Genomic DNA, 71,087 nt, shown 5'->3' with positions numbered 1-71,087 from the left:
GTGTGTGTGTGTGTGTGTGTGTGTGTGAGAGAGAGAGAGAGAGAGAGAGAGAGAGAGAGAGAGAGAGAGAGAGAGAAAGTCTTCCTACAAACCAGGCTAGTCATGAATTCACGATCTTCTTACCTTAACTTCCCAAGTGCTGATATTGCATGCCTGTCCCACCAAGTCTGACTTAACATGTATTTTTATTTCAGATTTTTTTGCTGAATGAAAATCTTTGAAAGAAGTGTTTGAGTCTGGGTCACTGGAGACGAAGAGCCATGCTTTACCCTGGGCTGCAGCACTGCGGCATGCTAAACTAGAGTGAAATAAGCCTTTGGAGCACAAAAGGTTCAGCAATATGTGGACAGTTTGTCAACATAAAGGGCGTCTGATGCCATTAGATGGAATATCAAAATGTGTGGAGGGAAGAAAAACAGCCAGCTGTGAGCTTCCCCCAGAAAATCACGTAAACTGAAAGACAGGGTGGCCAGCAGTGGAAGAGGCAGAGTCTAGAAAGGTACTGAGCCTGATGGAGAAACGACCCACACACTATGTGAGACTCAGGTTTATTTTTTCTACATAATCATCACTCTTTTCATAAGCAAGTCAGAAAAGCAGAATGAATGGACAGAGGACTTCATTCCAGTCCTCAACCCTCATAATGTGTGTGAACTTCAAGAAAAATCTAGGTAGTGTGCATTCTCAAAATGATGGTGCAGAGTGAACTTGTTCCTCAGTAGATATTCAGTCTCTTGTGCGGTCCTTAGATGTGGGCTGAAATCAAAGCAAAGCACATGTAACTACACAGCTACACAGTATTATCTACTCCTGCCTAGAAAGCACACATTAAAAAATAAAAAAAAGCTAAAAATTAAAATAAAATAAAACCCATTTGGTTGGTCAGTTGAAAGTTAACAACAGTCATAATTAACTATTTTACATGCATACTTATGCCTCCCTGATAGATCAAATTAAGGACAAAGTAATGCATTCCGATGCTAACTGAATTATCCAAAAGGACACCGTACGGGACAGCTGGCGAATCTAGACCACCAAACCACACTTTCACAGCTGAATCTGGTCTCCCCTCCAGCAGGCCTGTGGCTAGCAAGGTGGCCATGTTGGATAGTTTCTGTCAACTTGACTCAAACTGAGTCACCTAGGAAGAGAGAGCCTCGCTTGAGGATTTGCCTCCATCAGTCTGTCCTGTGGGCATGTATGCGGGGATGCTCTCTTGGTTAACAATGGATCTGGAAGGACCCAGTTTACTGGGGACTGTGCCATTCCTGGACAGTGGTCCTGACATTCGTAAGAAAGCAGGTTGTGCAAGCCATGCGGAGGAAGCCAGTAACAGCTTTCCTTTGGCCTCGGCTTCAGCTCCTGCCTCCAGGTTCCTGTCTTGAGTTCCTGCCCTGACTTCCCTCAGTGAGGAAATGTAACCTGTAAGCCAGAAACCCCTTTCGTCCCCCAGATTGACTTGGGCAGTACTATCACAGCAACAAAGACATAACCAGCACACAGCCCCTGGGTGCCCTGAAAGCTCTGATGTTCTGGTTGGGAAATACTGGAGAACTAGTTTCTGAGTGGCCATCTCTCCCCATTTATGCTACCGTGGCTTTAAAATCCCCCTTTTATTTTCTTTCTCAGGAGTCAATTCAAATATTTTCCTGCTGTCTGCTTCATGCTCTTTATTCCTTTTCAAGTCATTGATTTGAAAATCCTATTTGGACCATGGTTATATTTTCCACCCATAATTTTTTCCCCTTAAAATTTCTTTCAACGAATGGACCATTAACCTACTTACTTGGTTGGCATGAGGCACTTTATAAATATTTTATATCACCTTTATATTCAATCAGGATATTCGTAACACAGGTCAAGTTGCTGTCACCTTCAATAAAAAGTGTAGACTAGTGATGCCCAAGCAACCACAGAGTTGCTCGGAGATGCTAACATAGCTTTGGGGGTCTGTCCTTGTCATTGCTGAGTCAGTAGGGCTGAGGGGAGGCAGAGATGCTGGTCTGGGGATGCTTTGGGAGCCTCTAGATGACACAGTCTGATCTCATTGTGGATGTGTTGTCTTCTACGATGTATCTGTGGGTATTTCTAAACATGCCTGTCACTAAAATAAAAATGAGAGAACATGAATGTGAAGATTCTTGGCCTTGATTTTACCTCTGCATAATATTTTCAATAAGAAGTTTCACCCATTCAGCACTAGGATCCAAGCAAATTGATGTCCTATTTTTCAGCATGACACTGCAAAAATAAAGTATTTTGGTTAAATCATAACTGTGCTTATTTAACAATATGCTATGCACACTCCCAATACTATCTGCAACGTGAAGCGTGTACACTTAAAAATGAACACACAGGTTTTTCAAACTATATTGATTGTATTGGTAGAATGGAACTTTTAATCCCATCAGTATGCCTAGCTAATTTTTTTAAATGCAGTTTGGTTACTGATTTGTTCATGTGCACGTGCATGTCACAGGGTGGTCTCCAGGGACCAAACTCAGACTTTCAGGCTCGTTGGTCATAAATTTACATATATCCTTTATTGTTGTGTATCTGCTGATTTCGTTAGATTTTAGGGCCCCGTTTAAGAGTCTTTCATTGTCCAGCAGGGAGAGCATGACTTCTTAGTTTTGTACTCCACAGAATTACAAAGTTCCACCAATGTACCAAGGCTCATTTTGTAATTAATTTTATAAGGCTGGATCATCTTACTGCATTCTGAGCCAAGGTACACATCCAAGGGGTTTAAAAGATAACACAGCTTAAAATTTTCTAATAATGGAAAATAATATAATCAAATTCTTAGCAATTAACCAACACAAGAAAAGTTAGCCACAAAGCACTATGCTTAAAGGTCCAAACTGGCAAAAAATTCCCTCTAAACCCAGAAACAAGCCATCTCAACAAAGCTAGTAAGACAAGTAAAAGTCCTAAGGCCCTCAAAGGAGGAAATGAAACTGCCTTTGTTCCCAGAGAGCGTGGCAGCCAAGTGGAAGGATGATTCCAGCGAACAACTGCTAGGTCTGAGCACCAAAAACTGGAATGTGAAATGATATTATCATACCCTTTCAGTAGCATCAGACTGGTACAGTGACTAGGATAGCTTTTGTGATTTAAAGAAAGCTGATGCAATGATCAACATTCAAGGACATTTATGTTATCAAGTGTGGTAGTGTACAGCTGTAATCCCAGCAACCAGGATGGTGAGTTCAAGACCATTATCTCTCTCTAGGCCCCTTACAATGAGCACACAGAGACATAGAGAGAGCCCCTGTCCCAAATTTAAAGTAAGAAAATGCAAACGTTCTCAGTAAATCAGGAGCAAATCCACATTCTTGAAAGAAAACACTTGCTATCATAGAATATAACTCCAAAGAATTATATTTGAAAGTATCCTTAGAACACAGCAAAAATGCAAACTGCTTCTAAGTTTTTATCAAAGATCCGAAATTCTGAAGCAAGACACATCTGAAAAAAAATGGAGCTGCCCACTCCAGTTATATATGAAAGGCTAATAATCAGATCTATACACTGGCAAAGATGAAACTGTACAATCAGCAAACTCCCTAAGAGATTTTGATATGAATGAAGTAGGAGATATATAAAGAATGTGTGTGGTAACAAAAACCTAGACAGAACCCAAATTGTGATTTATTCAACAGTGCATTAACAAAATGAATTCTATTCATGTTTATTATTATTGCTGTTGTTGCTATGAAATACTACTTCTTCAATTGAATAAATGAGATAAACACAGCAAAATAAATGGATTACAAAATATGATGTTATATAATAGAAGCAAGTCACAAAAAGATACATATATTTAGGTAATTCCACAAACTTCAAGTTCAAAAGCAGACAAAATAAACACTATTTTTTTAGTTACATCTAGATGGCAAAAAAAAAGACTGTAGAAAGTAAGAAACAACAGAATTCACACTCACCTCAGTTCTTACAGAGATATTTATATTATTTTGGAACCATGGAATTTGGTGTGGCTGTCATAATATACCACAGATAGAGTGAGTCAAATAAATGTATTTTCTTAAAATTCTGAAGACTATACCTTCAAAACCAAGGTATTTGCAAGCTTACTTTTCCCGAAGTCTCTCTACGTGGCTTCCAAATGGCCACCTTCCTCACACTTTCCCCCATGGTCCAAGTGTTAATTGTCTACAGTGGGGGCGGAGAGGTGGCTCTGTGCTTGTACTCGAGACTGGAGAGACAGCTCTGTGGCTAAGAGCACTGGCTGTTCTTCCAGAGGGTCAGGGTTTGAGTCCCAGCAACCACATGGTTGCTCACTACTGTCTGAAACTTCAATTCTGAGATATCCAATACCCTCCTCTGGCCTCTGTAGGCACTGCTCACATGTGGCACACAAATATCCTTGCAGACAAAGCACTCATACACCAGTCATGCTGAATTTGCACTCATCCTAATGACCTTACTTTAACTCACTTCTGTAAATACTTGACCTGCAAAATCATAGTCTGTGGGGCTGGAGGTTCCAGCTTCCAGAGCTGAATAGTAGGGCAGATGGGGGTGGGGGCGCAGGTACAGGACACAAATCAGCGGGTAAAAGCCAATCAGATCTGGAGGCTCCTCTTCTAGTTCCTTTCTAAATTAAATTTTGCTCTAGGTAACCAAACTGTGGGCACTTATGAGCACTCCTTGGCTACACTTGCGTGCACACATGTACGCTTTTCGGAAACACACCCTGTTTCCCAGCATTCTGTGAAGAGGCATGATGCTCTCTGTTATGTTAAGTGACAAAAGGAATTTTGCAGCTACAGTCAGCATCACTAAACAGCTAAATAAAGTCATATTTTTTAAAAGTAGATTCTCAAATGAATCTCGTGTAGTAGTCAGAGCAATTTTTTCTGGTTGATAGCAGAAGAGAAATTCTGACTGGGAGAGGGAGATCGATGTGGTGTGAGGCTGGTTTTTCCATTGCTTAAATTCGAATAGCCGGGTGGAAGAACCTGGAGAGAGCCTCCAGGAATTGAAAACCACCACAGACCAACAGCCTACAGCTGTGGTTCTCAAGCTGGGGACTGAATGCCTCTTCCACAGGGGTTGCACATCAGATATCCCGCATATCAGATATTTACATTATGAATCACAGCAGTAGCAAAATTACAGTTATGAAGTAGAAACAAAATTTTGTGGCTGGGGGTCACCACAACATGAGGAATTGTATTAAAGGGTTGCAGCATTGAGGAGGTTGAGAACAACCAGCCTAGAAGGGTGTCGGGCTATCAACAAAGAGCTGAACTCTTCTAGCAGCCTGGGTTGAAAGCTGAGCCCTTCGGAGAACTTCCAGGTGAGCCTTTGATCGATCTGCCATTCTTCATAAAACAGCAAGCAGCCATTGTCTGTCTGTGGCTTGACTCTGGTCTGGATGGTAGAATCAGTACTGTACAGTGCATTTTATATGCTCCCTGCAGCCCTGTTGATTTTCTTTCTTCTTCCACTCACTCTCCGCAGTGAGCAGAGAAGCCACCTCAGTCACCTAGCATGCTGAACTAAAGAATGTGCAGTAATAGCCACATTTATTTTATACTCTAGTATGGTAATGCTACCTAGAAATGAATAACTAAAGCAGACACATAGAGATAGATAGATAGATAGATAGATAGATAGATAGATAGATAGATAGATAGGATAGAGAAATTGAGAAGGATAAATAAATAGATGATAAATGATAGACAGAAGACAGATAAATAGATACATAGATGATAGGTAGATAGATAAATAGATGATAGATAATAGATAGATAGATAGGTGATAGGTAGGTAGATAGATAGATAGATGATAGATAGATAGATAGATAGATAGATAGATAGATAGATAGATAGATGATAGACAGGATAGAGAAATTGAGAGGGATAAATAAATAGATGATAGATGATAGACAGACAGAAGACAGATAAATAGATACATAGATGATAGGTAGATAGATAAATAGATGATAGATAGATAGATAGATAGATAGATAGATAGATAGATAGATAGATAGATGATAGACAGATAGACAGATAGATAGATAAAATGTTGTAACTAATGAGTGAAGGAATTTCCTACAGTCTGCAAGGTTGATACCCCAAGAATAGCTATCACTAGAGTCATTAGACCATATTGTATGCGTTGGTGCATCCAAGCGTATAATCCAGAGATTTCCTGAAGGTCCCTTATTTGTACCCCTTGCCCATGGCTGTGTATCTTTACTTTTTGAGTATTCATTGACTTCAAAGTTAATTCTACTCAGCAGAGTTTATGAAATCAGCTATCTTCTCCATTTAAGAGCTGCCTTCTGGTTTTGTGTTTTGGTTTGTTTGTTTTTTTTCTGGAAAGAATGAATGTCATTTTTAGAAATGAGAGCACAAGTATTGGGTAATAGTTTTCCCATTGTGTTGGGAATGATATTGCCCAGAACTGTAGTCTTCAGTGTCTTCATCTAGTACAGTGGTCTCAGTCGTCCTAATGCTGTGGCCCGGGTGACAACCCACAGTTTGAGAAGCACATTTTGTAAAGAGACACCAGCTAGAGAACTCCCAGGAAGGGGCTTCCACCCTCCTCCTCATCGTTACTACTTACATGACTTCCATCCTGTCGCAGTAGATATTCTCAGGAATCACCCAGACATACTTAATCAATCTAAGAGGAATAAAATCGGAACCTAGCTGAATGCACAGACATCTTAACACCTCAGTATTGCAGGGATGATCTGTGGAGAAAAAAGTAGAAAATTTCTCAGCAAAAACAAATAAGTCTGTAGTGCTTGAGTTTTTGCTTTAAATTAGGAGCCAAGGCAGCTGGGCACACAAGGCAAGCACACAAGGCTGACTGTATGATCTTATTATGGCAAGGAAATGCTTGTTCAGCACCTACGATGTTTGAGAAAGCAACAGATAAACTAGGGACTAGTGGATTGCTTCAAGGTAGACACAGTCAGTAACCACAGTCAAAACAACTCAAGCCTTAATGATACTGTATAAATGTTATCAATTGAACAGTGATGACTGCTATCATATAACTAAAGTAAATATACTAAATCTGTTTGTAGCAAGTCTTCTATTATCAACTCTGGAAAGAAAAGCATCCATTCTAGTAGCCAGCTACTCCAGCATGTCAAATACATGCTTTCACTTAACTCGATATGAAATTCTGTGGACGTTACAATCTAAATGCATGGTTGCTCAGGGTCTAATTTACCAGTTATTTTAATTAAACAATTTCCACAATTTGTTTAATGGCCAAAATTGCCTCATTATATTTGAAATGTCTTCGGATTTCCCCCCCAGTAACTAGATGGGGATAAAAAAAAAAAGGCCTCCTTAGCTTACCGAAGATGCCTAAATAGAGGGCAACCAGCAGAAACGGCAGCCAGCCCTTGGCAGCCATGTCTGTCTGTGGCTTGACTCTGATCTGGATGCTAAGATCTGTACTGCTCTGGTGTTTTTTATACGCTGCCTGAAGCCCTCCACTTCTACCATCCAACCAAAGAAGGAAATGAGGCAGGTTTGCCATTTCACAAGCCAGGATGGAGGCTGGGCTTGCTTAGGTGTAGATACAAATCTCTCATTATTTGGCGTTGAATGGAGTTGAAAATGTGTAAATGTAAGGAGATTGATGTCATTGTAGTCAATGAATGGAGCTATGGGAATGCGGATAATTTACTTTTCTTTTTTCCCCCACAAAACCCACCTTTGTGCAAAGAAGGGAATAAGGATACTTTCTATTTTCTCACAGCAAATATTTGCCTTTGGTTCTTGTATATATTTGCATGGTTCTATTTGAGGTTTAATAGAATTTACTATGGTGAAATCATACTTATACTATCAACTACAAAGGAAATAGAGTCCAAACTAAAATAACCTAACACATTTTATCTTATCAAGAATTGTAAACTATATTGGGGGGGGGGCTTAGGACACATAAGTTTCGTTGGGCTTGAAGATGAATTAAGGAAAGGACCACGAGTTTCACTGCCCTCCCTCTTAAGCAGTTTTAAGATTGCTCTTAAAATGGACTGCTCTTTGCTTTGGCATATACAAATCAAACAACAATGTATCTGCACTAACATGAGAGCAACCATAGCCAGAGACTAGGTGGCCTAAATGGCAACAATGTTTTACCTTATGGTCCTGGAGATGCAAGTTCGAGCTTAATGTGTGGATAAGGTTGGTCCTTTTATGGCACAATGAGGGAAGAAAATGTTCTAGGCATCTTTACTTGGTGTGCTGGTTGTTGCAGTCCTGTTTATAACAGTGTTTTCTCTCTATGAATGTCTATCTCCAAATTCTCCTTTCCTAAAGAACACTAATATATTGGATTAGGGCCCAACCTGTTAACTAACTTTAACTCCATTGCTTCTTTTTTAGTGAAAAAAACTTTCATACAGTATATTTTTATCATACTTTCCGCTCCCCAATTCCTCACAGATCCTCCCCACCTCCCTAACAAAGCAACTTTATGTTCCTTTTTTTTCTTTTTATCTTGAAAAACAAGCAAAACCAAGAAACAGACATACACACACACACACAAACAGAAATTAAAATAAACAAGGAAAAGACTAATAAGACAAAAAAAATGTCCAAACAAAGAAAAATGAGACAAAAAGTCTACAAAAATACTATTGAGTTTGTTTTGTGTTGGCTAAGTGCTCCTGGGCGTGGGCCTATGGTAAAGAAAGGTTAAAGTGCCCACTAAGACTCCGTTAGAGAAAAATGATTCTTCTGTTGCCATTTTGTATCAACTACAGATAGCTTCTAGGTTAGGAGTGTGAGCCCCATCTCTTCTCCGTACTGGGACCCTCATCTGGTTTGAACCTCTGAAGGCCCTATAATGCTATCACATTCTCTGTGGGCTCATATGTGCATCAATCCTGTTGTGTCTAGAAGACACTGTTTCCTTGGAGTCATCCATCACCTCTAGCTAAAATCTTATGCCTTCATTTCTGCATAGAACCCTGAGCCATGAGGGGAAAGCTTTCACGAAAATGTCTCATTTAAGATGGAGTTCTCCAAAGTTTCTCACTCTCTGCCCATTGTCCAGTTGTAGGTCTCGATGATAATTCCCATCCACTGCAGGAAGAAGCTTCTCCAATGAGAATTAAGCAAGGCACTATATGACTATAGCAATATGTCATTAGGAATTATTTTATTGCTTTGTTCCTTTAGGAGAATAATAGTAGTGGGCTTTCGCCTAGATTTATGACTTATCTAGTCTTGGGTTCTTGGTCATCTTAGTATCATCTCCATCTCATGGAGTGGGCTGTAATTCTTATCAGAAAGTGGTTTATTATTCCCATAATATTTGTTTCACTATTGCACCAGTGTACCTTGCATGCAGGTTGATAAGATAAAAAGATAGATTATTAAATCTACTTTCAAAAAGCAGCTACTAGTTTTAAAGGTTTTACATTGGATTGGACTTTTGAATATTGTATACAAATTTTCATGTTGATACAAATTTGAAATTAATTTTGTTAAAACATACTGTGCATACTTTTCTAATCTTGTTCAAGGTATTGTACCTATACAGCTCATTTAACAATGTAATGCCAATTTCTAGTCCTTGAAAATTATTATTGCTAACTGTTTAGGACAGTAAGGAAATGCAGGTTGGCAGTTAATCACCTACTATAATCAAACTTGTAGTTATATTACATATATTTTCAAGGTCAAAGAAACATATATTTTAAATAGACAGGTCATTTTTTAAACACTTCAGAGATCTATAGAATATGGCATTTAAGATGTTTTAATAACCTAGATTTTTTTTACAACAATGAGACATGTCTGCTCTTGGCAGCACCAATCTACTTCAGAGAAGATAATGAGCATCAATGAAACTCCACATGAAGTTTACTTTCTTTGTGACAAAAGTAAGCCACTGGGCAAGAAAATGTCCTTGCCTTAACTGCTGACAGTATGCTATCCTAATTGGACAAGCAGGACCCAAAAGAGAGAAAGTGACTGCCAAACATTGTTAAGACAAGAAGGAACAGCCCTTCAGAATGTCCTACTTCACAGAAAGTCTCTTAGATATGCTAGGCCTGTAGGCCAAAGATGGATTCCCCAATATTACAGAGGAACTTTGGGTGACTGTCCAGAGACCCAGCTGTTTCTGATATTACTCAATTTTTTGAAAGTTCCTTGCTTACACTTCCTGCTTACTCAGTCAATATTATTTCCTTCTTGGGTCTCTGAGGTAATTGAAGATTCGATTTTTTTATAGTTAGAGCCTCCCTTATTTATGAGACTCAGAAAAAAACTTCACTAAAGAAATGTAAAGTATATAATGTTGAAAGATATCAAAAGATAGTTTTTCTCTGTCTTGAAAAACAAACAGAAAAAGATAGTTTTGGATAGTAATGTAAGTTGTGATAGAAAGTAAATTAGGTACAAAACTTTGAACACACCAAGACAGAATAGATATGGAGTATTTTTTTCTGAATTTGTCAAATGAAAATGAATTAGACATTGTTGATGTGTTTATTGCCTGTATATATTGTATATAGTTGCCCTCTTCTGGCCTGCAGGGACACATGCAGGCAGAACACTATATATAATAAATATAATAATAAACAAATAAATCTTTAAAAAAAATAATAGAACAAGAGAGATAGCCTGGTAATCACAAGCTCACTGTCAAGGAGGGTATAATATGAAACAAACAGAAAAAGTGAATTTCTCAGTGTGTTGTTCAACTCCAAGGGGAAATCAAGAGTGGCTGCTAACTACAGTCAGCATACTGGTTCTTACCTCAGCCTCAGTCCAATGTCAGTCCTGCCTCCAGGAATCTCAGAATGAGACTGTGACTGAGAGCTGTCTCCTCCCATTTTATAATTCTCTCTGGGGCTGAGATTAAAGGTGTGTACCACCTGGTTTCTACGGCAAGCAGTGTGGCTACTGGGATTAAAGGTGTGTGTTTCCACAGCCTTGTCAGTGGGGCTATTTTACTCTCTGATCTTCGGGTAAGCTTTATTTATTAAAATACCACTGAAATGTCAGTACAGCAGGTAGTATCTTCAGTAGTAGGCTTCCTTATTGTTTTTCAAATGACTGCTAGTGTTAACCATCCCTCCCCTTATTTCACCTTTACTTTCTTGTCCATGCCCCTCCCTATTTCATCCTTCTATTCTAATGTGTCTTTCCATTACAATAGTTATCACTCAATCACTTCAGTTGCTTGTTAAAAGACTGAATCTCCAAATAAGCTCACATTCTGAAGTATTTTGGCTTAGGACCTCTCGAGGCATATGAATTTTAGGGGACACAATTTAACCTATTATAGCATTTAACTAAATATGTGAACACTATAAAGCTGATATAGTCCAAAGACAAAGTTGGCTTAAATTAAAAAAAAATTATTTCTTATTTTTATTGAACATTCATCAGGACCTTTTGTAGACACTATGTCTTGAAAGAGAATTAAAACTGAGTTAATTTATTTTAATATCACCATATAACATCCTGCTTTAGAGGGGCAGACAAAAATACGTTAAACCCCAAGATGATCTGTGTTTACTATAATTCAGATCTGAAATTTCCCTCAAAGGCCCATATATTGGAGGCTTCATTCCTAGTTTGGTGCTATAAGAAATAGTGGAAAAGTTTAAAAAGTGAGATCAAATGAGAATTCTATGTTATTGAACCTAAACTCCTACCTGGCTGCCAAAATATTGGGTTTTTATTTGTTGTTTTTTTTTTTCTTCTGTAAGCTGTCTGATTTCTCATTCTAATGATTACTGAAGACAATGGAAGGGATGTTAACTATCTCTCACTTTCAAAGGCAAACAATGAATGGTTTTAAAAAGAAAGACAAACGGCAGTAATACGCCAGCCTACTGGAGAAAGTGAACCTGGCTGTGGCCTAGTAAACACGCTTTCCTCTATTTTAGGGACTAGGTATCCTGGTCCAGGTTTCAGCTTTAAATGCAGCCAAAAAATAAGAAAGGAGAAAAGAAAGAAAGAGGGAGGGAAAGAAGGAAGGGAGGGAGGGAGGGAGGGAGGGAGGAAGGGAGGGAGGAGGGAGGGAAAGAAGCCAAAGACTAATATCTGGCTCCATGGAGAACTTTTGAACTTAATGTAGATGACAGCAGCTTTTATTTCTTGGTTTAAGTGTGTTTCATAGTTTCTGCAGGATAAGACTGCAACACCCCAAGAGCCCTATGGCTCAGCTGAAACCTGGCGTGGACTGCTGTTTCACCCTCATGATGTTGGTCATACTACAATGTACATCTCCTGCCAGATTTTGTAGATTCCCTGACTCACTTCACGTTCGCTCCCCCGCTCCAACCCCCAATTCTTGGTAGTTGACTCATTAAAAAAACAACAATGCACAAGTCTTTACCTTGAAGTTTAATTTCCGGGAAGTCCAAGTATTCAAATTATGTGCCTTTTGAAGCAGAATTGGATACAAATATTTATATCACTGGATGAACAAGGGAAAGAAAGCAGCCCTGGAGGGAGAGAAGAGCGAAAGGCAGTGAACATCATAATGAAGAGATGGCAGGGTGACAACTAAGCCTCTTGTTTGTGTACACGGAAAACTTGTAAAATATTCTTCACAATGGTCCCTCCATTCAAGTCATTTAGGAGTAAAGGTAAACAATCAAATTCTTCAGTGAACTATACACACCATAAGGCTAGAAAGAACGCAGTCTTTATGTACTAACTACCACCTGCCCCTGGAGGTTGAAGGATGGTCTTGAAGGCCTTGTATCCCAGATTTTCCGGTTCAGTAAACCATCTGCCATGTCCAGTTTTCCTTCAGGTGAAGGAGCATCAGGCAGGAGGGCAGAGGCTGGTGAGTGAAGGAACGCGGATGATGTTTACTAGACAGGTTCTTTGTCTTTCTTATTCTTTGTATGATTAGAGAAATGGAGTCATTTATTCTTCTGGATTGTCTACTGTACTGTTGTGACTTTCACCTCTAACATCCCTAGTGTTCTTTGGTAACTTCTGGGAGTCCCAGGATGATGCTTCTGAAGCACTCACAAAACAGAGCTCCTAAGGACAAGGTAATGTCATCATCTTTCTTCCTCTCACTATCTCTCTTAGAGGCCTGATCAGGAGCCAACCATGTGATCATTAGTGTTTCTAGTAGCCAGGCTCGTGAAATTGTGCTGTTACGCCATTTCCGTTTCCTGTTACCTTCAACCAGTGACTACCACCTCACATGTCCTATGTCCCACTTCTTAATCATCACAGCATTCCTGAAGGGAGAGTATGGCACTTTCTAAGTCTCGGGGTAACTGGATTGGGAAACTGCATTTTTCATATCCATTTAATTGGAAACTGAAACATATTCTTAAAACTGGGCTTATGAACAATAGCAAATAATCATAGTTCTGAGGCATTAATATTTAATCTCCTCCTTACTTCAGAAGAAACATTCTTGTTCTTTTGGAATACTATTTAGGAAGGGAAGTTAAATGGTGTGAAGTCAAGAAAGTTGCCCAAGAATATGATAGAACTGTAACTGACTCCGAAGTCCAGTCTGCTACTTTGTAACATGGTGTTAACTACCTTAAGGATGTCCTCTGTCCTTCTTGTGTCCTGTGTTGACTACTGATAAGGACTTTGAAGCCTCAAGAGCAAGGTCCAATGTTGGAGGGCCTTAGGTATGAATTATAGCTTTACTGAACCCTGGGTTGCCTCCTCTAGACATTTTCCAGGGCCCAGTCAGTTGGAGTTAGGGAGGGAATGCTAACACTGTAGAGCTTTTAGGCAGGTGTCAATGCCTTTATTTTTGTGTAGTTTACAAACTTTCTTCCTTCCTGAATCATTTCTAACTAGTAACCCCGAAGATAAATAGATAATTATAACTTTCAACCTTTAGGTGTGCGGCAGAACTTATTTCCTGCTTCTCATGGACTTATTCATTCAGCTTGGAACAAAGGGGGAAAAATCTCAAATACTCAGGCTGCCAGTGCTAACTTGTTGCCTCTGTGAGAGACATTCACCCAAATTTGGGATTTCTTAATAAGTTCTAAATCTCTAACTAGGAAACTATCATGTACCTCACAGTTGCAGACACAAAAGACTCTCATTTCTAGTCTTGGAGTTTCACTTTAGATTACTGAGCTGTTTTCTTTTTCACAAAATTTTATCCATAGAAATTGGAGGGCAGTTCCCATCCTGGGCAGCATTGCACACAAGTCATTCAAGGGCTTTCTTTCAAGGTCTATGAAAATGTCACTAAGAAGGGTGAGAACCAATGCAGTCAAACCCAGTATACGTATACCCATATTTTATGTATTGATGTAAAGTATTAGGACATTAAGATGGGTAATACTTTTGCACATGATAAGGTGGAGTGTTGACCCAAATCTCAAACCCTTTGAAAAGTGAAGTCCTCAGCTTGTATGGGATTCCCCTCTGTATGCTGTGAGTATGTTTTATTACCACTAGTTAATAAAGAAGCTGCTTTTGTCTTATGGCAGGGCAGAATAGAACAAGGCAGAAATTCCCAGCAGAGACACAGGAGAAAATAGGCGGAGTCAAGGAGCAGCCAGCCAGAACCTTACTGGTAAACCACAAGCCTTGTGGTAAAATATAAAATAATAGAAACGGGCTAGTTTAAGATAAAAGAGTGAGCTAATAAGAAACACGAGCTAATAGGCCAAGCAGTGTTGTAATTAATATAGTTTCTGTGTGATTATTTTGGGTCTGGGTGGCCAGGGAAATGAACAAACAGCCTTCATCTACACTCAGGGCTTATTATTTTCGTTTCTGGTGAAACAACTGAGTTTCAAAGGGAAAAATAACAAGTTTGCTACCATTTCACTGTCAACTTCATTAAATTGCCAACAGTTGTGAGAAACATTACTTAGCACACCTGGCAGTAGTAGATGCAGAGCCTGAACTGGCTATCCCCTGTCATCAGCTTGGTGACAACCATGATTGTCATTGGAGAGCCTTTATCCAGTGACTGATGGGGGCGGATTCAAAGACCCACGGCCTGAGCTCAGGGAATTCTACTAACAAGGACATTTAAATCTTTAAGAGAGGGAGGAAGAGTTATAAGAGCCGGGGGGACCAGGGACATCACAGCAAAACCTACAGAAATGGTTAGCCTGGCTCCTGGAAGCTCACAGAGTCTGAAACAACAACCAGGGAGCCCGCATGGGACCAACCTTGGCCCTACGCATATATCTGACAGTTCTGTAACTTGGTCTATTTCTGGTACTCCTGGCAATAGGAGCAGGGACTGTTTCTGGTGCTCGGGTTGGCTCTTAGAAATCTGTTCTTAATGCTGGATTGCTTTGCCCAGCCTGAATACAATATGAGGAGCTTGTTTTTATGGCATCTTGACATGCCATGTTTTGCTGATGCCCATAGGAGGCCTGCCCCTTTCTGAGCAGATATAGAGGAAGAGTGGGTTGAGAGGGGGATGGAGTGGGGAGAAAGGAGGGAGGGGAGACTGCAGTCTGGGTGTAAAATAAATCAGTCAATAAATAAATAAAATAAAGTTTAAAAAAAGAAAGAAAAGTTACTTGCCAAAAGCAATGGAGTTAGGTCCTTTATCTGACTACAGTAATGTATATATTTTAGGAGACAAACTTGGTGGCAAGGTAGTAAAGAACTACCTTTTCTTTTTTTAAAAAATGTATTTTATTTGGATTAAGTTTAGCTTGCATATATGCTTGTGTACCATGTGAGTTCCTAGTGCCTTCGGTGGCCAGAAGAGAGCATGCCATGCCCTGAAACTAGAATTGAGGACGTAGGGAGTCTCCTAGGAGTCAGTATTAGGAAAGTACATTCTTGGGCAGAATGAGAGCCACCAGCGAGTGAACAGAGCCATGACTTATGGAGTGACTTATTTTTGTAGCCAACTGAGTGCTTGGGAAGCAGGAAAAAAACTTGAGAAACGCTGATGTAAGTCATTGGTAATCTTTAGCAATAGCCCTCCAAGAAACAAAACAAACGTTATTTTTAAATACTTTATTTTCTTTGTAAAAATACCAATAAATATTTAAACTTCTCAGTTCTAAGACAAAGAAGCATTAAATAGGCATTATGACTTACAGAAATCACTTAAAATGTCTAAGGAATATATAGAATATTACAATTCTTAAAGCTTCAACACAAAGTTGAATTCATTGTAACACTGTGAAACCATTTCAATAAATAACAACTGATAAGCCTTTATCGGTACAAAAGCAGATTGCACATGCATTCCCTACATTGCAATGACTTCCCTTGCCTGTTGACTACCCCAGCTACCATCACAATGCTCAGCCTGGAATGGTTGCCTCGGAATATTAATGTAATTTCCTGAGAGAATCTGAAAATCTTCAAATTAAGGATGGGGACTGATTAAATTTAGGCTTCATATTAAATAAGCAGTAAATACTATGGCATCTTGCAAGTAGACCCAAGTATACCTTTAGTTATTTTACATGTAAAATATCAGCATAGAATTTGGGGAAAATCAATAAATATGGACTTTCAGGAGTTGTTCAAAGCAAGCAGGAGAAGCCTCATCTCGATGGCCACGGGCAGAGTCGTTCCTTTCCTCTTTGCTCTGAAGGCAGGTCCTCCATCCTTTCCTGGCTCAGCTGGACCTGGCTCTGTCATGAGAAAATGGATGTCTTTATTAGGTGACAGCTGTCTTCTTTCTCCTGGGTTTTCTGAGTACAGCCTGGTCCCAGTGGTCTCTGCCTATGGCGCTGTGCCATAGTGCACACACCTCAGCCCTGGTAGATGCACTCCTTCAGGATGGAGGGGAGCGGGACCTCTGGTCTCAAAAAGCTAAGGCTGTGGCAGTTTGTCTGTCACACCAGGTCTCAGCTCTTTTATTAAGTCTCAAGCTAAATTTTACTGAAGTAGATGGATAACAGGTTTGGGCATATCTATATCTTTATCTATCTACATACATACATAGTTACATACATATTGGGAGGCCAAGGCAAATGAAAATTTTTTAAAAAGCTGTGTTACCTACTCTTATTTAACGGAGATAAGCTACAGGTGGGGATACAGGATCCTGGAAAAACCCTTCCAGCACCACAATACACTAATTAATTATCAGAAGGATTATTAGAATTGTAAAGATAATCACCACATTCCTAGTTCAATGACTTTCCCTGAGGTAGTTTTCAGGAGTCAGAGGCCAGTACTAGAATGAGGCCCAGAGAGCGAAACAAAGCATCACTCACGTCTTCAGGATCTTTTGAATGATCTTCTGAAGCCTAGGGCCTTTGGGATCCAGACAAACTTCTTTACCATTCTTGAGAGTGGCTCTGCAGAGAGAAAGGGGGCCCCTTCTAAGCTGTGAGGTCCCACTGGAGTGAGCATGGGGCAGCAGGAGGGTCTGAGCTGCTCTGGTGGTGGCAGAGACAGCCTGGGGAGACACTCACATGACTTCTGTCTGGGTGCAGTGGGGTCCTGAGGGCGTCACCTTCAAGCTCTGGATTTCCTCTAAAGCAATCCTTGGTATGGTGTTCGGGCACTTACAGCGCAGTTCACTGGCCATAACTGTCCCTGTGAGAAAAGACACTTTGTCAGTAGGGCTGTGGGAGGCTGCGCCCACCCGAGGCTCCTCCAGGGATGGCAGCCGCGGGTCCCACCTGTAGCCTGGTGGCTGGTGGCCAATAGCAGCAGCAACAGCAGCGCTGCACTCAGGAGAGGACGTGTGGCTGGGGCCATGGCGCTGAGCAGGAGTGTGGCTGGAGTCTGGAGTGCAGGAGCTGACTGGAGGCACTGTGGTGCGATCTGGGGCTCCAGGGCCCTGCAAGCCCCTTTTATGCATGGTGGCAGGAAAAGCCCCAGCCCAGGGCTGGGGAAATTCCTAAAGCTTCAGGTCTCTGTGTCAGAACAAAGATAGAGCCACACCCCTGAGCTCGTAGGATGAGTGTGTTGGGGACACGCGCGTGCTACTATACTAACTTCTCCCTCAGGTCCTGGATCCTGCTTGCCCATTGGGCAGCATGGGATGTTCGAGTTCTGCCTCAATCCCCCAGCCCCAACCCGCAGCAAAGGACAGTATGGCCGGCGCTGGAGTGACCCCCTGCGATGTGACCTTTATGGAGGGACTGAAGCCTTGGAGGTGGAGGGAAGGAAGAGAAGAGGTTGAAGGTAGAAATAAATCCGCCACTGGGTGGCGAAAGGCCAATAGCGGAAAAACAGCTCCATGAGAGTTTGGGGCTGAAGGATTTGCTGTTCAGGAAGAACTGGGAGAACCGAGCTTTTTACCAGTTTATTTTGTGCATACATCCTTTCTGTCTCTGTCCTTAGTTGTTTTTAAGGTGAAGTTCTAAAGCCAAAACCTTAGTTGGACCCCCAGTGATTTGCTTTAGTTTGACGTTTTCACACCTACACACACACACACCTACACCTACACACACACACCACCTTCCTGCCCTCCGCTCTTGCTGCTCCCCACCCCTGCTTCTAGTAGGTCCCTTATTTCCCCTCTGTGTGTCATATATGCATACATACAGAAATCTAGATTCTCACATGGGAGGAAAAGTGGGATATTTGTCTTCCTGAAACTGGCTGTCTTCCTTTGGCATGTTCTGCAGTATTCCATTCTTTGGGTCAGAATAGAACCCCTACTGTGCACACACATACCACGTTTTCTGTAGCTACTCCTTTGTTCGTAGGCACCGAGCTGTTTCCATATCTTACCTATTGTGAATTAAACTGCAACTTGCATGGAGACACAGGACCCTATGATATCTTGCCTTTCCATATTTTTTTAATTGTGCAAACTTCATATACTTCTGAAATCAGTTTTATTAAAAACTCAGCCAGCCCTGCAAACTTCAGGGGACACTTTTTTTGCTCCACCATTTCATCTTTTCAAATATATATTTATATTTTTTCTATTATTCATCATTTTTATTTATTTTACATTCCAATCTCAATTTCCCCTCTCTCCTCTCCTCTTGTTCCCTCCCCCCACCTACCTTCTGCTCCCCTCCCCCATCCACTCCTACTCTGTCTCCATTCAGATGGGGTAAAGCCTCCCATGGGAATCAGCAACCCTAGCATATCAAGTCCAGGCAGGGCCAAGCTCCTCCCACCTATACCAAGGCTGAACAAGGCATCCCAACACAGGGAATAAAATACATTTGCAGTGTCTTTTCAACTCAGTGGAAACAGAGATCAGCATCCACAGCTGAACTTGTGTTCACTTCAGGGAAGGGGGACGGGGCTGTAACACGACCTCTTCTTGATTATGAATCCTGTAAAATTTCCTCCTTCCCTCTGTGGGGTTAGAACTTTTGAAATTGAAATTGCCCAGAGATCTGCTTTTCCTAACACAAGGGCTTCAGATGAGATCCTAGTTCGGGACGACTGCCCAAGCTCAGGCTTTGGGGGAGGGAGAGGATGGCTGCACTGCAGCGCTCACCTCCTCGGCCTCTTTGGAAAACTGAACCCATAGACACAGTGGGGAGTGGATACTCAGCATGCAGCACCTAGTGGGTACTCAGCATGCAGCACCTATGGGTACTCAGCATGCAGCACCTATGGGTACTCAGCATGCAGCACCTAGTGGGTACTCAGCATGCAGGCCCTCCTGGGAGCGGAAAAACCTGATGGCGGGTGGCAGAGAAAACAAATCGCACCTAAATTCCCATTCCCTTTGCTTCAGGTCTCTTGGGTGTTGGCTCATCTTTCCTGGAAATACTGACATGTCTTTCTCATGATGGAGAATTTCATAATCTTTCAGTTTAACGTCTGCATCATTTTCGGCCATAGGTTTTAGAAAACTTAGATTCAAATCAGGGTACAGAGGTTTTAAGAGTAACGTTGGCTTAAACTTCTCCCACAAAGACATAATAAGAGTGGAAAAAGGGAAAATGAATTCCCTGTTTTAGAGGCTCGCCTCTCTAGGACAGTGTTCCACACAACCCAGGGAACCAGGACAGACCAGAGCCAGAGCCCTCAGATCCCCACAGGGCACAGAGCTCTGCCTGGACTGGGTTCCCTCAGACCATTTGCATCTAACAAGCCTCCACATGCCTGTCTCAGTGTGGGCGTGAGACCTAGATGGAATTCTCCATTTGAAAAGTGCCAGCATGGTGCTCTACAGATGTTTGCTAAATAAGTAAAACAGGTACAAGTGTGTCCAATATCACCTAAACACAGCCCCAACATGTAGCTCTTTCCAGGAAAGAAGACTAAAATCTAACAGAAAAGAGCCTTCCCCAAGTTTTCTTTCACGCTGTTCCGTTTGCCCCTTTCAGTCTCGCACAGAGCATCCTAGGATGCAGCAGCAATACGCCGCTTAACACGGAGATGCTGAGGCAGACCCTAGTGTAGATTGCTCGTATCGCGGCCACAGCATCGGGACCTGAAACTGCTGGTCATAACCGGTGTTCAGAGTGGAAACACCAGCAAACAGAAGCCTTGGTCAAGGTGTGCGGGAGAGGTGTTGGGCAGCACACTCAGCAGAGCTGTGTTCTCCAGGACTTTCCACATCTCCTTTCCTACTCTTCCCGTCACTCCAGTTCCTCGCAGAAAGGACACCTACACAGCACCAAGCGCTAATGGAGGTGGGAACATGAAGGTTCTCTAGCTAGAAGTGGGCAGATTTAAAAAAAAAATAAAATAATAATGATTGATTGAGTGAGTGAATGATTGATTGAGACAGGATCTCTGTTTGTAGCCCAACCTGGGTTGGCACTTTCCATGCAGTCTAGGATGTTCTTGAACTTGTGGTAGACTTCCTGAATCACCCTTCCAAGTGCTGGTATTACAGGCACACAACTGCTGTACTTAACAATGCTGAAAAAAAGTTCTAAATTAAAATAATCATTCAAAGGTTTACTAAGAAAGTAAAATAAACTGTGTTTAGGGATTTCTGGAAAAAAATGGCCATGTATATTCTACTGGAGGGTGCATTTAGACGGATTCTAAATGTGTGTGTGTGTGCATGTGTGTATGTGTGTGTGCTTGTGTGTAAGTGCATGTGTGTACGTCTGTGTGCATGTGTGTGTGATGAGAGGGATAAACCATTGAATTATCTTGTCACCCTACTTTCATTTGGTCTATAAACAGGAAGTTTGAGTAAATAACTGTCTTATTTATTGGGAAGGATGCACGAGATTAATAATCTTTGTATTAATTCACTTGGTTCTTTGGTGATAAAATCCTGGTATAGTGCATTCTGATTGTTCTTGCCCCCAGCTAACCAATCCCCGCCCCAGCTGCCTTTCAAAAAGACCCCTCAAGAATAACTAGAAAGATTACAGGAGGATTAAAATTTGGATCAGGGAAAGGGAAATGAGACAGGAAAATATGAAATCTATGACTAGCTGATGAATAGCACACATTTGACTGGGCCTCCTCTTCCTGCCGCCACTGTTTTTCTAAGGTTTAATGGGAAATCTGCCAAAATATGGAAATAGTTCTTTGAAATCTGAAAGATATGGCACAAAAATTTCTAATTGTAGCTGTAATACGTGCTTATTTTTATAAGATTTATAAAGCCAGAAAGGCATGGGTTATTTTTCCTAACCATTCTTAACTTTTTCTCTTCACATTTCTATCTAATTTATATTAATTTGTAATATTTAATACATCTATTATAAAATTTTGGTTATTAGTTTATTATGTAACTTATTTAATGCATTACTATATTTAGTCCTTGGAAAATGTTGGGATCATTACATTCCACTTTTACATAAGAAAATTAAGACTTAAGGAGGTCAGGTACCTTGTCCAAGATTACGTCCCTAATTTTGCGCTTGATTCAAGTTCTTTCTTTAGACTCTTTGCTCATTTTTTTTAGTTTTTTATTGTTTATTTTTATGTTTTTCATTATGCTATCCATCTCTCCTTTCCATAGTTGTATCTAATGAATATCATTTCTATATCTCCTTTTTATATATCACACACTTGTTGCTGGGAGTCCACAGGAATAGGAGCTGTGTTAGGTGATGAACAGCTGGTCTTTTTTCTTTTCTCTTCCGCTACTCAGAAAGTCATTGACACCAAAGGCTAGATGGCCGATCTCACAAGGTAGCTCTAGTAGTGTCAATCGTCAAGTTCAAATATAACCACATTCAGTGAGAGAAAGATCGTATCTTTTTCTTTTTATCTGATTTAATTTATAGCTATTTCCTATTATTGGAAAATAGATTTCTTCTCTTACATAAAATATCCTGATTACAGTTTCCCCTTCGTCTCTTCCTCCCCTCTTCCCCTCACATCAGGATTCACTGTCTTTCTGTATCTCATTAGAAAACAAACAGATTTCTCTGGAATAAAAAGATCCCCAAAGAAGAAACAGGAGACAGAGACCCACTAGTTCTCCCCACTCAGGAATCCCATAAAATCTCTAAACTGGGGGCCCCAATATTTACCCAGATGACCTGGCACACACGTGTGCAAGCCCTGGGCATGCTGCACCAGTGTTTTCTGTGAGTTCATATAAGCTTTGATCGTGCTGGTGTAGAGGGTCTTGTTTTGTTGGTACCCTCCATCCTCCAGCTCTTCCACTCTTTCTGCTTCCTCTTCTTCTGGGTTCTCTGAGCCCTGAGGTGAGGGATTGGTTGGAGACAACCTGTACAGAGTTGTGTGTTCCAAGATCTCTCATTCTCTATGTAATGTCTGGCAATGGGTCTCTGTATTTGTTCCCACCATCTGCTGTAGGAGGGAGGACACGTCTCTGATGATGGCTGAATAAGACACTGATCTATGGGTATAGCAAAAGGTACCTAAGAGGCAAACTGTTGTCCTTGATTTGTAAAACAATAGTAACTGGTTTTACCCCATGCACTTGTGTTCTCCAGTCTCAGTTTCTGGGTCCTCTGGCAGTGCTGGGTATGGGCTCCGTCTCCTGGAATCCTTCAGTCAAATCAGATGTGGGTTGATTGCTCCCACAGGTTTTGTGTTAGCATTGCACTAGCACATTTGGCAAGCAAGACAAGTGTCGTTCAAGGATGTTCTCTCTTAACTTTTCTGTATGGAACGAGCAGGAACAGGCCTAGAGGTTTTCCACACCTTGATAAATACAATGCTTATGACAGCTTACAGGATTCTGGGTAAACATGAAACATGCTGTCTCTTTTACTGAGTTGCCACAAACGCATCCCCACATACACCCTCACACACACATTAGTAAACCCTTATACCCTTCCCAAGGCACACAGAATTTGTCTTAGGCTCTTCTAAGCATTTTACAAATATTGGCATAGCCAGTCTTCAAAACAACACTTTTAAAGCAAATATTATTGTTATCTTTATTGAATTTTTAAAAAGAAACTAAAGCCTCAAGGTGAAGTTACTTCCCTAACATGGGTCATTGAGCATGGAATTCAAGACAAAGACAAAAATCTCTGTGATATGTAATTAGTAATTTAAGTAGAACAGCAACTTAAAAACTGTTGAGTGGGTTGAAGGGAAGGGGAGAGGCAGGGAGGGGAGCAGAGAAAAATGTAGAGCTCAATAAAAATCATAAAAAATAAACTGTTGAGTGGTACAAACTTACTTATTCTAAAAGGAAACCCAGCGAATGGTTGTACAGTTCATAGCTGTGTTTCTGTAACAGCGTGACTCTTCTCCTACAGCAATGGTACAGTTTGTTATATTTTCTCGGGTTGCCCAAGTCTGCAGGAGCAGCAACCTTCCCACAGAGAAGCTTGAAAATACGCGCCTTCACAAGCTAGAGAAGTTGGCCGCTGTCAGCAAGGTCCCTTGTACTCACTGCTCCGACTCCCTGTGGAGGGCAAGCACTGGTATTCTAACAGCAAATCTAATCAGAGGCAAATTTAATCCCCCCTCTCCCTCTGCGTTTCTCTCTCTGTCTCTCCCTCTCCCTTCAGACCCAATATGAGTAATACTTAAAAGCTGAGTGGTGTTCTTCAAAACTGTCAAAATCATGACAAATAAGGAAAAACTGAGAAGCTCTGGAGATGTAATGATAACTGCGATGTCTTATCTTGCCCTGACTTCTGGTATAGAAAGAAGACACTAATGACATAAATGACAACGTCCAAATAAAGTCTAGAATTCACATAAAAATAGTGTGTCCATGTTCGTTTCTTTAATTTGGCCAGTAGTCCATAGTAACGCACAATGTCCACACTGGGGGAACTTAGTAAAGAATTTAGAGACACTGCACTGTTTTGTGACTTTTATAAAGCAAAAATTTATAAATTAATATCTATTAAAATTTATAATTTACAAAAGCTCCTAAGTCAACTTAGAGCAACACCCGAATGAAATGAAGAAACACGCATGCTCGACCAGCCAGCATCAAGAAAGGAAATCAGATTCTTGTTGAGGACATGCTTACTCAAATATGAAAATCCAAAATATCTTCTGCCTTAGTTGGAACACTTCATTGTGTTTCACAGAATTAAACAGTTTGCTTTTGACATTAATCACGCTGTCTGAATCTTTCATGTATTTTCTGGTAACTGAAAGAAAACCAAAAAAAAATTATTTGCTGTAATGGTCTTCAAATCCAACTCAACACTGACGTAAATGCGTGTTCTCAGTGTCTCGTCAGAGTCTGGTTTACCCACAGGAACTGCCAGAGAATGAAGCATGTAGTAAACCCGCCAACACTTGTGAAGGAAACAGGACTTGGCTCCTAGGAATAACAGCATCTAAATCACTTGATTTTGTAAATGAAGCAAAACCCCGAAGAGGTGGTGTTGACACCATCACTATTTTCTCATTAGCATGCCATTTGAATCAATGAAATCTCCATAAATCAAAATTGAAACGTTTTAAACACAGGAATGCTGCAGCCTGATACAATAAACACAATCACCCTCTTGTTTAAACTTGCATTTTTGAAAACATGTGCTTTGCAGGAATTGAAGGTTAGACTGTTGTGCAACCTTTAAATCCATAGAAGCAGCAATCCTTACATTTGTCTCCTAGCCTGGGACGGATAGCCACTCCATACATGAGACTGTGACCTTATAGTAGGTTATGGAGAAACAGGATTGCCAATGTTACAGCAGAAAAGAAGTGAGAACATTTCTCTCGGAAAATATTACGTAAGAGATTTCTCTTGGAAATCAAAACAGCACTATTGTGACGGTGATGTTATATAAATGAAATTTAGAAACTTGAAAGCTGACTATATAAACCTGAAATGAGAACTGCATACGTTGCATGGCTGTCTAACTTCCAACTAGAAAAAGTCTGAATCACCATAAAAACTTGATTTTTAAGTGTATTTTTTGATGTTCAGTATCTTCCAGCGTCTGATCAGAAAAAAACCTTTGTTGTTTCTTGTTTCTGGGCACTAGGAATGGACTGTGGGGCTCAGACAGGTTTTTAATGAATGCATATTTAATCAGGAAAAGTGAAAAAGAAAGGGGAGAAAGGGTGGGAGGAGTTCCAAGGGAGGTATCCTTGGCCTATTTCTGAGACTTGGTGTGTAGCTGATACTGACTTCAAAGCACTGAAGCAATGCTGATTTGCAACCGAATTAGTCCTTGGATAGACATTTCTGACTAGTTAAGGACAATGAAGACGTTTAAGGCACAGTTACGTGTGTTGGGAACTGCCCTGGAAGGTGGGAAACAGTGGCTTGCCTTTGATTTTTGCAGATGTGTTCAAAATGCCGGCCTTCAAAGAACGTTTGCTGAGTTCACGGGTACAGTACTGGCATGTGATTGGGGATGCAGAGGGGCAAATGTCCTGCTTGGCAGATGCCTCAGAAAACAGGCGTGGCATGAATGGAAGCACAAAACCAAAACCACTGGTGGTGGTGGGGAAGGGTGTACTCAATGTCGTGAGTAACTTGGTCCACTCTCTGAACACAGGTCAGCGGTTGACAACAGCATCACTATATTCGGTTGACTTTCTGCCTGCCAGGAACTTTGTCTTCTGCCCTCAACTGCGCCATTACGGAATCATCACTCGTGTTGCTCTCTTGGGAACTATTATTTGGAGAATATTCACCTACTGGTACTCTGTCAGGCAGTCGTCTGTATGAAACATAAGGAGGGGGAAGACACCAGATGCCCATGGACCAATGTAAAGTGCCCGTGGATAGCAGTGCAAATTAAGAGCTACTCTGAGGATAAAGGAATACTTACACAGCCTTGTGTTTCTCAGAGAGGAAGATTATTCTAGTGTTGTTTGAACATGCTGGAAACTTAATCCCCAGTGCAACAGCACTGATAGGCCAGGGCCTTAAGAGCTGATTACACTGTGGGGCAGGGGCATTAGAGAGGATCAATGCTGTTATTAGAGAAGGGTCCTTGTAGCTGAGTGTGTGTGTGTGGGGGGGGGTCCTTGAGAAGGATAGGTCAGAGTGTTTCCCTCCTCTCCTGGCCCTCGCCCTACCCCTCTTCCCCCTCCTCCTCCTTCCTTTTCCTTCCAGGAGGCTATGAGACAGCAAGAAGACCCTCAACAGATAGAGCCTCTCAATCTTGGATCTCAAAACCTCCAGAAGCAGAAGCCAACTGCATTTCATTTCTCATAAATTAGGGTTCTGTGGTATTTTGTTACAGAAGCATAAGATGGCATGTATTTACTGCATTAAAAGTTGGTCTTTTATTTTTTCACCAGAAAGACAGTTTAGACTCACAATCAGTAGGGCCTCATGAATATTTTGTAAAACGGTAGAAAAACATTGTGGCTTTGTTTCTTAAGTGTTTCAGTTGTTACCAAGAATGAAAAACACCATCCTCAGGCCCAGGAATTATCTGCACCAGGATTTATGTTAAAATTCCAGGTTGAAAATGTTTCCCTCTCTTGTCTACTCTCTATGAGCCATAATGAACATATCTTTAAAACCAGCTAACCCGTCAATGCATCCTCATTAATAAAGGAATTTGTCTTTAACCACGGAAGCCTGAGAAGGGAGGACGAAAAGTGAAGGCTACGGAAACGAAGCTCTGCGGAGAGCAGCTCATGCTTGTGTGGTTTTGTTTGGCCCATAGGGGCTATGACAGCGCAGTGAAGGCTGAGTTTGTGGATATTTCCAGCTGATTGCCTCCAGTGCCACCTGGGTTGCAAGGATGGAGGCAGGGGATTACAGGGACAATCCAGCTCTATTGCAGCATAAATGTTGAAGAAGCAGGATGTGTTGCATATCTTTGGGTTTTCCAGGTGATGAAGTCCTCTTCCAATGCCCTTCTTGGTAAAGGGGATTTCTTGAATGTGCTCCCAGGACCCTTAGACCAGGGTGATTCTGAAGCAAGGGTTTATGAGGCCCCAGCACCCAGCACTAGTCGACTCTGTAAAACTGGTTTGGGCCCTTTGACAAATAGATTCCTGTCTACTGAGGATGCCAGAGCCAGGAAGCAAAAGGGAAAATAAACAAAACCAGGCATTTCACTCTCATCTCACTTCCGGTGATTTCTCTCAGGTCCACTTGATTTGAAAAGCTCTTCCTGTGACTGTAGCCAATGCTTACGCTCTAAAGCAGCTGGAATGATGCTTTGAGACGAACACTGATAGCAACGACATCGGGCCTCACTCATTCTCAAGCACAGACTTCATGAGGAACCACAGCAAGTGTCTTACATGTGGCACCTAATACCCCATTTCACAGATGGGGACATTGAGGTACAAGGGCAAAATGACTGTGGCAAGACCTTAGGTGCTAAGCTAAGGGCTTTGGTTTTCCAACATTTTGTGAAGGAAAATGCCATGCTTGTGTCTGTGTTGGGAAAGATAGATTGGGTAGCAGTGCTTAAAAGTGACAGTGAAGGCTAAAATCACCAAGAAATAATTGTGTGATCGCTCTTCCCCAATTTTCCCCTCAGACACTTGTGCACACCTTGGCTGCTTATACAAACTATAATTTCATTTATTCAATATTCTAGAGTGACCTTCTGTCTTAAAAGACTAGATTACAAATGCCCTATTTTCTCTTAACTCCACACTGTCATGGAAGGTTGAAGATGCATTCACTCATGAGCAAGCATCTATAGCTTTTCCTTGGGTCAATTGGATTCTGCCTTCCTGCCCACTAAGGCAACTTGAGCCACACTCTCAGCCCCAACATTTCCACACTCTGTGAATGTTATTTCACACAGCACAAAGGCTTTACAGCAGTATGATGACACTGAGCTAAAATGTATATCCCAGATTAACCAATGGGGTTCTAAGAATATACAAAGGTCTTTGTAAGAGACCAGGAGTGAGAGGAAACACACAATACCTGACCAATATACAAACACCACAACATCTTCCACACTCCAGTATGTGGTAGCTGTCTTCTGAAGGATGAGCGGAAAACCACCTGGTTTGGGCCATATGAGCAGGAGAGCTGCCCGTGTCCCCACCAACTGCAACATTCAGGAGAGCGGGTCCTGCGCCTTGCCTGGGCAGCAAGATAAAGCCAAACCCATCAGCAGGGGTGTGGGTAAACCAGCCCCAAAGTTGTGAGCATGAGAGAGCTGTCCCCATTAGTTATCCGTCATGTGACACCATGGGTGGGGAAGAGATTCCCTCCCTTGTCAATGCCTGAGGCAGGCGGGAGAGCTGGCCCTGAGGTCATAAGAGCGGAATAACTGTTCCCACCCCTCAGCAGCAGCAGCGCTCAGGGGAGTAGCCCCTATATGCCACACCTGAGCAACACAGCAGAGCTGGCCCTGAGGTGTAGGTGTGGGAGGAGTGTTCCTAAGGATGTGAAAGCAAGAGAACCGACCCCACCCCTTGCTCATCACTGCAAGGGGTGACCCAGCCAGGGCTATGCTAGAGAGTTCACCCTGGTGGTGAGGACAGGGGGAGCTGGTGAGCTGCCCAACCCTGCAACCACACAGGCTCAGAACCAGGGTTATGAGTTGGCCTGTCCCAACATCCACCCCATTTGAGATCTTCTGGAGCACGTGAAGGGACCGGTCCTGCAGACACAAACCTGCAGGATCTCCATGACATAGGACAACAACAGGATAATCAAGAGGAGTCCAGTGAAGGCCCATCATCGACAGAGTAGCAGAAACCAGATGTGAAAGAAGCAAAGAATAATAATAATAATAAAAAGTTTTAAAAAATTCTCTGCTCTTTAAAAAACAAAAGCAAAACATCACCTGGTACCACTTCTGGGTTCCCATGGCTGCTTATCATATCATACTAATATTTCTGATGTCATGGGTTGTTAAGGAAAATTGGCTTACAAATAAGGTACTTCTGAAGCCAAGAATACTACAGACAGTCTACCTAGGACATCTACACACTTAGAGCAACAGCCACAGATGTTATCGGACACGATAGAACTGTAATTTGCTAAGTGAAGAACCCTTCTAGGCAATAATGGGAGAACAGGAGCTGTTTTTAATATTTTGATTTTAGAAATATAAACATTCTTTAATAACCAATAAATGGAAATATAATTTCATATAATTTCTTGGAAATATTGGCATATTAGCATTATGCATTCTTTCTCGTTTTGTTTTGTTATTTTATGATAATAATAGAGTATAAATCTTAAGGAAGCAGAATCAAAGCTTGATTTAGGTACTTATTTTTAAAGGCAACTTGGGAATGAATTATTGACAAAGCTGATCACCACACAAAACTAAACTGTAATTATGAGACAATGTAATTGAGTAAATATGCAAATATTCATCAGCTGGAATATTACCCACGATACCAATCAAATTCGGTTCTTAGGCCAAATCTTTCTTCAAAATGTATTTCTTTAAAGTCCTGGAGCTGTTTTCTTACATATGATGTGTCAACATTAATTTTAGTACAAAGAAATGATTTGACTTTATGACACTTTGGTTTAATGTATTTATTTAGTCTCAAAGGAAAATATAAACATTGGAAGGTTGCCCTTAGATTGAAAATAGCCAAAACTCCAGCATCCCACATAACACATGGCAGATTTAGGCAGTTAGAACCTAGCTCTCCAGGAGTTTCTTGATTACTTTCTTATATAAAGGTGCTTGCTTGTCCAGGCAAATTTTCCTCCCATTCTTCAGAGTGGCTCTGTCAGGGGAAAGGGAAGGAAGGCAACCTTCAGGGCCTTGGTTGGAAGAAGGGAAGAGACAGAAAGGAACAGGCAGCGGAGAGGACAGACCTAGGGGTGTGGGCAGGACTCACATGAGCTGGGGAACCGCACAGTGGCGTCCTGCCTTGATCACCTCCAGGGCGGTGATATGCTTAGGGTGGATCCCAGAGGAGATGGTCTTCACACACATACAGTGAGGACCTCCATCGCCTTCTTCGGGACTAGCTGAGGGCATAAAGGGAGAAGGGAGAGAGGAGTAAAGGAGGTGGTGATGGGTGACCACATCATTGGCCAGTTGTACCTCTGGACCTTTTCTTTACCCTTGGCTGTAGCATCACCTCTTCCTCGAAGGCAGGTGGGCAGTGAAGCACAGTTGGCAAGCCAATACAGTACGACTGGTGTCTAGGAGTTCACCTCCCCACCCCTGGGGCTCCTGACCCATTTCCCTGGCCCTAGGATCCCTTCACCCTCTCTCACCAGTGATGATGGCAATCGCAGCTGGCAGAAACAACAGGCCCAGAAGCAGCAGCCCAGGGTTGGGCCGGGGGCCTCGAAACACAGCAGCAGCGCTCATATCAAGAGGGTGGTACCAGATCCAAGGACTTGCACAGGGCTACTGGGGCCTGGGGCTCTAAGCACAGGCCAGTGGTTCCGGAGATCTTCCAGGCACTTTTTATCTCCACTGGCAGCCCAGCCCGGAAACCTGGGATACAGGATGAGGAACTGTCCTGCGGAAGCAAAGACACTTGGGGAACAGTAACTGGGCTCTGGCCAGCCAAGATTAAAACAAAACCGAGTGGAATAAAAAGCTGAGGTCAGCTGTCTTGACTAGTAGCTGGTAGCAGGAGCTCCCTCTCTGATGTGAACTCATACAAACAATGACAGAGTCAGAAAGAGTAGGACTTGAAGTTTGCAAATGGTGTGCTGCCTGTGACAGAGCTTTCTGCTGTCACCATACAGTTTACAGAGCATGTACCTTCAGGACCAATTTGTTGCCTTCCCAACTCCCAGCTGCATTACCCCAAGCTGCCTGTCCTCTCCTAACTTTCTTGTCTGTCACTCTTCCTGTTGATTACTGTGAATTTGACCACCGTGTGGTTAGAGATGTGTGGTTTGAAATTTATTTTCTGCCACCAGCAAGGTTAAAGTTAGTGTCTGGGCAAAGACTTCTGAATTTCATCCTTATACGGAAGCCTTCCCTAATCTCCTAACTACTGTCCCATCTACTGCAGGAAGCAAGGTCCGTTGTCCTCATTGCTCTTTTCGGAAAAATCACCAGTTATATTTGAATGCATTTTTTGATGACATCTTTGAGTCTAGCTATTTCTCTATTCATCTCTACTCTGGATAACTTTGATAAGAGAGTTTGCTAGGGCTCCAAAACCACAGAGAAACCCTGTCTTGAAAAAAGCAAAAAGAGAGAGAGAGAGAGAGAGAGAGAGTTTGCTAGGACCGTTGGAAGTCTCTGTATTGCATTATGCCACATACGGTTATAATTATGTGGCCCTTTATCTGCCTATCCTGGATCATGATATTGCCAATCGTAATTCCCTGGAACATACATTTCTGAATACTCAGCATCGGCTACGATGGCTACTGCAAAACATGTCATAATTTCTGTGTATTTAGGGAACTGAAACTCAAGGCCCCTGCTGGATCAGCATCAAAAGGAATGGATAAGAGGGTTTGAACATGGACAACAAAGAAACACTCTGTGCAGCTTAGCCCCAGATTGCAGCGTTTGCAGAGAGAAGGAATTAGGGCAATACTGTCAGTCAAAGAAAATATCAAAGAAAATAATCCAGTGCAGGTACACAGCCACAAAAGATACTTTGATCTCCAGAAAAATCAGCATAGCATAAGCATTGCCATGTTGGGACCAGCCTTGCTAACTCCCAGGGGAGGGAGACTGCCTAGCATGGGCACAGGATGCTGCAGCTGTTTCTCGTTGTTGGAGCAGAGCTAGTGAAAATTGTCTCCGTTTTCTGCTTCGTCACGTGTTTATGGACACTTGTGTGGTTTTTACTGGATAAGTGTTTATTTTCCAGGCAAAATACCCTTAGGCACCAAGCCTCAGCCCGTGAGGGGACGCAAAGGGGGACTCTCCAGTCACGCAGAGTTTGAGTGGCCTACATGCATAGCATATAAGTGTTTCCCCAAAGTCCACGTGCAGATTGGAGTAGATGAAATTCTTTCTCTCTCCATGATCAGTATTGATTAGTACACAGAAGTAGAGTTCTATCACAAGTGGTGTCTTGTGCGCCAACAACATGCTGTGACGTGTAATATAGACTCCTTAGGGAAGGGTAAATCAATGAAAGCCTTGTGCTCCTGAGGCCAAAGAGCAGGATTCGAATATGCACTCTGATCGTTTTATGCGCTACAGCAGGTTTCCTTTAGCCCTGCTGGGAACTGAACCCAGGGACTCTCACATCCTGGGTAAGTGCTCTGTCACTGAGCTACATTTCCAACCCAAAGGAAGCCTCTGTTCTCTCCCTCCCTATAATGTGGGGAATGCTAGTAGTTCTGCTAATAGCCAATTGCTGCCATTTCTAAGTGGGTTATTATGTGATATGCGGTATTAAAAGTCTTTGCATTTTCTCACACCAGCTCTATTAGACAGGCAAGAGAGCATTCACATTTTAGAGATGAAGAGTCTAGTAACTAATACACATAGAATACTTAATATGCCTAGCATTTTTAAGAAATAAATTCGTGCTAGTGTTTGACATTAGAAATGGCACAGATCATCAACTTAGTGAAAATATTGTGAAATACCAAATATTTGTTTTTTAAAATAGAGGCCTAGGAATGTTGCCCAGTGGTAGAACACTTGCCTACCCTACATGATGCCCCAGGTTTAGTGTGTGTGTGTGTGTGTGTGTGTGTGTGTGTGTGAGAGAGAGAGAGAGAGAGAGAGAGAGAGAGAGAGAGAGAGAGAGAGAGAATATACTAAAGGATTTAGCAGCAGGTAAGACCTATCTAACATGTTTCAATGTTTCAGACAGGGTGAAGTTTTAAAAAACCAGAGGGTGTTAATCCCTTTTTCGTCACACACTTTCAGTGCTGCTGGTGTTGAGCAGACTTTTTAGAAAGTAAATGACCACTGCTTATAGAACTTATATTTTATGACTTTATTATGTTCAATTTGAAGGTTAAAACAAACACTAGAGAACATTGCAGAGGTTGCTTGGAAACAAGGCATTCTTGGGCTGAGACAATGGCAAAACTCTTGCAAACAAGTATGCAATGAACAAGTATGCTCTGCTTGGATCCAGGATTAGTGTTGACTGCTGTGAAGTCTGTCAATAAATATGCATATACATATATGTGTATAACAGCAGGTAATGAAAAAAGAGGCATGGGTATGAAAAAGAACCGGGAGGGTACATAAAAGGGTTTTGGAGGGGGAAAGGGAAGAGGAAAGTGATCAACCTATAAACTCAAACCTAAAAGAAATAATTCAAAAATTACAGAAATAAAACTTGATATCATGCACTTGGAAAGAAAACTTCAAAGAAAGAAATGCAAAACACAGCACAATGTCTAGCCAAGAATTGCAGAAATAACCCATCAACTGCAAGTTCCAACTCAGCTCACTTTCATCTTCTTTGCAACAGCCTTTAATATACCTTCTCAGAACACAAGGCGAGCTCCGAGACAAAAAAGTGTATCCCAATTTTAAGGTGGAAAATGACTCTAGAACATTCAGATTTCAAAACCCGGCCCTTCCTGCACAGTAAAATGGTTTAGCAGAAAGTCCACAGTTGGCTGGTCAATAACCTTCCAATATCTTCATAACTATTTTCTTGATGGCAGAGGCATTGGGGTCCAGGCAGACTTTCTCTCCACTTTTCAGTGTGGCTCTGCAACAGAGAACAGGATTATTATCTTCATATAAGGCAGCCTCTCTTTCACAACAAATCCCTGAGGATGGAGAAGAGAGGACAGGTAAAGACGAAGGGTTCCCTAATGACAAGAAGAACAAAGAACTAGGGACTTACATCACTTCCACGTTGGCACAGTGGACTCCTGGCCTGAACACGTTCACCAAAGAAATTCTATTCAGTGGGATTCCAGAGATTGTTTTCGTACATTGACAGCGCAATTCAATATACGGGTCCACATCAATTACTACGTTGGAACGAAAGACTTAATTACTGATTAGAAAATATCTTTCTTCCTTTCCTTACCTGGAGATTGGAAGTAATTGTCTCTCTTTCACACAGACATTGTGAATATGACCTGCAAACCTTCACTAACAAAGCTTGCAGATTGCCTTCCACATCTGAAGTACCCGTTAACTATATCTTAGAATTCTTGGTCATCATACCCGCCACACCCGGAAGCCTCAGTACAGTCACTTTGTGCATGCCTCCAACCTCCTGCACACACACCACAAGCTGCGCAGACACAAGCTGAAGGTAAGTGGCCTTCCGCCTTCACCTTTCCCTGAATTTCTCTTACATTGCCCAACTGTCGTGGGAACCAGGACAGTGAGGAGCAGGACCAGCAGTGACAACACCTGTAGGTTACGAAGTGGGCTGGTCCCGGGGCCGGAGAATGTCGGTCTGAGTCTGAAGCCCATGGTGGAGAAGACTGAGCTAGAACCTGCTTCCACAGCCAGGAGACTCGGCGTGAGGATGAGCTGCCGCCTGGAACCCTGCTGCTATGTGGTGTGATATGCCTCCACACCTCTTTTTATACTGCTAAAGAGGTGGGGAAGGGGAAGTGACTGTAGCGCTGATGTGACCATAAAAGGATGGTCAAGTTGTGCCCAGCCCACATTGACCAGGCAGGTTAATAATCCTGCAGAGTTAGCTACAAGCTGTGCATCATCTCAGCCCCACTCCTGCTGTCACTCTCGATGTCTGACTCTTACGGATGTATAAGCACCCGACTTAGAGGTAAGACCGAGGACAAACTGCTAAAAGCATTTTCTCTGTGTGAGCAGGTAGTCACGAGCCACACCCTTCCAGAGCAGTCTGGGGGGCTTAAAAGATACCAACCCTACTTTCAGTCATAACTCCTTGAAAAGAGCTGCCTTTCCCTTACCAAATGACAAAGAAAGTTCCTGTCTTGGTTTTCGATAAATGTCAGAATTCTTTTGGCACATAGAGAGGAAATATGAGTCACTTACTAAATGGGTTCCTTTGGGTATGTGAATATGGGCTTCCTTCTGTCTTTTAAGTAAATTTTCTTTTGCAACTTCATCCAAATAAATAAACACACTCTCTTGTATATTTATACAATAAACTACGTGTTTCTACTGTATAAGTGTGTGAATGTCAAGATAAAAATATTTGTTGTCTCTTTTATTTTTAAAGAAATATTCATACACCGTAGATACATGAAAATTAAGTATGTCCTTTCCTCTTCATAGTTACTCCATACAACTGTTTTTCAACGGTAGCCATCAGTAGCTACCGTTGCCAAATAGAAATTTGGCATTTTTATTCTATCTGTATTTATATATATGTATGTATGTATATATTTATAGAGATACACATTAAATACATATGCACAGAAAGATATTTCTGCACAAGGAAATGAATGATTCTATATGGGTCATTACACACGTTCCTCATATTCCAAAACTCTGAGTGGAATACAAAGGATTTTAACATTATTCATGATCTTTCATTTTTCTGGCCACTACAAACAACCCTATGTGTGGCTGACAATATTTATTGGCTTCACTATACACTTTTTATATATATGTAACACTATTCAAACTTCTTTCCATGTTCGATTGGTAAGGTTTTTGTAATTCTTTCTTCTTGGGTGCAAGATACAGTTGCTCAATGCAGACCACACTGGCCTCACACTGGCTATATCACAATGGTTATCAAACTGTTGGTCTCGGTCTTTTGTGGGGAGGTGGCGAATGACCCTTTCACGGGGGTCACATATCAGATACCCTGCATATCAAATATTTATACTATGATTCATAATAGCAGCAAAATTGCACTTATGAAATAACAATGAAATAGTTTTATGGTTGGGTGGTCACCGTAACACGAATAATAACATTAAAAGGTCAGCACTAGGAAGGTTGAGAATGCTGTTTTATAGCCTAGGGTTGCCTTGAACTCATGGTCCTTCTTCACCCTCCCAAGTGCTAAGATTGCAGGCACACACCATAATGACCTGTTTTAAGAAAATCTTATCACAAAGCGGACACTGTCAATAAGGTTTCGGAGGATGTACCAACAAATCAATTGCCGTGTAAGTTTTATAAGCTTTATTAGTCTTGATATAAAACATCTGTTGTCTGCTTGTTCAAGAGATACTAAACACATATTATGTGCTTGACACAATATTCTTGTGTGACTTATTCTTTTAACATTTTCTATCTCACGAAAGACCTAAAATATTTTCCCAAAGCATCGGGACTTTAAATAATGCTTTATAGTCACTACCGTTACTGTCGATTGCTATGCCTGTGATTTGTATAAACCCCTTTCTCCTGTTTAAATGGAAAACAATGGTAATTCACTGTGAAAATGTGCAGAGAATATCTTATAACAGCCAACTGATTAGAAGCAGCTAGTTTATATGAAATTATAATTTTTAGAGCTACTAGAAAATGAATAGATATTAGAGGTGCTTAGCTTTAAAGTAACTTAGTAGCTTCTTTTATTAATCTTTCACTATCACCCCCATTTTCTAAAATGTGTGGTAAGTTATTTTTGTCTATCCTCCCCTTAAGTTGCCTTATAAATAGCAATCTTTCAGGAAACAAGCTAGTTTCTAGGACCCAAAATAAAACCTATCTACTAGCTCCTTTTTTATGGGTTCTGGGAGATCATTTATTTGTTAAAATTAACACACATATTAGCTCTGCTCAACACAGAGTTTTTTGAAGTGTTCTCTCTCAGATAGCTCTTCCATGTAGTGCAGAAATAAGCGATCACCTGAAAAGCGGGTATAAAAGCATTTGGCACGGAAGAGTCTAAGGTCAGTAAAAACTTCCTTTTGTTAAAGTTGAGATCATAGGCGGGCAAAAGATTTTCTGTGAGAGCCGGAAGCAATTGTTTCCTACTTCATGTTGAGTTGAGAGAAATTGTGCAAATGTCAACAGCGCTGGCACTCGCAAGCGGAGGATTCCCCTGGCTGCCCAGGGAAGTGCAGATGAGGAGATGATGTTCATGATGATACTGCTACCCGGGGAGTGGTCCTATGTGTTCTAGGCCTGAGAAAATTTACTTTTAATAACTGCATTTGCTGAGCACCAAATGCATGAACGTGACTCAGTTTCCCTGAGCAGTCATCATGTTGTAACATTGTAACCTAAGACTTCTTCAGAACCTGAGCATCCATTGCAGTCATCGGGTGAAGACTTTGTAACCTAAGACTGCTTCGGAGCCTGAGAACTCATTATTACTCAGAATCACTAATTCTGTTTTTGCTATATGTCAAGTGCACTCTTAATTTACTGGCGTGGAGTAATTCTTCTTCTTTTGAAGGTTTTGTTATTATCAAACTTGAGCTTTGGCTCTTGTCCTCTCCCCAGGCTTCCTTTAGTGGGTGTGGATCTGGTTAACTGACTACTCACACCACTGAAAACTCAAAATGACTGCCTCTGCTTGGGTGCGGGCTGGTGCTGGCTGCTGGGACTTCTCCCTCTCCCCTCTCTTTACTCGATGCCTCTCTCCTCTTTAGAAAGCCATTGTCTTGTGCTGGCGAGTTTGTTCTGTGGACAAAAGCACTTACCCCAAAGTCTGATGACCCACATTTGATCCCTAGAAACCACGTGGCAGAAGGAGACACCAACTCCCCAAAGTTGTCCTCTGACCTCCCCACACATCCACAGAATGAATAAATGTGATATTTGTTTGAAAAAGAAAAACTGTCTCTTCGTGGGGGAACAATATGTTCTCTATGAAAAGACCTTAGGAGGCTGAATATCATAATCATCCCGTAGCCAGGACAACGCACAATTTCTGATCTGCTACATAATGAGATTTGCTTGACAAACAGTTATAGGGGGATAATTGGTACACATTTGATAATGTTACTACATAACTGAGAGAAGATATTATATAGAGTATAGACTTTTCTCAAGTGTTATAACATGATTTAGAAATAAATCCTTAGAGTACTAAAATCATTCAAGCAAAGTAACATAAATTTTAAAACTACATATGGATTTTAATGTCCCGATCTAAATTTTCTCACTGTGACTAGGAATTTGATTTAGGAAACTAAGGGCAACTCAGAGCTTGTGAGGCAGGATTCATAGTGTGGGGGGGGGGGATGTGATGTCAAGGCTGACACCTAGAAATACTCGGAACTAGACTTGAAAGGCAATGGCTCTGGCTGCGTACTATATGACAGCTATAAAGGGGAGTAGCCATATAAGGGGAGTAGCTCGTCCCTTTAGACGAGTGAACCAACAGCTTCTTTCCATCCAACTGAGAGGTAGATCAGGTCAAGCATTGCAATACATGTGAGAAACACATTCATCAAGATCATTTCCACAGTGGGCATGGGGATGGAGTATCTTGGCAGAGTCTCTGAAACAAGATCCTGATACTGATAGAAACAAACCCTTAGACTTAACCTGTAGATCTCCCCATGTCATGTTTCTCTCTTCATAGTTGAGATACGAACGGCCCCTCTCAGGATACTGGAATTAATTCTACTAAGCATGAAATAAGTGTCAGCCCAGACCAGATGCACATTCTGCCTCTCTTCCGTGGTTTAGTCACAGGGGTGACTAGAATTCCCCAGGTGCTTCTCTATGTGGTAAATTCCTCCTTCCGCAACATCCAGGAAGGATTTTCAAGTTAAGTGTGTGAGAGTTTACTCACAAAAATTCTTTTCCTCGTAGAAGCATTAAAATCCAGGCTAGAAACACAAAACCACTAGTCATATTTTACCATAAGTCTGTCATACCTTTGGGAATTAAATGTGTCACACTCAGAGGCAAGCAAGAAAATCTGGCAGATCGAATGAAAGATGCTAGAAACTGGAGAAGGAATTGCCTGAGCCAAGGCAGGTATGTAGACTGACTTTTAGCCAACCACATGTTTAATTCCTACTGTGTGCGAGAGTTTCAGAGAGATAAGCGTGAAGCAGTATTTAGAGATCGGAGTGAGGAATCGAGGGGCTATATCCTTAGATGATCAATGTTAGATTAATCTCTCCCAGGAGCTTTCAGCCTTTGTGTGTTGGTTTGTGTGTTGGAAGAATCAACTGGTATTGGACGTAGTTGCTGAAAGAAAAAGAATCTGCTCAGGCTCTCCCCCAAGACCAAGTTCTCAGCACAAAGGAGATTTATTTGCCCCACAGGGACAGAGGGCAGGGATAAGAGACAAAGACAAGATATAGAGGAAGAGGGAGAGGGAGAGAGAAAGGAAGAGGGGTAAGAGGTATTTGCCCCAGAGGACAAAGGATTGCCTCTGGATAGAGAGGAGATAGACATAGCACATAGGAAAATGGTGGATTATAAAGGGAAAATGAGAAACCCTGTTAGGATGAAGTGTTTAATTTTATTTGATCATGTTAATTAGGTGAGCCAAAGGGGGTTTTTGATTGCTGAACCTCAATACTTTGAGAGCTGGACCTTGATGGTCAGTCTCAGGAAGAGACAGTGGCCGAAAAAGGCAATAGACCTTAGTGGCTATCTTTAGGAATGTAGTCTAATGGTTTTTAGCAAGACAGAGGTAATGTGGAGAATGGCAAGGCTGGCTTCCCACACTCTAGCTGGCCAGTGGCCTGTCCCCTGTCACTGGGGCTTCTGCATAAGCTGCACCTTGGTAGTATACCGAATCCCATTTGTTCTCTACAGAATGACCAGTTGTAGAATGGCCATGACACCTAGAATCCCAAGGGCAATACAAATCCCAGGGTGTCAGTGGTCTAGAAAGAAACTAAACTTCCAAGTTTCACATCTGAGTAAAATAACAAGAAGACCATGCAGGTGACTAAGCAAAAACTAAGCTGCTGCTTTAGCTAAGAACATAGGCGTTGCTGTTTCCATTCAAGCAGCTACAGCGCGTGTGAATCAAAGCACCCACTTGGATGTAGGAGGACGTGGTTTTCCCTGCTCCGGAAGCACCTTTCTTTCTGCAGACACCCTCTGGGCGGGGCTCTCCTCACCCGTGCATGTGTTCTCTAAGGATGCCGCTGTGTGCTTTGTTCACAAAACTTGTATTTCCTCGTTCAAGCACCTTTGCTATGTTTGCTTGTATCACTCTGAGGCACTTAATCAATCAGAGATCATGTCAATGAAAGACTGCTCCAAATACTGGAATTTAGAGTTCAAGTATCCACAACAGTCTGGTTTGTTTCTTCACATTTCCGATAACTCATGAGCTAATAAAATGTATTGTTTGAGAGATTAAAGATGCTACTCTGCAAGTTTAATATTTTTTTTAACTTAAGAGTATGTTCTACTTTTTTATATCATTAAAAATCTTGCCAACAAATCATACTTTTTAAAACTATTCTAGGCTGTCTCATATCTGTGAGTCTTTTTCTCTGTCTTCCTCTCTATCTTTTACACAGGCATATGAGGATATGATACTAGAAAATACATCAGTTGAGTTGATATTTTATATGTAATGAGAGAGATTAAGTGATCAAGAAAAACCAAAGCTTTTATACAGCTAATAATATATTAGTACGTACTAATATGTGAAAGTACTCCCAATATTAGTATATATAATAGTTTAATTGTATCAGATATATATTTGTGTATGAGTTAGATTGGTATTCTTTTGTATGTACCTAAAAATGGGCTATTTATACAAATTACTATCTTATTGTTAGAGAGAAAATGAGGCTTCTTGGGCCTATATCATGCCTCTATTTAAATATCTACCATGTCCTCAGCTCTCTCTTAGGAACCGTGATGAAATGATAGATACTGTCCTCGCCCTCACAAAGACTACAGTGGTACTAGAATAGACAGGCACTAAATACTTTGGTGTGCAAAATGTTACAAAGGAAAAAGGAAAAATTCTATGGCTGAGAGAGGTTGTTTTGAGGAAGTGGGAAAAAGGATGGAGGTCTGCCAGGTAACTGCTAGGGCAGATGTTATGGGTCAGGAACTTTCCCGTAGATAAAGAGAAAAGACGCAGGTTAATCAACACCCACCACAAACCAGGTTGCCGACTTTAGGACAGTATCTAATTGCTTGGGTTAGGACGTTATTAGCTCACTTAGTCTGTGCCGCACATCGGGGATACACAGATAGGTAGGATACATATGGTGGTTGCTTTAGGGGAATTCTTTGTAGATTAGGATGGAGGAACCCACAAGCAAACATTAATATCTATTGTAACTCAGTCATTTAGTCTCTGAAAGATGTTGAGCTGAGAAAGGTAAGGAAAGATGTCACGAAAAAGGTACCACTGGCGCCAGATTCTGGAGGATGAGTAATTCTGCTCCTGTGGGCAGAGCCATAGCAAATGAAACAGACTAAGCCTGACTAGAGAACCAAACGCCCAATCACAGAGTGTGAGGGAGATGCAAAGTTTGAGAAGAAAACAGCCTGCGATGAGAGGCAGCCTGACTCTTTGGAGTTTAGTACCTTTTATTTTAGGTCTAGGAACTACGGAGTGGGCTAGTTAGCTCTGTGTCACTGGAACAGACATCTTCCATGGTGAACTTTAAAAGGGTTTAAAAAAGAGTTATTTTTGGCTACATTTTGAAGGTTTGGGGTTTTGGTTCTTGATGTTTTATCTCTGGCAGGGCACTCTATCTGGCAGGAGTGCATGGTGGAGGAGATAGACCTTTTCACCCGTGGGAGTGGGAGAAAGGCAAAGGTAAAGGTTAGGGTCCTCATGTCCCCTTGAAAGGCATGTCCATTATGACCTAAATCCCCTGTCTGGGCCCCATTTTCTTAAGGTTCCACTGCCTCCCAAAAACAGGAATCTGGGGACTCAGTCTTTCAGTCTTTCAGGCTGGGGACTCGCTTGAGAACTGAGCTGGAGCAAATATGAAGACATCTTATCATCCTTGTGTTTTCTGAGGTCCCCTGAAACTACTGATGTCCTTCAGGAATAGCAAAAGGGGCATAAGCTTAGAAAAAGGCTGAAGTAGTGCAAGGAACTAAGGAAATGTGGCCTTCCTTCAGGCCAGGGAGCTGCAGAGTTAACCGTGGGAAGAATGTAGAATTCAGGATAATGAGAGTCACCATGCCAAGAAATCAGAAACGACCTGAATGAAATTCAGAGATACTTTATTTTTTCTCCAAACAAAAGTAACATAAGCAAATGAGGCACTTTAAAAAGAACAATCTTAAAATAATGGATATGATGCATACATTAATTTCCTCATAACGAAGCCATCAAATTCTCAAAAAGACTGTAGACATTTAAATACCTTAACAATGCACATATGTTTGGAGAAGGCAAGGTGATGCATTCATATTCAAACTCGTTAAGCATGTTTTCAAAACTCTACGAGTATAGATACTTGCTAAAGTTTCTCTTACTAAAAATAGCTGTTAAATGTGTTTTTATGAAAACTAGACAGGAATTTACCTGCTTCTTATCTTCTTCATCTACCTATAACATGCACTTAGTGACCCGAATCATAATACTAGTCATCTAGGCAATAAATAGCACACAATAAGTTTGATGATAAGTCATGACATTATGCCATACTAAGAAGACATCAAATGTCTAAAATTGTAAGATGAGAATACATCAATCCTTCTAGAACTTACAGATTTAGAAATTCTAAATAAGGAAATGTATTCTATACAGGTTTCTGCATGGCATACCAGCTTGCTAATATCATAAAGTTATATACCACCCCAGGCTCAGTTGTAAGAAAGATGAACACACACAGGCAGCAACAGCAACACAGTTCCCATTTCATATGAGAAAGGATGAAGGTGTCCCCATCAACAACTTCTAAAAGAACTTCATTCATATGTTAATTCCACAGCCTTCCTATGAACACTACAAGATATACATGCATAAACAGACATATATATATATTTTTTCTAGAGACAAAATGCAATAGTCACTTTCAATTCAAAACATTGTAAAAAATTAACAACCAAAGAGTCTTGACTTACAAGCTAAAATGCCACAATTCCCAATAGTGTAACAGACAGTAGACAAGAATGGGATGTGCTTTGCTAAATACGCTCCTGAACTGAGCAGAAAGCTGCCGGGACAGCGGCTTCCCTTTCCTCTTCAAAGCCAGGAGTTCACAAAGAAAATTACTAGGGGAAAAAAAAATCAGCCCTTCTTTCTTGTCTTCAATGGGGCCAGTCCTCAGAGATTTTTCTGTTAAGTACTGGGTGATTTTTCCAGGGCAAGTGCATTTCTCTTGGTTTTCTTATTTCCACTGTTGAGACAATAATTATATCAGTAACTAAAATTCCTCACCACCACCCCCCCCACCAGTAATGAGTTCTGGATATTGCTCAAAGATGTGGAATTTGTAATAAAGATTCCCCAGAACACCGCAGAATAACTTTCCCTTGTCGATTCTAAGCCCAGTTTAGAATGTGGTACCGGAATCTCAAATGGTATCAGGAGAACAAAGACCTTGCCAGTCTGCAAAGACTAAAACCCCCAAAGATCAAGGTAGCAAGTACCTGTCCAGTATTTTCTGAATGATTTTCTTCATCAGAGGAGCTTCTGGGTCCAGACAGACCTCCTTCTTGTTCTTCAACTTAGCTCTGCAGAGAGAAAAGGGGATGCACAAGTGAGCCAAAGTGACTGAAGACCCGACCCCGGGGGGAGGGAGTGGGGGTCGAGGACTTCCCTCTCCCAAGGTCACCTGCTCCCACCAGATCAGTGTCAGAACTTACATGACTTCCACCCTGGGGCACTGTGGACCTGCAGCGATCACCTCCATATTAGCGATCATTTTGGGATTAACTCTTGAAGTTATGGTTAAACAAACGCAACGCAGCTCCGTTGTGGCGGTTAAGACCGCGGAAGGACCTCCTGCGGAAGAGACAGGGTTATAGGAGGTGCTGGCAGAGCCCTTTCCCAGCTCCTGGGGCCCGGTGACGAGCCGGCGGGGGTGTGTCAGGCACCGTGCACACGGCAGGTTCTTTGCTCTCACCTTCAGCTAGATGCTGCGACAGTGTGAGCAGCAGCAGAAACGACAGCACCGCGAACAGCGAGCGGGAACCTCCAGGGATGTGGGCAGAACGGCAGGGCAGGAGGCTCATTGTGGACAAGATCCTGGACTAGGGAGCACCAGTTCTAGAGATGCTGGAGGTGGCTCTAGAGCACTGTGTTGCTCTCAAATCCGCTGTACCCCCTTTTTATCTGCGCTTGTTTCTTCCTCCAGGCAGGAAACTCAAGCTTGGAGATGCTGGGGAAATTCCCTGGATTTGGAGTTGGGGGGGAGGGGGTGGTGGCAGGGGGCGGTTCAGAGGGGCTGGGCAACAGCATTAGGGAGGAGGGTGGCTAGAGGAGTGGCCCCTTGCCAAATCAGAGGAGAATGCTGTAGTCCCGCCCCAGGAGAAGATTGCTGCGCCTGCCAGACACCCCTTGGGGACTTCTCCCCCTCCTGTGTCAGGGCTGCTTAAGCCCAGCTTGCACAGGGAAGACACACCCCTGCGGATGTCCTTCCTTGCCATGTAGGAAGACTGCAGCCAAAGGAATGAGGTTTGGCTTTAGAAAACCCTCTGTTTCGTCTTTAGCCATTATTACTACAAACACGACTGTCGGGCCTGGGGAAGTGGTTCAGCAGTTAAGAGCACTGGTTGCCTCTGAAGAGGACCCGGGACCACGTGCTGGCACCCTAGCTCCTCTAGCTCCAGTTCCAGGGGATCCCACATCCTCTTGTGGCCTCTCTGGGGCACCTGCACACATTTGGTGCACATACAGACAAGCAGATATACACACATACTCATAAATAAAAGTAAATTTAAATTGTGTGCTTAAAAATGAAGACTTTTTTGTTGGCAAAATGCAATCATGCGATCCCTGACTAGAATGGAACTCAATCAAAAAAAAAAAAACAAAAACAAAAACAAAACAAAACAAAAAAAAAAAAACCAGACTTTCCCATTTCCCTCTCCTTGAACATAGGTCATTGTACATTTCCTTCAGTTACTTAATGATTCTTTGGGATTCTGCCAGCTTTGAGAGTCAAACAAAGATGATGAAAGTGTCTTTACTTCCACTTGAAACCAGGGGCAGAAATGGCCTTCAAATTAAAAGTTGGTTACTGGAAGGCCTATGCTTGTAATTCAGCAAGTGCGTGTGTGTTTCTAGCTGGCCTACTAAACAACATGTTCAAAACTCACCCAGGAAATTTCCTTGGAAAGATGATGAATGCTTTGTGTTTGGCAGGTGCCTTTGCTATTCAACTCGGAGAGTATTTGTTCTCCATATGAGTAAGGTGACTGTAGCCTGAAGCAATACCAAGGACTCCTTATTGTGCCTTCTGCCGTGACTTCTCTACCAGGTGGGGGTTTGACACAGTTCTTAGAAGCTAGAGGAGGCTGTGGCGATTGGGATGCCTGTCTGTGAGGTTGGCGCATGGGTTTGAGTCAATCGCCAACAAGAGAGTATCCACTCTGACTCCCTCCAAGAAACTTATTGGGATACGGAGGGATGTTTACCCATTGACTTGTGAGAATTTTCAGCAGATCAGAGGAAATTAGGGATGCTCTAGAGCCTGGAGAGACCTCCTGAAGATGAAGGATGAGGCGACTTCTGATAACTAAAGGTCTCACCCTACGGCAGTCATGGTTATAACACTAAGTTGTTCATTAGCTTTCTTTTATAGAGGTCTAACCAGATCTCCTCTGGATAGTTCTCAGAACCTTTGGCCTCCTACTAGTCTTGCAGAGGAAGTCTGTAAACATGCTAACTGTAAGAATATAGACTGGGAAGGAAATTATTTTCTTTGTCCCCTGTAACCATGGGACGTCCATCAGCTCCATCACTCATCTTTTTGTGGAATAATGACACTTCGATTGCTGAGCAGGAAGGTGGCTTAGACCTTTGAACTTGCATTCTGGGAGGAAACTTGGTCTGGTTGAAGAAAGTTGGAAGAAGCTGGTGGGAAGTCTTGAGTCCAGCAGCTTCCTGATACCATCAGCATCACATCTGACTCAATGAAAGTAATCCTCCATCCTTCTGGGGAGTGGCAATCTGTAGCAAGCAGCCTGTAGATTTATTAAACTGGCCGTCTAGAGATTAGAATATATCTACAGACAAAAGATACTCTTCATTTCAAAACATTTTTTAAAACTGACTAAAAGGCATTGAGCAATTAAACTCAACCACAGAAAATAAACCACATTCTACTAAGGTTTCATGAAAAATATAGTTTAATGACACTCACTGTTGAGTATTTAAATGTGTGTATACATATGTAAACACACAAGCATACCTGGGTTAGTTCTAAGTAAGCTATTTTAAATGTAACCGAGCGTACAGATTAGTTTTGTCACAAACTGGTAAGACTGTGTAAAAGGCCACAAAATGAGAGTGTCAGTTCCCTTAACACGATTAGAGATGTGCTCCCCCACCTGGTTTGCACTCTGAATCCATTTGCCATGATTACTTATAGAACAGAGTTAAGAAAAAACGGTAATCATAGCTGGCACTCTGGTAACAAAAAGTCCACTCTATAAGGAGACTGCTGATTTGCCCAACCTAATCAGGAAGCAGCATGCAATCAAACCTGGCCCTGCCTTGAAATTGGTCTGGCCTACTGCCATGCCTGACTCCTATGTAGCCACCTCTGACGTTTGGCTTATTCAAAGACAAGAATTCAGGTGGTCCAAAGACTCTTTGGGTTCGAGAAGAACAGCATTAATGCTCAGAGGGTACAGGGGACTTTAAAATAATTACTTTCCTGTTGTCAATTTAAAGTGAAGCCATTTGTCTTACGTGCACTGAGTCCAAGTAACTATGCCAGTTATTCACGACAATAATCAAACGATCAATAAATCTACAGTCCCCCTTATGGCCACAAATGTTTCCTGTTATAAGCTAATCTTAGTGATGATGCCATAGTTTTTTAATAGGAATGAAAACATCTGGAATGGCTTGCGGCAACCAGACCACTTTCATGGTCATTGTTTCCCGAGCCTCTCGTTGATTCTTTGAGACGACTGAGGGATACTTTCTTCACTCTTAATTGGCCACAGAAATCAAGGCCAGCAAAAGAATGAAATGCAGAATTGGGAGCTGAGCCACTTACAACTTTTTTCACAGTTGCTGGCACACATCCCCCAGGGGCTCTCCAGAGTCTAGTTAGTTAACCACGTTATTGCATTGCACAATGGTATATTCAAAGTCATTGACTTCCTTACTCTGCCTATGCTTGTCTTTGGAGGCCTCAGTAATATCAAAGATCCCAAAGCCATTTGAGGCCAATCAAAAGTGCTATGTGTTATGAAAAGACTTCTCTGACAAAGCCATTTAAATATCTCCCTTTCATCTTCGGTCTTTAACCATCTAATATTCTTACTGTAACTGCTGCATGAAATGGAGTTGATAATCCATCATTAATGCTGCTTTTGCCTTCCTTAAGTCCACTGCATTCTACAATCAAGGGTAATACTTTCTACTCCTTCAATAACCTTTCATCAGTTTCACTACTGAGTGGTCCATGACAATCTGATGATATAAAATGAAGGTCACTTTGTTTGTTTGGGGTTTTTTTGGTTTGTTTGTTTGTTTTGTTTTTTGTTTTTTGTTGTTGTTGTTGTTGTTGTTGTTTTTGAGTCAAGGATTCTCTGTGTGGCTTTGGAGTCTTTCCTGGCACTAGCTCCATAGACCAGGCTGGCCTTGAACTCACAATGATCCATGTGCCTCTGCCTCCTGAGTGCTGGGATTAAGGTATGCACCACCAAAGCCTGGCGAAGGTCACTTTTTACTTTTCAGAGTTCTGTACTCCTACAGTAGATCATAAAACTAAAGCAAAAAGGCCAGATAGTCACGTGTTTCTAACTCCTCTACTTTTAGAACTCTACTACTTTTGTTGGCTTTCCTTCATGTTGGAAATTATTTCTTGCTTCTTTCTAAAGAAAATTCAAATGATAAATTTCATTCTTTGGATCTCACACTTTTCTGCTCAGACTACTAAGAACCCAGAAATAAAACCTTGATATCAAAGAAAGAAAAATTGTACAGTTAAAATATTGTCCATGTTACCTATTTACTGTGACCTTAAAGTTGCCTGACAAAAGCAATAAAGATGAAAAACGAATTAAGTTACAGTCTGCTGATTGTCAACAGTGTGACAGAGTTACTCTCAAGTTTGTTCTCCCAGCAATCAGTGTGGCCTTTAATATGTGACTGAAGATACTGAAAAAGGCCTATCTAGGTACTTCATTAAATTTCTATTTTCCTAATATCCTCCAGCCTTTATATAGTGTTTAAGAGATATTATGTTAGTGTAGTAATTAAGTATGCTGATATATCAGCATAAGGAAGGAAAGAAGTGGCTATGGAAGAGTCACTTCCTCATACACACAAGGAAAAGCCAGTGACTCTTGGGTCATCTTTGCAATGTCAGTAAATCTGTCTCCCTCCCTCCATATTGGATTTGACCACCCAGTAAAGAGGTGGTATTATTCAGGGAATACATTTGCTTCAAAATTTCTTCACCAGTAAGGTAAATGTCATAAATATTTTCTTTCTCTCTCTCTTTTTTTTTTTTGGCCAATATTCCATTATTTCCCTGCCACCCATCTCTGATTAATTCTACTTGAGGAAGGAGTGATAAATCAATGAACCCTGACTACACCCATAAGGGATGGGGTTTGCTATAACCTTGCCAATTTCTAGATAGATGGGGTCTCTAGCATGCTGTTTCTTTTTGTGGAGTTGTCCAAGCCTAAATGCTTTTGGTGATCAATAACAAGCACTAAATATGGGGGGAAGAGGTATTAAAACTTTTAGATATTTCTGAAAAACTTGGACTTCTCAGAAGAAGAATCTTCAGAAATTTTGTCTGTGCCCAGAAAAAGTAAATCAATAATAGAAAGAAAATATTTTAGTGGTAGCTGTTCTAACTGATTTTCAGGGCTGATGTGGTAGCTCAGGAGCAAAGAATTTTTACTGCTATTTCAGAGGACCCAAGTTCAATTCCTAGAACCCATATCAGGCAATTCATGACTTCCTATAACTCTAATTCCAAGTAATCAAGTGTCTTCCTCTGGCCTGCTAGGGCAATTATATACCCTGTGTGCACATACATACACATAAAAACATTTTTAAAATGAGAAAATCTTAACTAGTTTGAGAGTGAGTTTTACGATGCTATAAAAGTCCTTCATAAAGAAGTTAGACTTTTAGCACTGTACTCTTTGTTGTGAGATGTAACATCCAATTTTTATATTTGTTTTAGTTTGAATAGTCTCCGGACCAGTAACGGCTGTTGGCTGTGTTTCTAAGCACCACTACCATGACCTTTTGGCTAAGACCGAGTGCAGCACCTGACAGCCACTACCTTCATGCCCACATTTTTCTTTTCTTTTCTTTTTAGCATGGCGTTCACCTCTGCAGAGTCTCACAGTATAAATCAACATATGCCCCCCACTTAATGCATAGTAAAACTTCATTACTTCCCCAACAAAGAGGTTGAGGTTTATTATGTTATGAATATTATACATGTATATATTTATGCATATTATTATACTAATGCACATTATGTACTTATGTATAATTTATGTATTTACTCTATACATATAGACTATATATGTATGTATACATGTATATATGTATGTGTATATGTATATATACATATATGTGTGTATATATATATAGACCTCTAGACTATAGTCATAAGTCTATTTTCCTTATTACTGAAAAAAATAGCAAAGACTTGTACTTGACAAGTGTCCAAGATAGTGAATTATGAGTCTTAAACTTGCTTTATGGACACGTCATGACCACTAATCTTTTGTTAATCTAGTTATGAATTCCTACTTCCATGCACATTCAAACATTATTTTATGAGAACCTGAAATTAGGAAATTGCTCTCATTGACATAAAATGTGTTGCAATACCAAGCCCAAAGTCACAAAATCCTAGAAACTCTGGCTAATGTCAAATCATGAATACCTTGTTAGCCACTAGAACTTCTGAGTGTGGGTCTCTCTAAGGAATAAATTGACCAATTTGCTTTGATAATTGACTTTGAGTCATTTGGCTTCCAAAAAGCTCACTGTTAGTAAATCAGACTTTTAAGTCATTTGCTTTGAAACACAATGTGCTTTGGGGAAAATTTTCAGTTGTTGCCTAATTTAAAATTGAGAGTGGACCAATAAAAGTTATGACAAGGCATTACATCATAGAAAAGAGAAATACATTAGTGGTTGGTGTATTGGAATGAAGCAAAAAGGCTGGCATCTGTCTGTCACAATATGGCTATAGATAGTTCTTAGTAATGATATTTAAATAGATAGGTAAAAGAAAATTTTATGTCAAAGCACAGAGTCAATTTTCTGTGGTGATTTGAAAATAAAATAATTACTTAAGTTGAGGTTCTATATAGAAAATAATCCCCTTCTACCATAAATACTTACTTGCTTTGCCAAGTTTTAGCCATTCATATGACTTTCAGTATAATATCAAGAAATTTATCACCCTAATAAGTGAAAATATTAATACTAGCACTGATCCCTATAAAACTATTGAGAGGAACAGACAGGACAGCTATTAATACTTTAAAAATAATTTTATGGTATAGCTAAATTAATGTAAGGGTTTCATAATGAAATGCGCACATCTTTGGGGTACCATGTGATGAGTTTTAAAAACTGTCAATATTTACTCAAGAAAGAACATTTTCATTCTCTAGTAAATTAAACATTATTTCCACGAAATCTCTCCTCTGAAGAAGAAAGCACTGTTTTGCTTAGTTTTGCCCATTCCCAACGTTCACACAGTCTGTTGTGCAAGGCTCCTTTTGTTCAACTTATTGTCCTTGAGATTCATTCATGACATTGTGAATACTAGCAGCATATCTCTTTTTTTCTCCTAAATACTCACTGAACAATCCAATGAAGCATTCAATTATACACGTGTCAATATATATTTAGTTATTCATCTATGTATATAGATTTAAATTATTTTCCCCTTTAGAGTAAAAAAAAGTTGGCTATTACTGAGCTACTAAGATGTCTCAGTGCAGAGGTGTCTGTGGCTAAGCCTGACAACCTGAATTCAAGCCTGAGACCCACATGGTAGAAGGAGAGACCTGAGTCCCCATGTGGTTTGTTCCCTGACTTTCGCTGGTATGCACTCTATGCTCACAATCATAAAATTTCTTTGGTGTATTACACACACAAAAAAAATGTCAGTATAATTTATCACCACTCTTCATTGTGAGTTGTGACATCTAATTTTTATATTTGTTTTTGCTTGACTAGTGCCCGTGGACCAATATAATTTCACAGAAATGCCACTGTATGATCTGAAAGAGGATCCACAATTCACGTCTCGGTGCTTTAGAACATGTCCTTTTGGAATCCACCTACTGTGTTGTGAGACATTCAAATTGCACACAGCTCCCCTCCTAGAAAAGAAGCAGACCGCTCTAGCTACAAGCTCTAGTTGAACGCCCAGCTCTTTCATTGCAAACAGACACAGTTTCACATGACCCTAACACAAGCCCTACCGAGCGAGTCTATTCTCCAGTAAACCCAGACAAACACTAGCACAATACAACTGTACTAGTGAGTCAATATTGTTTTAAGCCACTGAGCTTAGGCGCAGATGCTCACACCCAGTATTTCCATTTTAATGGCAAGTGTGTAGTAGAAGAACCACTATAGCATAGAGTGTGTATGTATTTAATAGAGTAGGTCTGTAAGTGTTTTTTAAAATAGCCTACCTTGCCATTGCTGCATTTCAAACTTCAGCAGCTGACAGACAGCTAGTGCTAACTCACTGGCTTTCTGTTAGTACTTTGTGTTCACTAATGATGTTCAACACATTTTTATGCACCCATTTACCATATATAAAGCTTTTGTGAAGTATATTTTTAATTTTGTCTGTTTTGTTTTAGTTTTTATTACCTTAGCATTCATTTGTTTCCATCCATTGTTTTTAAAGAAAATTCTGATTGATAGATAAATATAGTGTAACTCTATCTCAGGGTGCAGGCTGAATTCAAATTTCATTGTTTTTTTAATAGGTCAATGTTCCACTATGCAACTCAAGCTGGTCATGGACAAATGATTCTCTAGTCTGAACTTTCCAAGCACTGGGATTGCAGTTATATGCCATCATACCTGGCTTGAATTTTCATTTCCAAATGGCATCTTTTTATGTTATGATTAATCATATCTCTGAATGTATCATGTAAAGAATCAGTGTCTATCCCAAGATTCTTTCTGAAACTCTTTACCCTTAGCTTTATTGTTTATAATATATATATATATATATCATCACATTTAATTAAATTTTAATGAGTGGTTCAATTATTGGTTGACTTCACTGTTCACCTTTGGTCTCCATGCAGAGACCTAGTTATTACAGTAAGACTATTTTGGAACTCTTCCCCATTGAATTTTCTTGGGACCATCAATCAAAACTCAAGTGGTTCATACATATGGATCTGTTTCTGGGCTTTGTGGCTCCAAGAGTCTATTTGCCTTTCTTCACACCAGTGTCCCTACTATTTTAGTGTGATAATAAGTCTTAAAATTACAGACTGTGCTTCCCTAACTTTGTCCTATTTCAACATTGAATTATTAAGATTTATTCATATTCAAAGAAACAGTATAAATAATGAGTTAATTTAAAAATTATTTTTACCTCACTGTAATTCTGGGTTATATCCATTAAATGCACACAGCAATTTTGGATGATTTATCAACTTATTGATATCAAACTTCCTAATCTATGAACATGGTATTGATTTCTGTTAATTTATTCATAACCTTTTATTTCCTTTTGAAGTGTTTTGTAGCAGGACATGTTTGCCCTCATCCGCTTCAAACAGAATGAGAAAGTGTGATAATTATAAACTAATTTTGTTACTTCCTATGAATTCAAGGGGTATCAAACATAAACACAAAATTAATTTATATCTCAAATGGAAAAAATTAATGTCAACGTAAAGTCAACATTTATATTATGTATATCATATAAAGCTACAGTAAAAAGACAGAGAATATCACAGAAGATGAACAAATCATAATTACATTACATATTAAAAGCACCTTAAATATAAAGAAACATGGGAACTGAAAGTTAAATGATGGGGAAAATTATCTTATATCATGTAAGTGTATGAAGTCTCAGATACCTTGTAAACATTAGGCAAAGTGGACTTCACGGAATGGATCATTTTCAGAGGTAGTGAAGGATGTTTCAAAGTTACAAGGGATCAACTCATGAGAAAATAACAAGCATATATATGTATATATGCCTATTAATTATGCTTTAGGTTATTAAAAAACTGGCAAAGCTGACAGCAAGCATAACTTCAATCACAATAATAAATAATATAGCTTAAGAGATGAGAGACCATGCTTGTAAATCTTATATATTAAAAAGATCTAATATCCTGAATATAGAAAAAAAACCTCTTACAATGCAATAAGAGAAGCATCCTTACCAAAAACAAGGAAAGTACAGAGCATACATTCCTAAAAGAAGACTGGTAGTTAGGGGTATAACTTAGTGAGAGGGCACATATGTAGCACATGAAATCACCTACGAGAGAGCTCATGTCTTATTCTACTTGCAACAGAAAGCCTTCCAAGAGTTTATGTTTCGGAAACAGTTCTTTCTATATTTTTAGATTCCTCTGTTGAGAGTTCTCTGTTTAGGTCTGAACCCCATTTTTTAATTGGATTATTTGTTCTTTTGATGACCAATTTCTTGAGTTCTTTTTTTAATTAATTTATTTATTTCTTTATTAAAGATTTCTGCCTCCTCCCTGCCACCGCCTCCCATTTCCCTCCCTCTCCCCTATTCAAGTCCCCCTCACTCATCAGCCCTAAGAGCAATCAGGGTTCCCTGCCCTGTGGGAAGTCCAAGGACCTCCCACCTCAATCCAGGTCTAGTAAGGTGAGCATTTTTTTTTTTTTTTGATTTTTTCGAGACAGGGTTTCTCCGTAGCTTTTGGTTCCTGTCCTGGAACTAGCTCTTGTAGACCAGGCTGGCCTCGAACTCACAGAGATCCGCCTGCCTCTGCCTCCCGAGTGCTGGGATTAAAGGCCTTGAGTTCTTTGTATATTTTGGAGATCAGACCTCTGTCTGATGTGGGGTTAATGAAGATCTTTTCCCATTCTGTAGGCTGTCATTTTGTCTTGTTAAATATGTCCTTTGCTTTACCGAAGCTTCTCAGTAAGGAGGTCGCATTTATTAATTGTTTCTCTCAGTGTCTGTGCTGCTGGGGTTGTATTTAGGAAGTGGTCTCCTGTGCCAATGCGTTCAAGTGTATTTCCCACTTTCTCATCTATGAAGCTCATTGTGGTTGGTGTTTGATCCGTTGGACTTGGGTTTTGTTCATGGTGATAGATATGGATCTATTTGAATTCTTCTACTTGTTACATCAAGTTATGCCAGCACCATTTTTGAAGATGTTTTCTTTTTTCCATTTTATATTTTTAGCTTCTTTGTCAAAAATCAGGTGTTCATAAGTGTGTGTATTGATATTTCCACCTTTGATTTGATTCCTTTGGTCCTCCTGTCTGTTTCTATGCCAATACCAGGCTCTTTTATTACTGTAGCTCGAGAGAAGTTTGAAGTCAGGGATGGTGACACTTCCAGAAGTTCCTTTATTGTACAGGATTGTTTTGGCTATACTGTTTTTTTTTTCTTTTTCCACATGAAGTTGAGTATTGTTCTTTCGATGTCTGTGAAGAATTTTACTGGGATTTTAATGGGCATTGCATTGAATCGGTAGATTGCTCTTAGTAAGACTGCCATTTTTACTATACAAATTCTACCTACCCACGAGCATGGGATATTTTTCCATTTTCTGGTGTCTTCTTCAATTTCTTTCTTCAAAGACTTAGTGTTCTTTTCATACAGGTCTTTCACTTTTTTTGTTAGAGTTATCCTAAAATATTTTATGTTATTTGTGGCTACCGTGAAGAGTGATGTTTCTTTGATTTCTTTCTCAGCCCATTTATCATCTATATAAAGGGGAGCTACTTTTTTGTTGTTGTTGTTAATCTTGTATCCTGCTGTATTAATGAAGGTGTTTATGAGTTGTAGGAGTTCCCTGGTAGAATTTTTGGGGTCACATGTATACTATCATCTCATCAGCAAATAGTGAGAGTTTGACTTCTTTTCTAATTTTTATCCCCTTGATCGCCTTTATTGTCTTATTGCTTCAAGTACTATATTGAATAGATATGGAGAGAGTGAACAACCTTGCCTTGTTCCTGATTTCAGTGGGATCACTGGGAGTTTCTCTCCATTTAGTTTGATGTTGGCTGTTGGCTTGCTGTGTATTGCCTTTATTATGTTTATGTATATTTCTTGTATCCCTGCTTTCTCCAAGACTTTTATCTTGAAGGTGTGTTGAATTTTATCTTGAAGGTGTGTTGAATTTTACAGCATCTAATGAGATGATTGTGGTTTTTTTTTTCTTTCAGTTTGTTTATATGGTGGATTGCAATGACAGATTTCCGTATACTGAACCATCCTTGCACATCTGGGAAAAAGCCTACTTGGTTATGGTGGATGATTTTTCTGCTGTGTTCATGGATTCTAGGAGGACGAGATGACAGGAAATATTCAAATTTAGAGCTTAAATCAACAAAACAGAAGCAAAAAAACAATACAAAGAATTAATGAGACAAAGAATTGGTTCTTCGAGAAAATTAACAAAATCAACAAACCTTTATCCAAACTAACCAAAAGGCAGAGCAAGAATATACAAATTAATAAAATCAGAAATGAAATGAAAAGGAGGACATAACAACAGACACGGAGGAAAACCAGAGAATCAATCATGAGACCATATTTCAAAAACCTGTACTCCACAAAATTGTAAAACTTAAAGGAAATGGACAATTTTCTGGATAAGTATTACTTACCAAAATAAATCAAGATAAGCAAGTTAAATAGACCTATAATCACTAAGGAAATAGAAACAGTCATCAAAAGTCTCCCAACCAAAAAAAATCCCAAGACAAGCAAGTTTCAGTGCAGAAGTCTACCAGATTTTCAAAAAAGAACTAATACCAATACTCAAATTGTTCCACAAAATAGAAACAAAAGGAACATGGCCAAACTCTTTTTACAAGGCTACAGTTACCCTGATACCCAAACCACACAAAGATACAACTAAGAAAGAGAATTACAGAGCAGTCTCCCTCATAACATTGATGTAAAAATAGTCAATAAAATACTGTCAAACAAACTCTTAAGCAATTCAACCACTTAGATCAAAAAACTTTGTGTTTCTCAGTTTCTTTCTGCTGACTAAATGTCATATAAAATCTTTTATTTGGTACTTCTCAGTTCTTCCTCTTGTTCCCTTCAGCAATAAATTTAAACTTTCCTAAAGTTAATCTCTCTTTCTCCCCATCCCCTCCCAGAAACCTTTTCAATTTATTCTCCCTGTCTTCAGTCCATCCTATAATGGCTTTGACAGATTCTGTGTAACTTGCAAAGCAAAATTTTGCCACTGTTTTGAATTATAATGTAAATATCTAATATGCATGATATCTGATATGCGACCTCAAAGGGGTCACAACCCACAGGTTGAGAACCACTGATATAGATGCATCTTTAGAGATGTTAGAAGATTGTATATTTTATAGATTTAGCCTTTAGGACATGATGATAGGTTGGATACAGACAGAAATACTAAAAGCCATTCCTATTGATTTGATGAGTATAATTAAATGCATATTGATGGCAGCCACTAAAATGTGAGCGACTAAAGAGAGATGTGCTTACATTTAGTGGTGTTAAGAATTATTAGACTTAGAAGTATGAAATGTCTATGTAATAACAGAGTTTGATGTCATAGGAGTTATTTGTAAGATCTTGGACTCAGGGAAGATACCGTCTGTAAATATACATATGAGCTACATTATATAGGCTCTTCATTTTGAGACAGTTAGAAAAAGGCCACAGTTGGACAGACTGAGGATTCAAACAGTTTTCCATGATAAGTCACTTCCTCTTTATTGTGTTATTCAGCGTTTTTCATCTTCTCCAGGAAGATGGATTGCTATTTCACAAGCATTTCTTATAAACCTTATGAGATCCCTGCAAAACAAGGGCCTAGTTTGGTGAACACGTGCAAGAGACTGAAGGGTCCAAGGAGGTCAGAGGGTTGGTTACAGATCTTCCAAGGGAGACTTTTGAATTTAAAGCCCATTTCTGTATTTTCGCTCTGCCAATTTTCTTTCCCCTAAAGTGTCTTCCGACCAGTTACTGATGGGAACTGTGTTGTTTCTAATTCATTACTCCACTGTCCACCGTCTACTGGGTGGAATCTTCTCCATAGTGTGCACAAAAGCCACAAAACTAGCCCTCTACTGAGAGATTGCCAAATGAATGGCTTAAAGACTGTGTGATTCTAATATTTTGCTAAGGACAATGATGGTTTGGTGACAAAAAGCTGTATATTTTAAGCAGAGCAAAAGTGAACTTAAAAGATATTGAGTGACTCACAGAATTTCATAGGAGAATAAGAGTCACTCTCAACACTGCCCAAACCCACACAGGCTAGAGAGAGGATTGTGTTTCTGCATGGTCATATCACTGTGGTCTGTGCTTGGTTCTTTTGCTTGAAACTCTGTAGCTGCTGCTAAAGGATCTGCTATCACACCAGGTGGTGGTGGTGAATGCACTTGGGAGGCAGAGGAAGTCGGATCTCTGTAAGTTCGAGGCCAGCCTGGTCTACAAGAGTTAGTTCCATGACAGGCTCCAAAGCTACAGAGAAACCTTGTCTCAAAAAAAAAAAAAATCTGCTATCACTACAGTAGTTAGCCCTTGTTCAAGTTACTCCATCCCTCTTCATGGATCATACCACATACCACCACCTTCTTCACTAAGAGTTGGAACAACATGGACCCCCTCATAAGTCTCTAGTAGCGTTTATCTATGTGTGGAAGAGAGACATATATATATGTTGCCTGTTTTTCATTATCTGTTGGTACTTGCTAAGGTCTTAATTATGAAACAGTAATTTTAGAACAAGACATGCAATAACTCTAGCCAGTGTTGGCTCACAGTTGTGGAACAGATGTTTGAGTTGGCAGTCTCTTATAGAGCAAGCTCGTGGTGACACTACCACAAGTCATTTAGAATCTTCATAGATTGCCCTGTAAGTAGCCAGCTCTTATTGACCGTAAGAATTATAGTAACTCTAGCTGTGAACTATGCTTGCATATATATAGTCTACCAGTAAATTTGAAATGATAGAAAGGGAGGAAGCATGCTTGAAGCATGAAGTATTCTAAGTTTCTCAAGACAATGAGTTTCATGGATATTCTAATTTTTCTTACTTTTAGCTTCTGGAAATTCAGGAGACTGGGTTTGATTAGGGCACTCTTGGGATAATGTACCAGAATTTTAGAGAGAACAGGGATCATCCTGTGGGTATTATTGCCACAATAGTCTAAGCTGAATCCTAGACCACCATCATGTCTATCTGTTCTTTAGCGCCACAATTTTTTAATTTCTTCAAGAAATTTCACCCTGATTACTGGCACTGATCTTCAGAGGCTGCTTCTGTTAAGTAATGCATTGCCGTGTTTGTTACACAGACATCATTATCATTAACTGAACAAGTAGCAAGACTATTCTCTTACAATGTAAGCTGTAATAGACACAGTCAAGAACCAGAAAAAACGGGGAGGGGGCTTTAAAATCGTCTTCCTTTTGTTCATTAACAATGGTGAATCACTTAGAAACGATCTTTAGTAAATTCTGAGCCTGGCTTGTGACTAAGAGCCTGAATTTATTTCCCTGTGACCCCTCTCTGACTAATTTTTTGTGGTCATTTTCTTGGTTTCAAACAGTAGTTTCTCTGGTGGGTGACCAGTTGCCTCATGGTGGTAGCAGAAACCAAAGCAAGCCACTTCATCTTCATTTTTACATGAGTTGAGGTTATGTGAACTTTACTTAGGAACTCTGGCTTCCCACACCCCCAAAACTTCTAATATGAGATCATGACCTCAGTGTGCTATCATGACCACGTCAATTTCTATAACAAAGGTGTGAGCTGAGGCTCCAGAACTGATGGGATGGTTCTTTTATTTTCCCAGTTTAAGCCTATAGTACTGCAGTCCTCTCTAGATATTGTTGGGTTCCAATTATTACCAAAAATGATGGGAGTGATATGGTCACTCAGCATCACCCAGCCCTTCGCAGAAGCATCAATCTGGAGTGATCACTGTCTCTCATGTTTTTTAAGTGAACCTAACCTGCCAGAATCTGCCACATTGTCTCTTCCCTCACCACCGCTTCTCCTGTCATCAGAAAACACTTTTTTAGCATCACTACAGTAATGTTTTCAATCACACTAGCATTTTGATGAATATTATTTGATGAATATTTAGGGCTTTTCCATTCACTTTCCCTCTTGTTCCCTTCTCTTCTCCATGTTCTAAAAATGCACTCTGAAGCCTGTAGTAGTAAGGCACTAGGAGTAAATCTTGAAGATAGTAAAGATCATGGAACAAACTCCTGTGTCAGATCTTGTCCAGAGATTTTTATCACTTCTCTTCTTTCAAATGATTGTTTCAACTCCATTTTCCTGGGATTGGGTAACTTCTCCTCAGAAGCGTGTAGTCCTGGAGTAAAAAGAAATCATACATTTGATAAATCAGGAACACATTTGCAGTCATTAAGACCTCCCCAATTACCACTCTTTCAGCTGAAGCACAAGCTTAAAAAAAAAAAGTCAGCCTGGGGAGCTAAGAGAACTGAGCTCTAAGGAAATTCCTGCTTTAGGAAGGTGTTTAAAACTAGAGGCCATTGACACTGATTTGTTGATGAGTTTCCAAGTCTCTGCCAACTCTACCACTTTGGAGAATTCTCACAAACCTTTTGAATCTCACCACTATTATCCATTCATTGGAGTGCTCTAGGTAGGAAGCAAGGAGGCTTCATAACTCTGCATCATCTCTAGGTGGTGCCATCAATATCAGCAGGCAGAAGTATAAGCACTGAGGCTTCCTAGAACCTCTAGGTTCACTGTTTAGCAGCTCTGAGAAGAATGCCCCATCAGTTCTATCTGAGCACAGCAGTGACTGAGAATTTTGGACTCCCTTCTTCTCCATTCAAGCACTCTAACACAGACCTCAAAATCTTCAACAGTGTAACGGCATGCAAGCCTATATTTAGATTTACTAACCTCCTACATGTATATAATGTTTTGACATTTTTCATCGTGCAAAGAAAGTAGAAATAGTAGCAATTATAATAAAAACCTGCTTCAGCAGTATCTGTGGTTTCTTCACTCTGATTACCGTGACTGAGTGTGCAAAACGATGGCATGCAATAATTCATTTATTATGTGGGCACAGCCAGGATTGTTGTGTTTTCTCCATCGTTTGATACTTGATGGCCAAATTGCATAAATCAGGAGTTGTTTGCCTCTGACAACCATTGCTGATATCAAGTAAAGTTGATTTGAACAATCCTCATGTTGCTAGAACATGGGACACTGGGCAATGGCCTAAAAGGAAAACAGGATGTGGTGTAACATGACGCACTAAATCCCCTGCTGAATCAGGCCTTTAGTTTTTCTCAGCTGTCTTCCTCTTTTCATCTGGCACATGATCTGGTGGAGCTTTATCTCCATTCTTGAAATTAAAAAGGCCAACTCTGTCAACACTAGAAGACAGTGCTTGTTACTGTTCACTTAACACTTACTCTATATATATGTTTTACCAGATTAAAAAGCAGATTAATACCAATGTCTTGACTCCACTAATCCTCTTCTTGCTTTCTTTCTCTCATATCCCATCACTAGTCAATCCTAACCCAACTGATAATAACCACAATAGCCAATCACAAGTATTGCGGGGAGAGCCGCTGTTGGTTCCTGGCCACCCGGTAGCTTAGACCAGAAATAATCACACAGAAACTGTATTAATTAAATCACTGCTTGGCCCATTAGCTCTCGCTTCTTATTGTCTAACTCTTACATCTTAATTTAACCCATCTCCATTAATCTGTGTATCACCACAAGATCATGGCCTACCAGCAAAGTTTCAGCACGTCTATCTCAGGCAGCTCTATGGTGTCTCTCCTGGCCTTCCTTCTCCCAGCATCCAGTCCAGTTTTCCCTGCCTAAGTTCTGTCCTATCAACAGGTGAAGGCAGTTTCTTTAATCATTAACCAATAAGAACAACCCATATCCAGAGGGACCCCCCCACACACCAGACAAGGATTTTGTGTCCAGTGCATTTTATGAATTATCCTAATCTAATTAACCCAAAATTTATTTCATTTCAAGTTTGTATAAGTGTTTAGGATTTAGACATTGATTTGATCGAGGCTGCATCAGATGGTGTACTTGGAATTCAAAGCCAGACCAAATCAACACAGGTTACCAATGCCTGGAATCTCCTAAGACCCACTTTACCTATGTGCAGCTTTTCCTCATAAAAAGATAGATAGATATCTGACTTTTCCGGGAGCAAAGGAGTGTGCCAATGATGATGCCACTGTATATCTTTCATGATCCCATCACTCAATCTTCCTTCTTCACCAGGCATGGCTCACTGTCTTCTTTATTCTCATATGTCAGTCCTTCATTCATTATTTTATTTTCTAATTAAAAAATCAACATTAAAATAACTGAAGATAAAATACTAAACCTAGCAATGCTTCCTTCAAGAAATAGACATGTTATTTGAAGGACGAAGTTATGGTTGAAAATGTATGAAAGGTGGTGTGTGCGCGTGTGTGCGTGCATGCGTATGTGTGTGTGCATGCGCACTTGTGCATGCACATGTGCATGTCTCTGTGTGTGTGCATGTGTGTGTGCGTGCATGCGTGTGTGTGTGCGTGTGCATGCATGTGCCTGCACACATGCATGTGTGTGTAGCACTCTGAGAGGGACTCCAATACAATGCTCCTTAAATAAAAACTGAAGATATGTAAAGAAACAAATCATGGAGCTCTAGAAAAATTGCTCCAGTGAAAAGAGCAGTTGGCTTGAATATCCCGGAGCAGGAGTTTGCTCTGTATAATTTAAAAAGCAGTGTGGCTGAGCAGTGCTACAGTAGTCAGAGATGATGTCAACTATTCCTTAGTCTCCATCATCTGTGGGGCTGGTTCCTAGATCACTACTCCTTGATCTCCATCATCTGTAGAGCTGGTGAGAAGATATGGGAGCATGAAATGTCTTAATGAAGTAGCCGACAGGATTTCCTGATGAGTTAGGTGTGAGGCATAACATACGTGATGCAGTTTGGGTGACTCGAAGATTAACCAGGAAAAGCACAAACATGAAGTTACCATCATTGAGACAAGGAAACCCAAGAAGACAATGGCTGAGAAACGTCGGGGATTTTGATCCTACCTATGATAGGAATCCACATTAGGACACCCAACCAAAGACATGCAGCAAATATTTTGATGCAGGACTGTGTAATTCAGCAGAGAATTCTGGCGAGTCATCTTTATATGGACAGTTTTATATTCTAAGAACTGAAGTGGGCCACTTATGGGAGTGAGTATAGAAGAAGAAAAAACATGGAAACTTAATGTTCTCCTAGTCTGGCTGAACACCAGAAGCCCCATGGAGATTAAAAATATGTGTGCATACCAGAGCTCAACAACAAACTCAATGGCTAAAAATATTTTAGAAAAGGGTCCAGGAGTCAATGTAATTGGCTTCCCTGGGCAACTGACTATTTAGAAACTGAAATATGTTTGGGTAAGTCTTTGTAATAGAAAGTTGGTTTAAAGTTGAGGAAATACTTTCCTCTCCTCCCCACATTTACCACCATATAAACAAACCCAAGATACAGTTTTCCTTTCCAAGATCACTTCATCAGCTCTCTCTAATTTCATCCATCCTTACCTGCAAGTTTTACAGCATTATCTCACATTCTCTTTTTAAAAGTTAAATATGATTATATAATCTTTCTCCTCGTTTCTCCCTTTAGCTTTTCTCATGTAGCCCCCTACTTGGTTTCTCTCAAATGTATACCCTCTATTTCTTTGTTGGGGTGTGAGTCTGTGTGTGTTCCTAAAAATATAAATACAACCTGCCCAGTCTGTTTCACATTACTTAGATTTGTAGTTGGGGTTGACCACCTGATGTCGGATAACCACTTTAGGATTTTTCCACAGAGATGACTCTTTCTCCTGCTCTCGGCATTCCTTATTAGTCTGTGGCTCTTTATCTAGGGCTGAGGCCCCATGAGATGCCCTCCCAGGTTAGAGCTTCAATTGGGGTCATCCTTATCCAGCCTCAGCTCGCATACACCATCCCAAGTAATGCTGACTTACACCTGTAGCCAGGATTCTCCTTTGCTCTGCAGCTGATAGGAAATCTGTTCTCTGTGACCTTTCACCTAGTTATCTCTTACTCATCCTCAACCTCAACTCTGTAGCCACTTCCTTGAAGATTTCTCAAACTTTTCTGACTAAACCAGTTATCCTGAAGGTAATGGATTTTGATAGACACGTAGGAAGTTAGGGACAGAAAGTTTTATAAAGGAAATAATAATATTATAGAAAAACATTAGAATGGGTTACATAATATATGTATTAAATATTTCAAAACCTCTTGTTTCTATATTTACTAAAGAGACAACATATTTACCCGATACTTTCTCTTTTTCTCATCCTCTGTGTGTGTGTGTGTAAATATGGGGATGGAGAGAGGGGAGACAAAAAGGGAGGGAGGGAGGGAAGGGAGAATGTGTTAGCTATTTATTGTCTCGTTAGACTATAGGCTCCCCAAGAGCAATAATCTACTTGCAAACCATTTTATCCCTGGGCTCTTTGCCAACTGTCAGGACTTCATAGTAGCACTGACATACTATTTTGTGGAAAATAATGTGGGAAAAATCTGAAATCCTGGGTGAAATGTGTATTGTTAGCTTGAGCACAAACACGTCAGAACCCCAGTGCCTCAGACCCACGAGAACGGCAAGGCCTTCCCCAGGTCTGCTCAGAGGAATGGCAAGGCCTTCCCCTGGTCTGAGTACAGACACTGATATTGTATGCAGAAGTTATCAACTTTAGCTTCATCCTCCGCGATGATTGAAGTGCGAGATTGACAACCCCCCCCCCCATAGAGCCCTCCATGAAGTTTAGAAACCCAGCCATATCTATGGGGTCTCACCAATGTGACTGCCTAAACATGGGCTGAACAAGGGCAATAATTGACATGCTAAAATGGCTGGGGGGGGGGGGAGCATGAGACCTCAACTCCATACCAAGAACAACAGCCTCCTAAGGAATGCTGGGAATGGGAGAATTAGTCTTCACCCGGGAAGACCACACTGGTCGCCTAATACCACACAGTCAACACTGAAAACATATACAAGCACACAGACTGAGGTGGGAGGGTATTTATGTATTTCAATGTGTGTGTCTGTGTGTGTGTCCATGTGTGTATGTGTGTGTGTGTGTGTGTGTGTAGCAACAATTAATGCAAAAAGAGGCCACAAATTTGAAAGAGAGCAAGGAAGGGTGTGGGGGATGATTTAGAAAGAGGAGACAATGTAATTAAATTGCAATCTCAAGAAAGAAAAGAAAAAAAAATGCTAAGTTTCCAGGCTGCTGGTGTACTTCCATCATCGCACACATCCCACCAGATCCTGAGCTTTCTGTCTACACGTCTGCCATCCCATCATCCCCACCACCCCAGCCAGGACAAGCCCAAAGTCCCGCAGGCTGCAGCAGGAGGATGTAAAGACGGCAGGCGGAGGAACCTATATCTGAGGTAAAGTGAGCCTGCACCATCATAGTTCAGAGTACAAAATTTTGTGAGCTTTTCTACCTCGGTTTTGAAAACATTGAGGTCTTGCATAACTTTCATGAGCGTTTATCATAATTTAAATAAATAACGTGATGTCTTCATTCATAAGTGCTAAATGAAACATTAAGCTCAACAAAGCAAATATTACTCTTAAGTTGAACTATTTCTGGTGAAGAATTTTAGAGCTCAAAACCTCTCTAAGAACTACAGTACAACAATCATTATTTCTTTTTATCCTCTGAAAATTTGAATGGCATCAAAATGAATAGACTGGCATCTTTTATGTGGATTCTTCTTTTTTACTCCTTGAAGTCTTTTTTAATCTGCTCTCAAAATCATTGCTTCTAATGTTTTCTATTCTATTCATTTTTTTTTCAAAATGAAGGAGTGACGAGTCAATACATGCGAGAGAGACAATATTCAGCGGCAGCTGGAGTTGGAAACTCCCATCATTCCATAGCCAGGACACCTGTCAGCTGCACCTGTAACTAAACTCAGTCTGGGCTTCTCCTGCTCATGGTCCAGAATTTTGGAGCTAGGTACCTGTTTCTTTCTAACTGAAAACGAGTTATGTTCTCACTCACGGTAATCCTGTGGACTGGGACCTCCATATCTTGCTTCTCAATATTGGTGATGGCCTTGGTTGAACTTCTTGCTAAAAGGGAGGGTTGGAATCTCCTGAGGGACTTTCACAGCAGCAGAGACGTGACCCCGGATGTTATTGTTGGCATCTAAGGTAACCATCATCACACTTTGTTTGCCAAAACCACCCCTTTCCACCCTCCTGTGTTCCCACAATTCATTCCGGAAGAGAAGGTAAAGCAGAGACACAGTCAGATCCTAACGTTTCCTTGAATATATCTGGGGTTGGGAAATTCTGGTAAAGGTCTCAGTGCCTTGTGGGAGATAAGGTGACTGCCTAGATGATTTTCCTGGATCGCATAGGGACCAGACTGCGTCTGAGATTGTTAGGAATACACTCTTTTGTTAATTTTGTTTCCTAAACTCCTGTATTTTAAAGCAACAGACTGGTGTGAAATGAAAGCAAACATCCTTGACTGTATTTGACTGCACACAGCCACAAAGGCAAATGGTGTCTGTCTTTTTGGTTTTGATCACTCCGTTTCATGAAGGGACAGACAAGTGCGGGCATTTTTACAACAACTTCCGCCTCACTCCTCATGATTCTTCTCGGCTTCTCATAGTTAACTTAAAATCTTCATCCTATATATAAAAAATTAGTCTTGATTCTGAAGAAACATAATCTTTGGTCTCACCTCTAAGAACACAGATGAATGAAGAGTGTGTAGCTATTCTAGGGATTTCCACAAAACATTTCCTCTTCCGGCTCTGTTCTTTCAATAATGAGATTATTTTACTGGCAGTGAAGTACGTGCGGAGGTGACAATGACTCCCGAGGAGCCAGCAATGAACCCTCAGGAATGACAGCTGAGCATCCTGAGCAGTCAGAGAGAAAATGAAAGGATTCCTCCAAGAAATATTTTCCAGAACTCTCTTCTGGGAACTGCCATAAGGGAAGGCATTGTTACTTGGGGAACTCATTTTCCTGTAAGCTGGGAACTCAAAGCCTCGCCTGCTTGTACAGTCTGCTTTTGTCTTACCCCACCCAGGACAATGGAAGTGGGAAGCTTGTTTGTCGTTTGAAATGCAGATCGTTTTTATCATGATACGATATGGTCTAGATACCTATCCTTGTGCTAGGAACAAAATTCTAGAGTTTTTAGCAAAAACAAGGAGCAGTCGATATGGGTTAAAGCACACATCTGGGACAAGATTTAGTTGTGAGAGAAGGGGACTTGGCCTCCCTCTTCACCAGTTAGCCACGCCCCTTCTAACGCTTCCCCATTGTTGACATGTATTTCTTTGGAATGATTGTCTGCTCTGCACATCCTCCTGCAATACTGGATTCTGACTGGGTACTAAAGCCAATTTGTTGGACATTTTAATCCAGGTGTCCAATGAGAAATGGGGAGTTCTCCCTATGAAAAGTCTCACATATCAAAGAGTAAGCAGGGAACTTGACGGAGGGTCACCAGATGCTATGATAATCCTGCTGGAGGAAAACTTACATTGTCTATATTGAAAAGGTCCTACAAGCACAGCGCTCTGAAAGTTGTCTATACTGCCTTGTGTCATAAACATTTTCCACTCTTAGTATCATATATACCACTTTTATGCAGGTTAATTAAATTTACTCTGGGGTAAGGGACTGGAGAGGTTTCTTTCTTGTTGTCTAGGTTATCTGGGGCTGTGAATTGTGGACTGTTTTTGCTTTGCTTTATGTCTAAAAGCCACTTATGAGTGAGTACATATTATATTTGTCTTTTGTTGAATGTGCTTTTAGTATTCCATACCTACCCCCCCACACACACACAAAAAAAAAACTGTTTTCAAGTCATGTCAAGGAATTTTTTCTAGTCTTCCACTTAAATATTTAATCCATTTTGAGTTGAGATTTTTGTAAGGTTTAAGATAAAGTACCAGTTTCATTCATTTGCACATAGGTATCATTTTTTTTCTGCACCATTTACTGAACAGGACTTTCATTCCCTCTTGTATCCTTGGTCCTCTTATGGAAGATCAACTTACTATTGATCTTCGCATTCTCAGGTTCACTTCTAATACGTCTGCATACTGTTGTGTCCAGCACAGCTTACTGACAGACAGGTGCACGGTTGCGTCTCTCTATAGTGACTAAGTGGTTGCTATGACTATGCAGCATTGGGACTACTTAGTAGTTAGGCTGGATCAAGTGGAGATTGGCTGCTAGCATGAGGTGCCAGGCCTGTAGAAGGCTAAACTGTCTGATGGTGTCCATGGTACCCAGATATGCTGAGTGGGAGCTAATTTTGTGGGCTGCTGGTGGGGCCATTTTTGCTCAGAAATCAAAATGCCTTGCAAGCATCTAGACTTCAGGTCACAGGTGATAGTCTTCTTTAAAATCTTTGCTTGAGGAAGTAGGGGTCTCATCCAATGTGTCGAGAGAATAATACAAGACCTTGCAACCTAAAGTGTCTTCAACACTGCTTCCCGGGTGTGTATGTTCCTGGGTTTGGCAGTTCTAAAAGCTGTTTCATTATGCTTTCCATACATTGAGGGAAACAGTGCAGGCAGTTTGTCATGAACGGAGACAACGTAAAGGGAACCATGCCTGTCCTGATGAGCTCGTTTGACAGTACCGCAGAGAATCACAGAGAGGCAGCCGCAGAGGAAATCCAAGAATCCAGTCGGAAACTCTGAGCCACATAAATAACTGTTCACATTGAACAGATTGTGTGTTTTGTTCTGCCACCAGAGGCAGAGCGTTCCTTCTGTGACACCACATGTTCAAAGGCAGAGCTCTTTAAGCTGGGCTGGACTCATGTAACAGCTCTGGGCATGGACTTTTCCAAGGAAAAGAGAAGTGAAGACCTCAAACACAACACATTTTATGCTGTAGCCTCTTACAAACAAAATTCACTTAAGGTACAACTTTCAGTTTCACCACATACACCCCAATGCCACTAATAATTGTTTATGATCAGGGCAATATGACAACTCCGTACTTCTACTTTAATAAAGTTTAATTTTGTTAAACTGCAAGTGAAAATTTGACAAGGAGATGAATCCTGCCGAGAAAGAGTCTACCTGCTCATTCCAGAGTGAACGTCTCTGACCTTCAGTCCATATTTGTGAACTTTGGCACACAATCACAGAGGGGAAGTGGCTCACGTTTACTGGAAGACTTTCTTTTGAGGCAGGTTTTGGCCAGACTGGCCTCGAACTTACTGTTCTTTCATCTCCTGAGTGTAGGAATTATAGGCATGTGCCACTGTACCCAACTCTGTTCAAAGATTTTAAAAGGCTGACTATAGCTATTTTACACCAATTATAACTTCAACTCATTTATTTGTTCTAAACTTAAAATATTGGAAAATAATAGTCTACAGAAGCATACACACATATTTGCTAACACACCAAAGGGGGGAGCAGAATGACACCTAAAATCAGTATTTTAAATTTAAGAACTCTATTCTAAGGATTTTGAATGAATTCTGGGGTTTTTTGTTTTGTTTTGGTTTGGTTTTATTTTTCTTTTTTTGGCTATAAGTACTCTCAGAAGAATCATGAAAATAAAATCATTATGATAAACCCATACGCACCTTGCTAAGAACGATGCTTTTTGAAACACATAAGCATACAAAAATCATTATAATAAAATGAAAATATTCCCCAAATCTTTGGAAAGAATTTGAGAGTCATAACTTTTTAAAACTGTAAATACGCTTGAGGACAATGAATTACAAGAGAAGAAATAGACTTGAGTCCCAACAACAGCTATGCCGCTAACCCACAAGTGCAACCTTGGCCAGTCATGCTATGCGGGATAAACTTAGCTCCTCAAGTTGCTTGTGTTTGAGCTCGAATGAACACTCTGGATTTCCAAGAGTTGACTAAGTTACCCAAGGTTACCATCCAATAAATGATTGAAACAGGATTTAATCTTGGGGAGACAAATTGCAGAGGGTGAATTCTTAGCCAATAACCATTAAGACACACAGAGATGTTTTTCTACAAAGGTGTCAAAGTTGTCTTATAAGAAAAGGATAGTCTCATTAATAAATGGTGCTAGACTGATTGGATGTCCCTGAGGAACAAAATACACCTTGATTTTTATCTCACATCAAACACCAAACTAACTTAAAGTATATAAGAAGGTGAACCCAAAGAAAAACATATAAGCATCCCCCTGAATATTAACCTTCATCAGGCGATGAAAGAAGACAGAGACAGAGACCAACATTGGAGCACTGGACTGAAGTCTCACGATCCAAAGGAGGAGCAGAAGGAGAGTGAGCACGAGCAAGGAACTCAGGACTGCGAGGGGTGCACCCACACACTGAGGCAATGGGGATGTTCTATCGGGAACTCACCAAGGCCAGCTGGCCGGGGACTGAAAAAGCATGGAACAAAACCGGTCTCGCTGAACATAATGGACAATGAGGACTACTGAGAACTGAAGAACAATGGCAATGGGTTCTTGATCCTATTGCACGTAATGGCTTTGTGGGAGCCCAGGTAGTTTGGATGCTCACCTTAATAGACCTGGATGGAGGTGGGTGGTCCTTGGACCTCCCACAGGGCAGAGAAACCTGCTTGCTCTTTGGGCTGAGGAGGAAGGAATACTTGATTGGGGGAGGGGGAGGGAATGGGAGGTGGTGGCGGGGAAGAGGCAGAAATCTTTAATAATTAAATAAATTAATTAATAAAAAAAATAAAATAAATAAATCACAGCAAAAAAAATGAACTTATCAAAATAGAGAAAATACAGATGGTTTCTGTGATTTTGTGACATAAAAAATATTATTTAGATAAGATAGTAAAAGGATTAATTAATTGTAAATGAAAAAATAAAAGATGAAAGTCATCAAAATTGAAAACTGCTGATTTCCAAACAGTGTGAAGAAAATTAAAAGGTAAGTCACAGACAATGAGAAATTAAGTATAATACACATATCTAACAAAATATGTGAGAACTTATGAAGATGGATTAAAAAGGAAGTAACCAGGCGGTGGTGGCACACACCTCTAAGCCCAGCACTCGGGAGGCAGAGGCAGGTGGATCTCTGTGAGTTCGAGGTCAGCCAGGTCTACAAGAGCTAGCTCCAAGACAGGATCCAAAGCTACCAAATACCAAAAAACAGATAGATAGATGATAGATAGATAGATAGATAGATAGATAGATAGATAGATAGATAGATACATAGATACATAGATAGATATATAGATAGATACATAGATAGATACATAGATAGATACATAGATAGATACATAGATAGATACATAGATAGATAGATAGATAGATAGATAGATAGATAGATAGATAGATAGATAGATAGATAGATACATAGATAGATAGATAGATAGATAGATAGATAGATAGATAGATAGATAGATAGATGATAAATAGATAGATAGAGAGGAAATCCACTCAATAAAAAGTAGAGTCCATTGTGGAAAGTATATAAACGGACAAACATGAACATGATCTTATTTTCAACATTTTTTATTGAGAGATAATCACAAATTAAAACTTCAATGAGATAACAAAAAAATTTAAACCTTGAAATATGGGTAACACAAGTCCCATAAAGATGAGAAATACAGAACTCCCATCTGTTGCTGAAGCAAATACCAAGTGATAACCAGGTCAGAAAACAACTCATCAAGTTCTTAACAATTCACTGTAATTTCTTGACTGGATGAAGGCTTCCTAGGTACTGATCTAAGAGAAATGGAAGTATGCATCCACAATACAATACTTACCAAAATAGCCAAAAGCTAGCAT

General features: G+C 40.6%; 4 protein-coding genes and 1 long non-coding RNA gene across 5 annotated transcripts; all 5 read right to left on the bottom strand.

Moving 5' to 3' along the window:
- Positions 1–118: 118 nt before the first annotated feature.
- LOC130876186 (uncharacterized) lies at positions 119–6,725 on the bottom strand. The gene is made up of 3 exons (XR_009057277.1): positions 6,601–6,725; positions 2,158–2,241; positions 119–756 (listed from the first exon to the last, which is right to left on the bottom strand). It is a non-coding gene; the product is annotated as an uncharacterized LOC130876186 (long non-coding RNA).
- A 10,447-nt stretch (positions 6,726–17,172) lies between these two features.
- On the bottom strand, positions 17,173–17,720 carry LOC130876413 (C-X-C motif chemokine 3-like). Its single transcript, XM_057772927.1, has 3 exons — positions 17,588–17,720; positions 17,378–17,501; positions 17,173–17,260 (listed from the first exon to the last, which is right to left on the bottom strand). The coding sequence occupies exons 1-3, from the start codon at positions 17,664–17,666 to the stop codon at positions 17,173–17,175; spliced, it is 291 nt and encodes a 96-aa protein (XP_057628910.1). The 5' UTR covers positions 17,667–17,720.
- Positions 17,721–29,650: 11,930 nt separating this feature from the next.
- LOC130876272 (platelet factor 4-like) lies at positions 29,651–30,645 on the bottom strand. Its single transcript, XM_057772771.1, has 3 exons — positions 30,382–30,645; positions 29,997–30,129; positions 29,651–29,882 (listed from the first exon to the last, which is right to left on the bottom strand). The coding sequence occupies exons 1-3, from the start codon at positions 30,476–30,478 to the stop codon at positions 29,795–29,797; spliced, it is 318 nt and encodes a 105-aa protein (XP_057628754.1). The 5' UTR covers positions 30,479–30,645; the 3' UTR covers positions 29,651–29,794.
- Positions 30,646–33,023: 2,378 nt separating this feature from the next.
- Positions 33,024–34,562, bottom strand: LOC130876278 (permeability factor 2-like). Its single transcript, XM_057772774.1, has 3 exons — positions 34,372–34,562; positions 33,909–34,038; positions 33,024–33,770 (listed from the first exon to the last, which is right to left on the bottom strand). Exons 1-3 carry the CDS (start codon positions 34,490–34,492, stop codon positions 33,680–33,682), a joined length of 342 nt encoding a protein of 113 aa, XP_057628757.1. The 5' UTR covers positions 34,493–34,562; the 3' UTR covers positions 33,024–33,679.
- Positions 34,563–42,138: 7,576 nt separating this feature from the next.
- On the bottom strand, positions 42,139–44,172 carry LOC130876179 (alveolar macrophage chemotactic factor-like). The gene is made up of 4 exons (XM_057772630.1): positions 43,948–44,172; positions 43,688–43,826; positions 43,472–43,555; positions 42,139–43,218 (listed from the first exon to the last, which is right to left on the bottom strand). Exons 1-4 carry the CDS (start codon positions 44,054–44,056, stop codon positions 43,161–43,163), a joined length of 390 nt encoding a protein of 129 aa, XP_057628613.1. The 5' UTR covers positions 44,057–44,172; the 3' UTR covers positions 42,139–43,160.
- Between the last annotated feature and the right edge of the window lie 26,915 nt (positions 44,173–71,087).

This window comes from Chionomys nivalis, chromosome 6 (assembly GCF_950005125.1).
Source record: "Chionomys nivalis chromosome 6, mChiNiv1.1, whole genome shotgun sequence".
NCBI classification, from domain to species: Eukaryota; Metazoa; Chordata; class Mammalia; order Rodentia; family Cricetidae; genus Chionomys; species Chionomys nivalis.
This window is presented reverse-complemented; position numbering and strand designations above follow the sequence as displayed.

What these genes read in the sequence shown, in the direction of transcription:
- LOC130876272 (XM_057772771.1), bottom strand. Translation starts at nt 30,478, where the DNA reads ATGAGCGCTGCTGCTGTGTTTCGAGGCCCCCGGCCCAACCCTGGGCTG. An exon ending in TGCGATTGCCATCATCACTG is followed by an intron (nt 30,130 to 30,381) that starts GTGAGAGAGGGT and finishes TTATGCCCTCAG; the next exon opens with CTAGTCCCGAAGAAGGCGAT. An exon ending in TGTGCGGTTCCCCAGCTCAT is followed by an intron (nt 29,883 to 29,996) that starts GTGAGTCCTGCC and finishes TTCCCCTGACAG; the next exon opens with AGCCACTCTGAAGAATGGGA.
- LOC130876413 (XM_057772927.1), bottom strand. Translation starts at nt 17,666, where the DNA reads ATGGCCCCAGCCACACGTCCTCTCCTGAGTGCAGCGCTGCTGTTGCTG. An exon ending in CACCAGCCACCAGGCTACAG is followed by an intron (nt 17,502 to 17,587) that starts GTGGGACCCGCG and finishes CTTTTCTCACAG; the next exon opens with GGACAGTTATGGCCAGTGAA. An exon ending in TGCACCCAGACAGAAGTCAT is followed by an intron (nt 17,261 to 17,377) that starts GTGAGTGTCTCC and finishes TTCTCTCTGCAG; the next exon opens with AGCCACTCTCAAGAATGGTA.
- LOC130876278 (XM_057772774.1), bottom strand. Translation starts at nt 34,492, where the DNA reads ATGGGCTTCAGACTCAGACCGACATTCTCCGGCCCCGGGACCAGCCCA. An exon ending in TCCCACGACAGTTGGGCAAT is followed by an intron (nt 34,039 to 34,371) that starts GTAAGAGAAATT and finishes GTTCCAACGTAG; the next exon opens with TAATTGATGTGGACCCGTAT. An exon ending in TGTGCCAACGTGGAAGTGAT is followed by an intron (nt 33,771 to 33,908) that starts GTAAGTCCCTAG and finishes TCTCTGTTGCAG; the next exon opens with AGCCACACTGAAAAGTGGAG.
- LOC130876179 (XM_057772630.1), bottom strand. Translation starts at nt 44,056, where the DNA reads ATGAGCCTCCTGCCCTGCCGTTCTGCCCACATCCCTGGAGGTTCCCGC. An exon ending in TGCCCCAGGGTGGAAGTCAT is followed by an intron (nt 43,556 to 43,687) that starts GTAAGTTCTGAC and finishes TTCTCTCTGCAG; the next exon opens with AGCTAAGTTGAAGAACAAGA. An exon ending in ATTCAGAAAATACTGGACAG is followed by an intron (nt 43,219 to 43,471) that starts GTACTTGCTACC and finishes TTGTCTCAACAG; the next exon opens with TGGAAATAAGAAAACCAAGA.